At 42.3% G+C, this 65,912-nt stretch overlaps 1 protein-coding gene across 1 annotated transcript; it reads right to left on the bottom strand.

Moving 5' to 3' along the window:
- Window positions 1-32,631: 32,631 nt before the first annotated feature.
- On the bottom strand, window positions 32,632-49,386 carry LRRC52 (leucine rich repeat containing 52). The gene is made up of 2 exons (XM_030848248.2): window positions 48,765-49,386; window positions 32,632-32,957 (listed from the first exon to the last, which is right to left on the bottom strand). Exons 1-2 carry the CDS (start codon window positions 49,384-49,386, stop codon window positions 32,632-32,634), a joined length of 948 nt encoding a protein of 315 aa, XP_030704108.1.
- Window positions 49,387-65,912: the final 16,526 nt, after the last annotated feature.

The raw sequence follows: 65,912 nt of genomic DNA on the forward strand, positions 1-65,912 counted from the left end.
ATCTTGCCCTGGGCTTTTGTTTGTTGGAAGATTTTTAATCACAGTTTCAATTTCAGTGCTTGTGATTGGTCTGTTCATGTTTTCTACTTCTTCCTGGTTCAGTCTCAGAAGGTTGTACTTTTCTAAGAATTTCTCCATTTCTTCCAGGTTGTCCATTTTATTGGCATATAGTTGCTTGTAGTACTCTTGCATGATTCTTTGCATTTCTGCAGTGTCTGCTGTTACTTCTCCTTTTTCACTTCTTATTCTGTTGATTTGAGTCTTCTCCTTTTTTTTCCTGATGAGTCTAGCTAATGGTTTGTCAATTTTGTTTATCTTCTCAAAGAACCGTCTTTTAATTTTACTGATCTTTGCTATTGTTTTCTTCATTTCTTTTTCATTTATTTCTGATCTGATCTTTATGAATTCTTTCCTTCTGCTAACTTTGGGTTTTTTTGGTTCTTCTTTCTATAATTGCTTTAGGTGTAAGGTTAGGTTGTTTATTTGAGATTTTTCTTGTATCTTGAGGTAGGGTTGTATTGCTATAACGTTCCTTCCTAGAACTGCTTTTGCCACATCCCATAGGATTTGGGTCGTTGTGTTTTCATTGTCATTTGTTTCTAGGTATTTTTTGATTTCTTCAGTGATCTCTTAGTTGTTTTAGTAGTGTATTGTTTAACCTCCATCTGTTTGTATTTTTTACATTTTTTTCCCTGTAATTGGTATCTGGTCTCATAGCATTGTTGTTGGAAAAGATGCTTGATATGATTTCAGTTTTCTTAAATTTACCAAGGCTTGATTTGTGACCCAAGATGTGATCTATCCTGGAGAATGTTCTGTGAGCATGTGAGAAGAAAGTTTATTCTGTTGTTTTTGGATGGAATGTCCTATAAATATCAATTAAGGACATCTGGTCTAATGTGTCATTTAAAGTTTGTGTTTCCTTACTTATTTTCTGTTTGGATAATCTGTCCATTGGTGTAAGTTGTGTGTTAAAGTCACCTACTATTATTGTGTTACTGTCAATTTCCCCTTTTATGGCTGTTAGCATTTGCCTTATGTATTGAAGTGCTTCTATGTTGGGTGCACAGATATTTACAATTGTTATATCTTCTTGGATTGACCCCTGGATCATTATATAGTGTCCTTCCTTGTCTCTTGTAATAGTCTTCATTTTAAAGTCTCTTTTGTTTGATATGAGTATTGCTACTGCAACTTTCTTTTGATTTCCATTTGCATGGAAGATTTTTTTCCATCCCCTTGCTTTCAGTCTATATGTGTCCCTAGGTCTGAAGTGGGTCTCTTGTAGACAGCATATATACAGGTCTTGTTTTTGTATCCATTCAGCCAGTCTGTGTCTTTTTGTTGGGGCATTTAATCCATTTACATTTAAGGTAATTATTAATATGTATGTTCCTATTACCATTTTCCTAACTGTTTTGGGTTTGTTTTTGTAAGTCTTTTCCTTCTCTTGTGTTTCCTGCCTAGAGAAGTTCCTTTAGCATTTGTTTTAAAGCTGGTTCGGTGGTGTTGAATTCTCTTAAATTTTGTTTGTAAAGCTTTTGATTTCTCAGTTGAATCTGAATGAGATCCTTGATAGGTAGAGTAATCTTGGTTGTAGGTTTTTACCTTTCATCACTTTAAATATATCTTGCCACTCCCTTCTGGCCTGTAGCGTTTCTGCTGAAAGCTCAGCTGTTAACCTTATGGGGATTCCCTGTATGTTATTTGTTGCTTTTCCCTTGCTGCTTTTAATATTTTTTGGTTGTGTTTAATTTTTGTTACTTTGATTAACATGTGTCTTGGCATGTTTCTCCTTAGATTTTTCCTGTATGGGACTCTCTGCACTTCCTGGACTTGATTGACTATTTCCTTTCTCATGCTGGGGAAGTTTTCGACTATAATCTCTTCAAATATTTTCTCAGACCCTTTCTTTTTTTCTTCTTCTTCTGGGATGCCTATAATTTGAATGTTGATTCACTTAATGTTGTCCGGGAGGTCTCTGAGACTGTCCTCCATTCTTTTTTCTTTATTCTTTTCTGCAGCAGTTATTTCCACCATTCTATCTTCCAGCTCACTTATCCATTCTTCTGCCTCAGTTATTCTGCTACTGATTCCTTCTAGAGTAGTTTTTAATTTCAGTTATTGAGTTGTTCATTACTGTTTGTTTGTTTAATTCTTCTAGGTCGTTGTTAAACGTTTCTTGTATTTTCTCTATTCTGTTTCCAAGATGTTGGATCATCTTTACTATTATTACTCTGAATTCTTTTTCAGGTAGTTTGCCTATTCTCTTTTCATTTATTTGGTCCTGTGGGTTTTTATCTTGCTCCTTTGCCTATAAGATATTTCTCTGTCTTCTCATTTTGTCTAATTTATGGTATTTGAGTTCTCCTTTCCTCAGGCTGCAGGGTCGCAGTTCCTCTTGCTTCTGTTCTCTACCCCAGTGGTGAGGTTTATCCAGTGGCTTGCATAGGCTTCCTGATGGGAGGACTGTTGCCTGCGTTCTGGTGGGTGGAGCTGAGTCTTTTTCCTCTGATGAGCAGGGACATATCAGGTGGTGTGTTTTGGGGTGTCTGTGAGCTTAGTATGACATTAGGTAGTCTGCGTGATGATGGGGGGTTTGTGTTCCTGTCTTGTTTGTTGTTTAGTGTGAGGCATCCAGCACTGAGACCTGCTGCCAGTTGGGTGGAGCCAGGTCTTAGAATCAGGCAGAGGTCTCCATGAGAGCTCTTGGTGATTAATCTTCCCTGGGGCTGGGAATTCTGTAGTGGTCCAGTATACTGGACTCCGTGCTCCCACCTCAGAGCCTCAGGCCCAACTTCTGGTTGAGTGACCAGGACCCCGCAAGTTGCTGATCCCAGCAAAAAAGAGGATTAAAAAAAAAAAAAAGACTAACAAAACCCCAGACAAATGGTAAAAAGTAAAATCAAACAAAAGAAACAGAAACAAGGAAACACACACACACAAAAGAAACAACAACAGAACCAAATAAAACAAAAAGCAAGACAACAACCAAAGAAAAGAACCCAAGAATGAAATCAAACAATTAGAATTAAAACTAGCAAAAACAGATAACGTAAAAACAAAACCAAAGAAGTGGACCAACTGAAGAATAAAGCAAGGAAACAGAACAAACCAATAAAAATGATTAAAAAAATAATAAAATAAAAAGGGAAAAATCACAGGGCAACAGAAAAGCAAAGTAGAAATGGAAATTAAAAAAATATATATATATTAAAGAAAAAGAAGAAAAAAATAAGGTAAAAGAACACAGAACAACAGAAAAGCAAAGTAAAAATAGAAATATATATTAAAAAATTAAAAATATGTTATAAAACATGGAGATCCCAAAAGACTAAAAAAAAAAAAAAAAAGTAAAACAACTACGAACAAACAAAAAAGAAAGAAAAAGAAACTAAAAAAAAAAATAAAAAGTCAGAACCAACAATAGAATGAACCAAAACCTAATAAAATTAATAGTAATAATTATGTTTCCCTGGGGTCTCTGCTGTAAGTGTCCTTGCACACGCCGTGAGCCACAGCCCACCTCCACCTCCCCAAGAGGCTCTCCTCTGCTTCTGGGCTGGTCTCTGGACCTGCTGTGGGCCCTGTGGGGACCACTCAGAGTCTGATGTGGCCCAGTTCCTGCAAGTGTTTGTCCCCAAAGTCCACAGCTGCCAGAGCTAGATCATTTTCATTTGTGGGAAAACTCACTGTCAACTCAGTTATCCCATAGATGCAGGGTCTACCTAGATGATCACAGTGATTTAATCTGCAGCTTGTACAGCTGATGGAAAGATTTTCAGTCTTCTTCTTTAGTCACCCCATCCCTGGGGTTCAGCTTTCGTTTTATCCCCACCTCTGCATGTGGTCTTAGCTATTTGATTTTTGAGATATGCTCTAAAGAACTAAATTTTCCTATTTGGGGAAAAATCTGCAGTTCTCTGGGGTATCTCAACATCCAGTCTGGTTATTCTTGAGATGTTTCATGTGGTCTCCCTCTGGTGTCACAACATTTAGAGTGTGCCTTTGAAGTTGGGTAGATATTAAGGGAAAAGGAAAAGATGCTTGTCTTGAGAATGGCATCCTGTATCCTTTGGAAATATCTTCACGTTTGGTGACCGTATAATATTTCCGGGTTTTCCCTTGACTCATAGATAGAACCAGATTAGAGAATTAGGAGCCATAGCCAGGACACTGGACCCAGTTTGGTGGTGCCTGTCTGTCCTGCTTGTGAAATTCAATCTGGAGTGTGGAGTTTCCATGGCTAAGCTTTCTATCCTGCATGGGTCTCTTTGGCTTTCTCTGGCCTTTGAGGGTATTTTCCTCTCTAGCCACATGTGGATGAGCTGCTTGTTAAGCTAAATGCAGTGGAACTCAGAGGAGGGATCAATGGAAAATGTCTTCTGGTGTTATATTTATTTGGGTTTCAATGTCAAGTTTAAGCCTATAATTTAAGCATACAATCAGTTGGATCTCATAGTTTCTTACCAGCATGGGCAGAGCTAAATTCCTCCTTGAAAATGGAATCCAGGTTTTGTTACCTCTTTAGCTGCTGTTGTTGATGGTGGTGAGGATAATCTAAGGGAAAACTCTCACATAAAGAAGGGGTTATCCAGGATTTGTGAGCTCTCCAGGACAATCCACCTGTGTATCCTACAGAAGAAAGCATATCTTCATTAGAGAAGACCAAGGAAAATTAACTTTGTTTCTGATTATCTGCCTGGTATGGAGTCTGGCAAAGAGAGCAATTTAATAGTCTTTTAAAAAAATCTCTTTCTAGCTGTTTCTCGCTATCCTTTCTTATCCATCTTCCTCCCTTTATCCAGTGATATCCAGTGAACCAAGGAAAATATCACATCTTCATTGAAAGATGAGGTTCCTCCAATCCTGGGGGAGAGGAGGGTGGTAAAAGACACCCAAAACCTACTGCCCTTCTTGAACAGGTGCTACAGGAGCTGTCTGGTTCTTCCTCCACCTGGTTCATAGGTACCCATAACCCAAATGTGAAGCTCAAAGGTAAAGAAGATCCTGGGTGCCGCCTCTGTTAGCTTGCACATCACTTTGTGCTTTCATCCTCCCCTTTTTTTTGTCCCCTTTTACCCAATCTGGCTTATTCACCCTGACACCTTCCCACATGGAACCTAAAGGGATTACTTTGGAATCATTTTCACTGGAAATCAGTGGATCCACATGTGCCCACAATTTTTTCATTTCCTGTTTCAGAAGGAGTAGATTTGTTATTGTTGTGTAAGTACTCTGGTGATTTTCCTTAATTCTTTATTCCTTCAATCTTGGGTTTTTACATTCTTTTCCCTACTTTTTTAAAAAAAAATTTTAATTGCTTTTTTAAAATTAATTTTTTATTGAAGTATAGTTCATTTACAATGTTATGTTAGTTTCTTCCGTTCAGCAAAGTGAATCGGTTTTTATATATATATATATATATATATATATATATATATATATATCCACTCTTTTTTAGATTCTATTCCCATATAGGTCATTACAGAATATTGAATAGAGTTCCCTGTGCTATACAGTAGGTTCTTATTAGTTATGTATTTTATATATATTTATATGTATATTTCAATTTACCCCCCACCCTTTTCCCCTTCTAATTTAGTTCTCTTACAGACTGTATTATGTCTTTGCCTGCTGTTCATTAGAAATTTGGAGTAGGGGGATTTTGACTTCTATAGTTAAAAATTAGCAGGAGTCTCTTTTTTTTTAACATATATATTTTTTAACATCTTTATTGGGGTATAATTGCTTTACAATGGTGTGTTAGTTTCTGCTTTATAACAAAGTGAATCAGTTATACATATACATATGTTCCCATATCTCTTCCCTCTTGTGTCTCCCTCCCTCCCACTCTCCCTATCCCACCCCTCCAGGCGGTCACAAAGCACCGAGCCGATATCCCTGTGCCATGCGGCTGCTTCCCACTAGCTATCTATTTTACGTTTGGTAGTGTATATATGTCCATGCCTCTCTCTTGCCCTGTCACAGCTCACCCTTCCCCCTCGCCATATCCTCAAGTCCATTCTCCAGTAGGTCTGTGTCTTTATTCCTGTCTTACCCCTATGTTCTTCATGATATTTTTTTTCTTAAATTCCATATATATGTGTTAGCATACGGTATTTGTCTTTCTCTTTCTGACTTACTTCACTCTGTATGACAGACTCTAGGTCTATCCACCTCATTACAAATAGCTCAATTTCGTTTCTTTTTATGACTGAGTAATATTCCATTGTATATATGTGCCACATCTTCTTTATCCATTCATCTGATGATGGGCACTTAGGTTGTTTCCATCTCCGGGCTATTGTAAATACAGCTGCAATGAACATTTTGATACATGACTCTTTTTGAATTTTGGTTTTCTCAGGGTATATGCCCAGTAGTGGGATTGCTGGGTCATATGGTAGCTCTATTTGTAGTTTTTTAAGGAACCTCCATACTGTTCTCCATAGTGGCTGAGCCAATTCTCATTCCCACCAGCAGTGCAAGAGTGTTCCCTTTTCTCCACACCCTCTCCAGCATTTATTGTTTCTAGATTTTTTGATGATGGCCATTCTGACTGGTGTGAGATGATATCTCATTGTAGTTTTGATTTGCATTTCTCTAATGATTAATGATGTTGAGCATTCTTTCATGTGTTTGTTGGCAGTCTGTATATCTTCTTTGGAGAAATGTCTATTCAGGGCTTCTGCCCATTTTTGGATTGGGTTGTTTGTTTTTTTGTTATTGAGCTGCATGAGCTGCTTGTAAATTTTGGAAATTAATCCTTTGTCAGTTGCTTCATTTGCAAATATTTTCTCCCATTCTGAGGGTTGTCTTTTGGTCTTGTTTATGGTTTCCTTTGCTGTGCAAAAGCTTTGAAGTTTCATTAGGTCCCATTTGTTTATTTTTGTTTTTATTTCCATTTCTCTAGGAGGTGGGTCAAAAAGAATCTTGCTGTAATTTATGTCATAGAGTGTTCTGCCTATGTTTTCCTCTAAGAGTCTCTTTTAAAAAGAGGATCAGATCAGAACTTTTGTGCTATGGCTAGCTGAGATTTGGAAGTTTTATGTGGAGTCTCAGGTTGAGACTTAAAAATTAGATTTCAAACTGATAGCCTAAATATTCTGGATTCCATTTTATGATGTACACCAAAACAGATTGGAAGAATCAGGTACTCACAACACAGGCAAAGGTATCTAATTTTTAAGATTCTAGCCAAGATTGTGAAGAGTGACCAACTTGGAAAACAGAGTATTTTATTTTATTTTCTATTTTTATTGTTTTAAATATTTATTTATTTTTGGGCTAGGTCTTAGTTGTGGCACATGGAATCTTTCGTGTGGCACATGGGCTCTCTAATTGTGGTGTGTGGGTTCAATAGTTGCAGCGTGTGGACTTAGTTGCCCCATGGCATGTAGGATCTTAGTTTTCCGAGTAGGGATCGAACCCACGTCTCTTGTATTGGAAGGCAGATTATTAACCACTGGACCACCAGGGAAGTCCCAAAACAGACTATTTTATATCTCTAAGTATCTTATTAAATCTTTTATAAGGATTGAGAATGATGCATATATAATATCCAAACCAATGTAAAGAGTTATGCCAGTAGGACTGGAAATCATGTTCATAGAGCACTTTCTGATTTACTTGTTATTCCTTATGACAAAACATGATTTCTCATTTAATCATCACCACATCCTTGAGAAGGAGACATCACTGTTACCTTGTTTTATAGATGTAGTGATGGAGGTCAGACAGTTTAGATTAATTGCCCCAGAGTCACACACAGTGACTGAGACTATCCAAGTTATCTGACTTCAGATATCATCTTCCTTCTGTACATTTAAGTCTATATTTTGGTGAGCAAATGGGATAAAGACAAAAAAGTTCACTTTCAGAAGCTTTCCTTTCTCCTGCCTTCTAAAAGGAAGGCTTCTCAGGTGGGCAGCAGCTTTTGTTCTGTGGAATCAGATGAGAAGGGAACAGAAGATTGAGCTACAATGGTAAGGGCAGGGACGTGCTGGAGGGAAAGAGGTATTTCGGGAAGGGAAGCAGGAAAGGGGATGACAGTAAATGCAGGCTGAGATCTGAGAGGTAGTTTCTGGGCATGTGGGGAGTGTGGGCCATGAGCTTGGTAGAACATCAGCACTCTATAGGAGAGTAGGAAGGGGATGGGGAAAGAGGGTCTTGAGAAGTTTTATTATTATTATGAATGGAATTCTTCCTTGGTACGTTTTAAAGAAAGTGCAGCAAAGATTTCAATTGCCTTTCAGATCTCCTTGAAGCGTGGCTTGTTCTTTTGGATTCAGTGCCTCTGTACAGCTGGTCTAGCTTTATGGGTGTTTGTTATGTGAGCTAGAAAGCCAAGATGTTAGTCTAGGTTTTCACACACTCGTGTGCAGTTAGGTAAGGAAAGAGAGGTCAACAGTGTGTTATGTCCAAGCTCAATGGTACTAAAGGGAAATGCCAAAGGAAAAGTTTCTCCCTCATCTCTTCAGCTCTGTTGGTGCAGGTCACAGTTAGGCCTGAGTCAAAGAGCCTCAGGTTAGAATTCTGAGGGTCTACACTTCTGAAATCTCTCTTTCGTCCTTAAACCAAGGAAATTCTTCTTGGTGCTAATCTGATCCTTCTATAATTGCATAAGGGCCGTGAATATCGTTTTATTTACACGAAGAGAAATAGCACAGCTCTAAAGGGATACTTTTTGGCAATTTCCCCCTATTTCATAGCTTGTGGTTAGCATGGTCTTGTGACTTGATTCCCCTGGTGTAATAGTCTGGGCAGCAGTGTCGGCCGTGGGTCATGAACTGGGCATGGAAATGTGCTGCCTTAGCTGAACTACTGACCTCATCCCAGGAGAGAGTCCACTGAGTCTTAGTCCAGTGAGGGAAGGGAATAGGAGAATCTGAGGTCAAAGGTAGACTCTGGCATATGACTTGTTTGGGGATTTCAGGCCTGATTTTGCTGAGAATTGGTATTTTATTTGCTTGTTTCAAGGCTTTTAGTTCAGTGTGCGAAACTGATTGCTCCCTAATTATATACCAATGTCCAGAATGGGCTTCCCTTGTGCTAATTGACAGAGCAACAGTCTATTCAATAGTTTGAATAGGAGTAGAAGCAAATATTTTCTTTCCTGTCCTTTGATCTACTTCCTTCTACAACATGAAGCAACTATGCTTGCAAAATGATGTACATTGTTCATTCCAAAATATTAGCCTCTGCTTGATTAATACTGTAATTTAGGAGATATAGTTTCATAGCTTCCTGCCCCCTCTTTAGTTGCAACTTTATTTCCCTTAAGACAACTACATTAAAGGGAACTGCTCTCATTTGGATGAATCAATTTTACCTGTAACTTTATAAAAAGTCATCCACCGTACTTTATGGTCTCACCTTGTGGGCTTCATTTTTGTATCAGATAGGACTCCTTGGTTAGCAGGCAACAGTTAAAAAGCCAAGTCAGTCTAATTAAATTTGCAGTTTAATGTCTTATGTGACAGGAAAGACCATAGATATATTAGTAAGCCTTGGTTGTGTCTCCAAGGCCCATCTCTCTCCACCTCTCAGTTCTGTCCTCCTCCTGGTTGGCTGCAATTTTGTCTGTGCTGGCAAGACAGCTGCCAGCATAGACCTAAAGAGACATGAGTAACTAGAGTGGCTTAAATAATTCGGAATTAGTCTGAGAAATATTATGGCTGAGCCTTGGTTTTTTCATCTGTAAAATGGGAACAATAATACCTCATGCACAGAGAATTATGTGAATATTTAATGAGCTCATGAAGGTGTATGTCTTTGTAGCTAAGAACATGGACTTTAGAGTCACATCTAGCATCTTCACTTATTAAGTTATTGGTGTAAAATGAGGGGACTTATAGTACATGCATTATAGGGTTGTTGGGATTTAAAATGATAGACTGTACATAAAACCTCTAAAAGGGTACCTGGCACATGGAGCCACTCAATAAATGGTAGCTATTATTTGAGTAGAATTTTGAAGTGGCCATCAATGGTTTAAAATGAAAAATCAAACTCAGGCATTGGAAATGGCAAGAAAAGGGCAAGGATAGTGATTCATAAAGGAGGGAGTTTGGGGTGGGGACTGCAAGGTAAGCTTGGGTAGTGCCCAGGTATAGAAATGTGGCTTTTGCTCTTTGTATCAGAACTATGCTAAAAAGACAGACCCCCACAGCAGGGGAAGGGGAGGCTGGGACGAAGTGGAAGAGTGGCATGGACATATATACACTACCAAATGTAAAATAGATAGCTAGTGGGAAGCAGCCGCATAGCACAGGGAGATCAGCTCGGTGCTCTGTGACCAGCTAGAGGGATGGGATAGGGAGGGTGGGAGCAAGGCTCAAGAGGAAGGGGATATGGGGATATATGTATGCATATGGCTGATTCACTCTGTTGTACAGCAGAAACTAACACAACATTGTAAAGCAATTATACTCCACTAAAGATGTTAAAAAAAAAAAAAAAAAAAGGCAGACACCCCCCCCACCCCCCCCACCCCCCGCCCGGGGATGGTCTAGAGAAGAGCCTGTCAGCCAGCCAGGAGGTCAGCACTTTGGAAGTTTCCATCGGAGATTCTGTGATTTTGGAAGTCTTCTTTTTGTAGAATTACAGTGCCTGGCTTAGTGCCTTTTCCTTGATCAGCGTTTGCTGCACTGACTGGACTTGCCTTCAAAGTCAGAGACAGTCTTCTTAATCCTTCAATGGTGGCAAATCTTCCTTCTAGGTGGGTGGATTTTGTAATTCAGAGCCAAATCTAATGAATAAGGTGAAGGATCAAGCTGAGTAATTCTGATTCAGATTTTAAAAAACAAACTAAACTAGTGTGATTTCCCCCCCGCCCCGGCCTCTGACTGGCGTTTGAAAACAATAGGATGAGTAAGTTGTAACACTCTAAAAATCAGTTTCATAGTTTCATATTTTACATATGAAGTATATGAACTCAAATTACAGGGTGCTTGCTACATAGTAGGCATGATATTAAGGGGAGGAGTTGCAAAGTTTAATACGTATTTCTTCTTGGGGAATCCATCATCTGGTGGGAAGGGAGAATAAGATCAGTCATCATAATAAGGTGAGATCACACTTGTGGAGTTTGTTTGGGTTCTGTGAGCCGTCCTAGGCAGTGGATATGGGGGAAGTGGGGCAGCAGTGTGGGATTTGGGGAGGTTTTAATGTAGAGGTGAAGCCTGAGCAGGATGTTGAAGGAAGAGTAAGAATTTACAGGAATAAAGAGGGTATGGAGGTAGCTGTGTGTGTGTGTGTGTGTGTGTGTATCTCAGATAGAGAGAAATTTATGTGTGAAGGTTTGGAGACCATGGATGTCAGGAGAATGTTCTGAGGAATAAGAAACATGAAGCTGATGAAATACTTAAGGGTAATTTTTCCCCATTAGTTGTGGCCAGGAGAGGCATTCAATTTTTGATATCTAAGGTTAGTGTTTAAAGAATCCTTCTAGGAAGTCCTGTCTTAAAAGTCAGCAAATAAAAGGCAGCTGACAGAAAGAAGTGGGTTCTGCCCAAATTATTCCTCCAAACAGTCTTATGAAGATTTTACAGATGAGGAACATGAAACTCAGTGGGTTTAAGTAATTTGCCTGAAATCTGGAAGGCTAGGAAGAAGTGGCACTGGGATTTGAATTGGAATCTGCCTCACTCCAGAAAAAGACCGTGCTCTACTATGAATATAATTTCATGTCTATCTGATGGCTCAGGACCTCATCTCACCTGAGGCCCAGCATTCTGAACATGAGATTGTTCTGTACAGTTTGGTAGCTGGAGATGTAGCAGGAGGTGCAGGGGGCTGAGTGTGTGGACTGACCATAGGCAATGCCCACACCAGTCGTTCTCAGATTTCAGAGTGTGTAATATTCCTCTGGGAGACCTGTGCTGGTTCTGACTACCAGACCCCACTTCTGAGGGTCTGTCGTGTTGTGAAGCACCTTGGGTGATTCTGATGCCGATGGTGTGTGATGCACACTTTGATGAACTTTACCCTAAATGAATTTCTTACGTGAACTTGGTTCTCTCTCTTCTTCCCTCCCTCCCTTCTTTCTTTTCTTCCTTTCTCTCCCTCTCTCTCCTTCTCTTTTTCTTCTTCATTTCCTTCCTTCTTCCTATCCTTTCATCTTCGCTTTCCTTCTGCTCCCGTGCCCTTCCTTCCATCCGTCCTCCCTCCCTCCCTCCCTCCTTCCCTCCCTCTGTCCCTGCCTTCATCTCTCCCTCTTTCCTTTTTTCCTTTCTTTCTTTTGAGGCTTCTGTTGATTTGGTTCCTATGATTTGAGGAGATTATGCATAAGTACTATTCCTTGACTCTCCAACAAGACTGTGCATTCCTTGCAGGCAGGGACTGTGTACTCTCTGTGCCTTTCACAGACACTTACATGGGTACCTTCCCCCAATTAAAACACACACTGTGTACCTATGACCTTCTGATTACAACTAGGCATTTTGAAAACTGTAATTCAGCCAAGGTATATATGCTCAACTATTTGCCTTAACATTTCATGTTGCCTCTGTGTTCTTTCTCCTCCTAGTCTATGCCTCTCTAGCTCTTCTGCCCTTTACATGATCCTGGAGGGTCCTAGATGGGTAGAATGTAGACTGACGCTTAGTGATTCCTTTCCAGTTCCAGTTCTCAGCATTTCTCCCAGCCTCTGGTGAAATCTCACCCCTTGGGAATCTCCAGACCTGTGCTTCCCTAGTCATGCTCACCTTTTCAGATGCTTTTCTCATCTTGTGCTTCTAAAAAAAGGAAATACCATTTTCGTTTGCTTTTCATTCAGTTCTCCTTGTTGTAGCTGGCTTAATATCTGCGTATCCCCCTTTTTGGTCATAGGCTGGGTGGGTGATCCAGACTCGTCCCAGTTAGGCTGTTTTTTCTTCCCAGCATAGTGGATTCCTTGCACAATATCACACAAGTTATGGGGTTCCTTTCTGTTTCTCTGCCTTGGCCCAGGTACCTGGATTCTGGAGTCAAGTTGCACGGATTCAAGTCCTGCTTGCTGACTGAGCTTGGGCAAATGTTTTAACCTCTGTAAGGCCCCATGTCCTCACCTGTAAAATGAGGACCATGAGGTGGTTGTGAGGCTTAAATAAAATGATGCTTGAGTAAGAATGCTGCTTTATGGTAAATGCTGTTGCAATTATTGTTATTGGAGATTATTTTTACTGTTCCTCCCCTTCCCCAGTTCAAATTCTGTCAATCTGACGAGGCCCAGCTGGAGTTCTGCTTCATCCACAAAGCTTTTTTTGTCCACTCAAGCCAGCAGGGAACTCTACACTAAATTCTCATGATGAGGTGAATGTTTGATTGCCTTTGATATTCAATATTGTGTTACTATTGCACTAGGTCCTAACTGGTTTTATTCTTGGTCCCTGGTGTCAAGAAAAGTCCTTGAATACTGATAATAAAGGCTGTCTTTCTCTTTTAGCCTCTCCACCACCAGTTACGTTTGTAGCATTAGCCCCTTTTTCGAGTGTCACGGTTAAGGATGTACAGATCAATACGCTCAACGTGAACTCATTTAGGATAAACAGAGATGAACTGGAGGCATCTACACTGCAAAGGACGACATCCTGGGGTCCAACATTTAGCTGGCTCTGTCCAGTTGCTGCTCTTATTAGATGGGAAGAAGATGCTTATTCAGAGAGAAATGCATTTTAAGGCGTGAATGAGTAACTGATGGAAGACCTTGTTTTGACACCCATCTCCTTCTAAAGCTGGTGATTTTCAGCCCTGGATGCACAGCACATTCACTGGGGAGCTTTAAAAAATACTGATGCTCAGACCATATTCTGGGCCAGTTAAATCTAAATCTCTTTGGGGGGCACACAGTTATAGTATTTTCAAAAAGCTCAATAGGCATTTTTTTGTTTTTACTTTTTAGAGTTTATGTGTTTATTCTATTACTGATTACTATTAATTTGATCAAACAAAATATATTTTAATTGGCAGTTATAATACATTTAGGGACATTCATCTCCACTAATACATTTGAAAAGCTTCCCAGGTGGTTTTATGGTTTTATCACGCAGCCCAGATTGAGAACGTTGCACTGCTCTAAACCCAGGTTCCACAGCCCTTCCACCAGGGCTTTAGTTTGAATTTCGTGTATTCATCCTGTTTTTCTGGGGCTGTAGGCTGTAATTAGCTTGTAGGAATTAGCATTTAAGAGAGCATGGATAACTTAAGGGTCCAAACCATACCCTGAAAGAAACAGTTTATTGTCTTGAGGCAGGTCACAGACACTCAGTATGCCTAGAAATAGAATTTTCCTTGCCCTAGGTCGCTGATGCCATAGTAGAGAACTGACAGAGCTCCCTGAGGACCTAAAGTATTTATAACACTTACAGTATTTCTGCAAGGTGAGCTTTGCTGCCAGAGGCCTGGATTGGGGCAGTTAAGAGTCACTAAGGTAGAGGAGTCAGGCACAGCCGCTCCAGGCTCCTGGGGAAACAGCTCTTAGCACTGACAGAGGGGCTCATGTGTCCTTCCCAGAGAACAGAAAGGAGCAAGGCCGGGGAGCAGACCCCCCCAGGCTTCTTCCTTCACCTTGTCTGAGATATTTTGCGGAGGAACTCAATTAAGACTTTAAAAAAACAGATTTATTGAGGTGTAATTTACATAACATAAACTTCATCTGTTTTAACTGTACAGTCCAATGAGTTTTAGTAACTTTACAGAGCTATGCAACCATTACCACAATCCAGTTTTAGAATATTTTTATCACCCCTACCCTGAAAGATCTTTTGTGCCTGTTTTCAGTCAGTTCCTACTCCCAGCTCAGATCCAGGGAACCACGAATCTGCATTCTACCTCCATAGTTTTGCCTTCTCTGGACATTTCATATAAATGGAGTCTACGATATGTAGTCTTTTGTGTCTTGCTTTTTTCACTTAGCAAATATTTCTGAGGTTCATCCATGTTGTAGCATGTATCAATATTTTGTTCCTTTTTTATTGCTAAATAGTATTACATTGTATGCATGTGCCACATTTTATTTATCCATTCATCAGCTGATGGCCATTTGGATTGTTTCCACTTTTTGGCTATTATGACTAACGCTGTTATAATCATTCATGTATAAGTTTTGTGTGGACATACGGTGTCATTACTCTGGGGTAAGTAGTTTGGAGTGGACTTCTTAATTTGCATGGTAATATATGTTTAAGAACCTGCCAAATTGTTTTCCAAAGTGGCTGTATCATTTCATATTTCCACCCGAAATTCATGAAGGTTCCAGTTTTTCCTCATCTTTACCAACACTTGTTTTCTGTGTTTTTGATTTTAGTGAGTATGACGTGGTATCTCATCACGGTTTAGTTTGCATCTGCCTAATGATTAATGATGTTCAGCATCTTTTCAAGCACTTATTTGCCATTCATATATCTTCTTTAGCTACAGGTCTCTTCAAATATTTTGCCCAATTTTAAGTCGGCTTGTTTGTCTTATTATTTAGTTGCAAGAGTTCTTTATATAGTCTAGATAATGTTCCTGATTGGATATATGATTTGCAAATATTTTCTCCAATTCTGTAGCTTGTCTTTTCAATTTCTTGATGGTGTCTTTTGAAGATCAAAAATGTTTAATTTTGATGAAACCCTCTTTATCAATTTTTTCTTTTTTGAATCCTGCTTTTGGTGTCTTATCTAAGAAATCTTTGCCTACTCAAGATCATGAAGGTTTTCTCCTAGATTTTAGGAGATTTTAGATTTTCTTCTAAAACAGTTTTAGTTTTAGCTCTTGTATTTAGACATTCGATTAATTTTTTTCTATTGCCTTGGAATTTTATTTTTTATACAGCAGGTTCTTATTAGTTATCTATTTTATACATATTAGTGTATACATGTCAATCCCAATCTCCCAGTTCATCCCACCGCTGACCTGACTTTCCCCCCTTGGTGTCCATATGTTTGTTCTCTAAATCTGTGTCTCTATTTCTGTCCTGCAAACCGGTTCATCTGTACCATTTTTCTAGATTCCACATATATGCATTAATATATGATATTTGTTTTTCTCTTTCTGCCTTACTTCACTCTGTACGACAGTCTCTAGGTCGATCCACGTCTCTACAAATGACCCAGTTTTGTTCCTTTTTACTGCTGAGTAATATTCTATCATATATATGTTCCACATGATCTTTATCCATTTGTCTGTCGTAGGGCATTTAGGTTGCTTCCATGACCTTGCTATTGTAAATAGTGCTGCAATGAACATTGGGGTGCCTGAATTATGGTTTTCTCTGGGTATATGCCCAGTAGTGGGATTGTTGGGTCTTATGGTAATTCTATTTTTAGTTTTTTAAGGAACCTCCATACTGTTCTCCATAGTGGCTGTATCAATTTACATTCCCACCAACAGTGCAAGAGGGTTCCCTTTTCTCCATACTCCCTTCAGCATTTCTTGTTTGTAGATTTTTTGATGATGGCCATTCTGACCTGTATGAAGTGATACCTCATTGCAGTTTTGATTTGCATTTCTCTAATGATTAGTGATGTTGAGCATTCTTTCATGTGTTTCATGGCAGTCTGTATATCTTCTTTGGAGAAATGTCTATTTAGGTTTTCTGCCCATTTTTGGATCGGGTTGTTTGTTTTTTTTTGATATTGAGCTGCATGAGCTGCTTGTATATTTTGGAGATTAATCCTTTGTCAGTTGCTTCATTTGCAAATATTTTCTCCAATTCTGAGGGTTGTCTTTTGGTCTTGTTTATGGTTTCCTTTGCTGTGCAAAAGCTTTTAAGTTTCATTAGGTCCCATTTGTGTATTTTTGTTTTTATTTCCATTTCTCTAGGAGATGAATCAAAAAGAATCTTGCTGTGATTTATGTCATAGAGTGTTCTGCCTATGTTTTCCTCTAAGAATTTTAGAGTGTCTGGCCTTACATTTAGGTCTCTAACCCACTTTGAGTTTATTTTTGTGTATGGTGTTAGGGAGCGTTCTAATTTCATTCTTTTACATGTAGCTGTCCAGTTTGCCCAGCACACTTATTGAAGAGGCTGTCTTTTCTCCATTGTATATTCTTGCCTCCTTTATCAAAGACAAGGTATCCATGTATGTGTGGGTTTATCTCTGGGCTTTCTGTACTGTTCCATTGACCTATATTTCTGTTTTTGTGCCAGTACCATACTGTCTTGATTACTGTAGCTTTGTAGTATAGTCTGAAGTCAGGGAGCCTGATTCCTCCAGCTCAGTTTTTCTTTCTCAAGATTGCTTTGGCTATTTGGGGTCTTTTGTGTTTCCATACAAATTGTAAAATTTTTTGTTCTAGTTCTGTGAAAAATACCATTGGTAGTTTGACAGGGATTGCATTGAATCTGTAGATTGCATTGGGTAGTATAGTCATTTTCACAGTATTGATTCTTCCTATGAAAGAACATAGTATATCTCTCCATCTGTTTGTATCATCTTTAACTTCTTTCATCAGTGTCTTATAGTTTTCTGCATACAGATCTTTTGCTTCCTTAGGTGGGTCTATTCCTAGGTATTTTATTCTTTTTGATGTGATGGTAAATGGGAGTGTTTCCTTAATTTGTCTTTCTGATTTTTCATTGTTAGTGTATAGGAATGCAAGAGATTTCTGTGCATTAATTTTGTATCCTGCTACTCTACCAAATTCATTCATTAGCTCTAGTAGTTTTCTATTAGCATCTTTAGGGTTCTCTATATATAGTATCATGTCATCTGCAAACAGTGACAGTTTTACTTCTTCTTTTCAGATTTGGATTCCTTTTATTTCTTTTCCTTCTCTGATTGCTGTGGCTAATACTTCCAAAACTATGTTGGATAATAGTGGTGAGAATGGGCAACCTTGTCTTGTTTCCTGATCTCAGAGGAAATGGTTGCAGTTTTTCACCATTAAGAATGATGTTGGCTGTGGGTTTGTCATATATGGTCTTTATTATGTTGAGGTAGGTTCCCTCTATGCCCACTTTCTGTAGAGTTTTTATCATAAATGGGTGTTGAATTTTGTCAAAAACTCTTTCTGTATCTATTGAGATGATCATATGGTTTTTCTCCTTCAATTTGTTAATATGGTTTATCACATTGATTGATATGTGTATATTGAAGAATCCTTGCATTCCTGAGATAAACCCCAGTTGATCATGGTGTATGATACTTTTACTGTGTTGTTGGATTCTGTTTGCTAGTATTTTGCTGAGTATTTTTGCATCTATGCTCATCAGTGATATTGGCCTGTAGTTTTCTTTTTTTGTGACATCTTTGTCTGGTTTTGGTATCAGGGTGATGGTGTCCTTGTAGAATGAGTTTGGGAGTGTTCCTCCCTCTGCTATATTTTGGAAGAGTTTGAGAAGGATAGGTCATAGCTCTTCTCTAAATGTTTGATAGAATTCTCCTGTGATACCATCTGGTCCTGGGCTTTTGTTTGTTTCAATTTCAGTGCTTGTGATTGGTCTGTTTATATTTTCTATTTCTTCCTGGTTCAGTCTCAGAAGGTTTTGCTTTTCTAAGAATTTGTCCATTTCTTCCAGGTTGTGCATTTTACTGGCATATAGTTGCTTTTAGTAATCTCTCATGATCCTTCAAATTTCTGCATGTCAGCTGTTACTTCTTTTTCACTTCTAATTCTGTTGATTTGAGTCTTCTCCCTTTTTTTCTTGATGAGTCTGGCTAATGGTTTATCAATTTTGTTAATCTTCTCAAAGAAACAGTTTTATTGATTTTTGCTATTGTTTTCTTCATTTATTTCTGATCTGATCTTTATGATTTCTTTCTCTCTGTTAACTTTGGAATTTGTTTGTTCTTCTTTCTTTAGTTCCTTAGGTATAATGTTAGATTGTTTATTTGAGATGTTTCTTGTTTCTTGAGGTAGGATTGTATTGCTATAAATTTCCCTCCTAGAACTGCTTTCTTTTTCCATCCCCTCACTTTCAGTGTGTATGTGTCCCTAGGTCTGAAGTGGGTCTTTTGTAGACAGCATACTTGTTTTTGTATCCATTCAGCAATCCTTTGTCTTCTGGTTAGAGCATTTAGTCCATTCACATTTAAGGTAATTATCAATATGTATGCTCCTTTTATCATTTTTTACATTGTTTTGGGTTTGTTTTTGTAGGTCCTTTTCTTCTCTTGTGTTCCCCACTTAGAGAAGTTCCTTTAGCATTTGTTGTAGAGCTGGTTTGGTGATGCTGAATTCTCTTAGCTTTTGCTTGTCTGTAAAGATTTTGATTTCTCTGTCGAATCTGAATGAGATCTTTGCTGGGTAGAGTAATCTTGGTTGTAGGTACTTCCCTTTCATCACTTTAAATATATTGTGCCACTCCCTTCTGGCTTGTGGAGTTTCTGCTGAGAAATCAGGTGTTAACCAGATGGGAGTTCCTTGTTGCTTTTAATAATTCTTCTTTGTCTTTAATTTTTGTCAATTTGATTACTATGTATCTTGGTGTATTTCTCCTTGAGTTTATCCTGCCTGGGACTCTCTGTGCTTCCTGACTTGGTTGGCTATTTCCTTTCCCATGTTAGGCAAGTTTTCAACTATAATCTCTTCAAGTATTTTCTCTGGTCCTTTCTCTCTCTCTTCTCCTTCTGAGACCCCTGTAATGTGGAAGTTGGTGCATTTAATGTTGTCCCAGAGGTCTCTTAGGCTGTTTTCATTCTTTTTTCTTTATTGTGTTCCACAACAGTGAATTCCACCATTATGTCTTCCAGGTCACTATCCATTCTTCTGCCTCAGTTATTCTGCTATTGCTTCCTTCTAGTGTATTTTTCATTTCAGTTATTGTATTGTTCATCTCTGTTTGTTTGTCCTTTAATTCTTCTAGGTGTTTGTTAAACATTTCTTGCATCTTCTCGATCTTTGCTTCCATTGTTTTTCCGAGGTCCTAGATCATCTTCGTTATCATTATTCTGAATTCTTTCTCTGGAAGGTTGCCTATCTCTACTTCATTTAATTCTTTTTCTGGGGTTTTATCTTGTTCCTTCATCTGGTACATAGTCCTCTGCCTTTTCATTTTGACTATCTTTCCATGAATGTGGTTTTCGTTCCACAGGCTTCAGGATTGTAGTTCTTCTTGCTTCTGCTGTCTGCCTTCTGGTGGATGAGACTATCTAAGAGGCTTGTGAAAACTTCCTCGGCATTTGATTAATTTTGAATTAACTTTTAGGTATGGTGTGTGTAGGAATCTAAGCTAATCTTTTAGCATGTGGATGTCCAATTGTTCATGTACCGTTTTTAAGAAGCTATTCTTTCCCCTTTGAATTGCCTTGGTGCCTTTGTTGAAAATCAATTGACCATAAATATAAGGGGTTATTTCTGGACTCGCAATTTCATTCCGTTTATTTATATGTTTGTTTATGGTCAGTATCACACTGCCTTGGTTATGTGCTTGATGATAAGTTTGCAATTAGAAAGTATAAACCCTCCAACTTTGTTCTTCTTTATTCCAAATTTTTTTGGCTATGCTGTGTTCTTTGTATTTCTGTGTAAATATTAGCTTGTCAATTTCTGCAAAAAACCTGCTAGGATTTTTGTGTGTGTGTGTTGTTGAACTTATTGATCCATTTGGAAGACAGTTGCCAACTGAACAATATTAAGTTTTCTAATCCATGAATAGAGAATGTCTCTCCATTTATTTAGATCTTTAATTTCTCTCAGTAATAATTTATAGTTTTTGGTGTGCAAGTCTTACAGTCAATACTTTTTGAGCTTTCATGTGGTCCTGCTAGGGAAATCTGTTTGCTCATAATTTTTTCTCCCCAGAGCTCTCACGGACAACAGTGGAGAGAGAGAGGCATAGCTCAGCAGCCAAAAGCAGGAGGCAGTGTGGTGAGTGGGAAAGGCACTAGCCTGAGGATCAGGAGGACCAACCCTGATCTTTAGCAAGTCACTTAACCTCTCAGTTTGCTGCTCTCTAAAATGAGTATAACAGCATTTATTTTGCTTCAAGGTTGTCAGGATTAGAGATAATGTGTGGAAAGGCTTGGAAAAATGTCGGAGTATATGGATGTTCACTATTTGGTGCTTGACATTGTTGGTACCTGTGATAATGATGATGATTATACAGCATTGTGTGTGTGCTATTAAAGGGTTCTCATCCTGGACACTGAGTCTCCTTGCAGCTCAAGGCAGATGCCAATGATTCACAGTGAAGAAGGGAACATTCCATCTCATCTGATCTTCAAGCAACTTTAAAAGTTTAATTTTTATTTAAAAAATTAAAATTTTTTCTATGCAATTTAAAAGGTTACTTTCCATTTACAGTTATTACAAAATATTGGCTATTTTCCCTGTGTTGTACAATACATCCTTGAACCTATCTTACACCCAATAGTTTGTGCCTCCCATTCCCCCATTCCTGTATTGCTCCCCCCATCCACCGCTGGTAACCAGTAATTTGCTCTCTGTATCTGTGAGTCTGCTTCTTTTTTTGGTATTTTTTTAGATTCCACATGTAAGTGATATCATAAAGTATTTGTCTTTCTCTGTTCAGACAACTTATTGAATTAGCTATTTTCATCCACATTTTGCACCAAGGAAACTGATGTTCCGAAAGATAAAGTCAACTTCCCAAGGTCACAGAGTTAGTAAGAGGCAGAGCAGGATTTAAACCCAGACTTTTCTAACTTCAAAGCTTCTGCTTTTCCTTTACACCTCACCACCCCCACCACCCCCACCAAGTCTCATCAGGGGATTTACAAGACAATGATAAATTCTGGACAAAACACATACATAACTCTTCAATGGAAAAATGGATAGTGTTAAGTGATTAATATATCTTGCTTATCTATCTTACTTAACATGCTAAAGGTTTAATTCTGCCTTGAGATTAAGGATGGCAGATGTGATTTTCATCACCAAGGATTAGATGGGAAAACCAAGCTGAATTCATAAGAGGTGATCACAGTGAGGTATTACAAAAAGTCACCTGGTTTACATAGCTATAGAGATGGAGATACAAGGCCACCTTTGTTTCCAATTTTCAGTGTGACATCATGAGCACTAAATTCCACCTTACAGCTTCCATTTTCTCAAGTATGATATCACTGGTGAGAGGAAGGTGGAGGTTGTGACTATGTGAGATTTCAGATCCAGAGTTGCTGGTTACTCTGGGCTTATTCAACAGCAGCACAGTTATCCATGTATATGAGTGTAGTCTAAAGCTGAGTCTGATGGTTCACCAGTTTTTTTCTTGTTTCCCATGCGGGAGATCTAGGTTTGATTTCTAGCAAATCCTTTAATAGGATATTATGGAGAGTCCCTAGGCTTTGGAATCGGTTAGATGAATTTTTGTTGCATTTCCATTATTTGCTAGTTTTGTGGTTCTGAGAAATATATGTAACTTATCTAAGCCTCAGTTTGTTCATGTAAAATGGTGAAAATAACTGTCACAAGGGGTAAAATGAGGGAATGTCTATAAATAGCTTATTAGTGCCAGGGGTATAATGTGTTCTAGACAAAGAGTACCTTTGCTTCCTTCTATGGGAGTTTGAAATAACTATATTTAGTTTTAAAGAAATCTCACTGTGGCCAAGTATATTAGTCAGCTTTTGCTGCAGTAACAAATAGCTTGCAAATCTCAGTGGTTAAAAATCCCATACATTGTTTCTTGCTCATGTCACCTGCGGGCTGAATTAACTGTTTCTTTGCTGGGCTGCACTGGGTTTGGTTTCGCTCATTGTATCTTTTCATTTCAGGATCCTGATTGAAGAAGCATGCTTTTCTCATGGCAGAGGGCAGAAATAAAAGAGCTGGGACCAAGCAATATAAGTGTATTTAAAGTTTCTTCTTGGACATGGTGCGTATCACATCTGCTCACATCCATTGTCATATGGCCAAACCCTACGTCAGTTGGTGGGGAAGTGTACTTTACCTAAAGGGAAGCATGGCATGGGCTTTGTAAAAGAATAAACAAGCTATATTAAAAAGTAAGAATTTTGATGGAGGCAATTCTTGGTAATCCAAAGATTAATAATTATATACATGGAATATTTGGGCTTCTTTGTTTTTATCTTTCTCTTTGGCTGTGGCAGTTTGTCTGCTTTTTCAGTTTTTCTTTTTAAAAGCAAAGCTCATAAAAGATAAGTTGTCAGTGTCTGAGAAAATATTTTCCTAACTCTTCTTCTTCTCAGCCACTTGCTGATCCATCCTTATTTACTGGTTTAAATGTTGGCTTTCTTAGGCCCCTTTCTCTTCTCCTTCTATGCTCTCTTCTCTGGCTGACCTCATACAGAACCATGGCTTTAGTTGACTACTCTCTGAGGAATCTTTTTTCAACATTCCCAGTTCAGATGCCTTGGAGCCCCAGACCCATATCGTCAGCTGCCCACGTGACATCCTATTATAATGACATATAAATCTCAATATGACAAAACCCAACTCTTGTTACTCTATGTATACCCTCTAGGACCAGACCATCCAGCCATTTTTATACATCGAACACTAGCATGCATCCTTGCTACCTCCTTCTCCTTCCCTCGCTTATCCAGTCCATTTGCAGGTTACCTTGCCTTTGTCTCTTAAGGGCCTTTCCGATCAGCCACTTCCCTCCATCTCCTCCCACCCCACCTCCACCCCAGATCATGATCTTCTGTACTACTGCACTACTGTGCACTCCTGTACTACTCCTGCACTACTGTGCACTCCTGCACTCCTGTACTACTGCAATAGCCCCAGTTTTCTCCCTGTGTTCTTTCCTTCCCCTTCTAATTTGTTTTCTGTGCTACAACTGCAGCCAGAGTCATTTAAAAAAATTTGAACTTGGCCATTTCTCCCTTTGGCTTAAAACTTTTCTATGACTTGCTATAGCTTTTAGGATAAAGCCCAAAATCCTTTCCATGGCCCTGAGGGTCCTGTGTGATCTGGCTTTTTCTCTCTCTCCTGTTTTATTTTGCATTATTCTTCTCATTGTCTCTATTGAACACTACAATGTTCTCCCCTTTCAAATCCTTGAGTGTGTCATGCCCTCACCTACCTTGGGGACTTTGCACATGCTTCCCTCTGTATGGAAAGTTCTGACCCTGACCCCTATCCTTGAAATCCTAGCTCAGATGTCCCGTCCTTGCTGAAGCATTCCCCAGCCTCTCCAGGCTGAGAGCTGTTTTCTCTTTTATGATATAAAAATGTTTATGCATACCTTTATGTTCACAGAATGTGTCTGGTAATGTTATTGTTTGCTTATGTAACTCTCTGCCTGGGTCTGAGAGTTTTGTCGTATTCTCTAAACAATGCTTTTAAAAATTCTTTTGAGCTTAAATAAAACTGTTACAAAGAGAAACCAAAATTCTCTGCTTGTAGAACTCTTTTGGACTAAACCCCATTCATTTTCTCCCTGGCACAATGTAGGTCTTAGAAAAATGAACTTTTTCTAAGGAACTTCAGGGAGAAAATGAACCACCTTAACACCAATGTACAGGAAGCTAGCCTTTCAGATGGGACTCAGAGACTAATGTTACTTGACACCTACCAGTTGTGTGACCTTAAACTAGTCATTTCACTTTAAAGAGGTGAAGCCTAAAGGGCTTCAATTTTTTCATTAATAAAAATAAAGGTGTGGACAAGAGCTCTGATATCTCTTACACCTCTAAATTTCTGTGTTTGTGATTTGGGAATAGGTGTAGGTCCTTTATGTAAAGAATCTCTCAGTTTTAGAACTGCAAACGGAGTTTAATCCCCACTTTAACTTGAGGGAAAATGAGAATGACAGAGATTATCATGTGTTCAAGGTTCATGCAGCTTACAAGGAAATATCTCACTATGTAGGTAACACTGATCATTATGGTGAATTTCTTTTTACTTGTTGTTTGCTGGGTGGGATTGAGGGGTTAAGACAAGATCAGCCTAAATCGATATTTAGTGGAAGCTGGTAATCCCTAAGAGGCTTCTTAGAAGGAGAGTTGCAGGGTTTCCGTGCTTCAATGTAAAGTTGTGCCGTGTGGGCTTCAGTGAGTCTGCAGCTCAGGGAGCTTTATGGAGCTCCTGCCATGTGCACTGCATGGTGCCAAGTTCACTGGAGATAAAGAACTGCAAGCCATGGACTACTTCTGAGGGAGACCAGATCAAAGGATTAAGCCAGTTCTGATCCACTTTGCTCTTTGGGAATGAGGTCAGTGTCACTTAAATGAGTCCAGGGAGTGATATACAAGAAGACCCCAAGTCATACACCAGACTGTATTGCTCGTAAACGTTAATCTCTTGGCTTAAATAATTGGCCTGCTTAAGAAACCAACCAGCCTGCACCCTTTCCTAATCTGACTGCACTTAGCATTGCCTTTAGGTTGCCCCATATTCCTGGTGGTTCCTCCCTTAACCCCCAAAAGTATCAGAACTATTATTGCCAGAGCTGATGATGGCTAGTATACAGGATCCACCATCTGGCTGCTTGCAAGGAATGGATAATCCCTTTAAAGTCTTAATAGTAGGAGATGATTTATTTGGCCTTATTTTCTAACATTAATTTTTAGATAGCCTGTATCAAGTCCATAAGTTTGATTTGCAATATTGTGTTAGTTTTAGGTGTACAGCACAGTGATTCAGTTATGTGTGTGTGTGTGTGTATTCTTTTTCAGATTCTTTTCCCTTATAGTTATTACAAAATATTGAGTATGGTTCCCTGTGCTATACAGTAGGTCCTTGTTGGTTATCTATTTTATATATAGTGGTGTCTATGTGTGAATCCCAACCTCTTAATTTGTCTCTTCCTCCTCCCTTTCCCCTTAGGTAACCATAAGTTTGTTTTCTATGTCTGTGAGTCTCTTTCCTTTCCATTTTGTAAGAAAGTTCATTTGTATCTTTTTTTTTCTTAGATTCCACGCTTAAGTGATATCATATGATATTTGTCTTTCTCTTTCTGACTTACTTCACTTAGTATGATAACCTCTAGGTCCATCAATATTGCTGCAAATGGCATTATTTCATTCTTTTTTGTGGCTGAGTAATGTATATATGTACCACATCTTCTTTATCCATTCCTGTTGATAGACATTCAGGTTGCTTCCATGTCCTGGCTATTGTAAATAGTGCTGTAATGAATATTGGGGTGCATGTATCTTTTCAAATTACAGTTTTCTCCTCATATATGCCCAGGAGTGGGATTGCAGGATCATATAGTAGCTCTATTTTTAGTTCCTTAAGGAACTTCCATACGGTTCTCCATAGTGGCTGCATCAATCTACATTCTCACCAACAGTGTAGGAGGGTTCCCTTTTCTCCACACCCTCGCCAGCATTTATTACTTGTAGACTTTTTGACGATGGCCATTCTGACCAAATGCTATCCTTTTTAAATGTTAATTTTCTTATCCATCCAATGGGACAGTAATTTCCTTCAAAGTTGTGGAAAGCCTTTGTGAGTTGGAAGTCACTCTAACAGTATTAGGTGCTGTTCTGTGTGGAGCCCAGTCCTCTCCTCCTTGGGTAGATCCTGTGTTTGAGGAGTGTGAGATACTGGGTGGAGTCGTGAATGCCAGGAGGTGCCCTCAGCCCTGCTGCAGCCTTGAAATCTCAGAGACAGCAGCTGTGTAGACAAAGCAGAGGGTTCTTTCCACAGCCAGGACTTTTCCTGCTCATTCCACAAAGACCTGGCAGGAAGAGGAACTCCAACAGATGGGCTGGGGTGGGGGCTGGTGAGGGTGATGAGACATTGCTCGCCTGTCACCCCCCTTTGTAAACCTTGGGCACACAAAGTTAAATTACTCATATCCCTCAATAAATTGAGCCTCATCATCATTTTCGTGTGCTAGCTGCCTCTCTTTTTTATTTAATATCCTTTACTCTCATTCCCACTCACCATCCATTTATTTAGTCAACCAAAGTTTATAAAGGCCCCTTTTATGATAGGCTTTGTTCTAGGCCTTGAGAGACATCAGGGAACAAAACAGGCAAAAGTTCCTGCCCTCACAGAGCTCACCTTCTAGTGGTAAATGTGGGACAATACTCATTATCTTTCAGACGATTATAAAATTTACTTATTATTACATTTCATTATTGTCTCATGTAAAAATAGAGCAGGGCAAGGGGGACTGTGTGTGTGTGTGTGTGTGTGTGTGTGTGTGGAGGGGATTTTGAGGGCTTGTAATTCCAGGCAGAGGAACAGCCAGTGTAAAGATTCTGTTGCAGTCTCAGTGCCTGGCGTGTGTTAACAGCAGGGCAGCCGGTGAGGCTGGGTCAGAGTGAGTAGTGGGGACACTGGTAGAAGATGATGTCAGTGAGGTAAATGGAGTGATGGAGACAGGGGAGGCAGATCATGTGGGGCTTTGTAGGACAGTGTAAGGACTTTATATTTTACCACAGGGTTTCAGGATTTTGAGAATCACGGAGGTTTCTCATTATATTTCTCCCTTTGTTCACTCAGCATTGTGTTTTTGAGATCCGCCCATCTTGCTATATGTACATCTAGTTAGTTGCTTATAACTGTTCGATAGCACTCTATACATTTTACCTAGTCACTCTTCCAACTCTCTGCCACTACACATAACATTGCAATGGATGTCTTCCTGTGTGCTCCCTTATAGGCTGTGTGATCATTTCTGCAGGAGATCTACCTAGGAGTGAGTGGACTTGCTGGGTGGTAGGGTAGGCACACACTCAATCTGACTTAAGTGGTACCAGATTGCTCTCCCGGCTGGCTGTACCCATCTCTACTTCCTTCAGCAGTGTACATCCCCGCCAACATGTGACATGATCCAGTTTTCAATTTTTTTGCCAATCTAATAAGTGTAAAGTAACATCTATTGTTTTAATTTGCATTTCTCTGAATACTAATGAGTGTGAGCACCTCTTTATATGCTAGTTAGTTTTTTTGGGTTTCTTCTTTTATAAGTTGCCCATTCATATTCTCGGCCAATATTTTTATTGGGGTTCTTGTTATTTATCATTTTGATTTTCAGTTCCTTGTATATTCTGGATATTATCCATAGTTGTTTTCAGAAGGTTAGATATGAGGTGGGCTTTGAGGTAATCTAGTCTAACCACCTCATTTTACATTTGGGGAAACTAAGACCCAAGCAATGAAGCGACATCTTAGATCACATGTGTAATGGAAAAGCTGAAACTGGAAGTTACTACTTCTCCTACCATATCGTGTGAAGTGGGCGTCCTTTTAGTGAGGCAGGAATGGCAGTAGGTGGTGGGCAGGAGCTGTTGGGTGCTGCTGGTTCCCCAGCATCTGCATTTCTTTGCAGGCAGGAGGGCCACTTACCCTGACCTGATGGCCGAGATCAACTCTGGACCCAAGAGGCCCTGGCATTCTATGAGGTCCTAGGTCTAGTGACCATTTCCTCTTTCCTATTCACATTGTCACTACTTCAGGACTTTATCTACTCGTGCTTGATCAGCGTTTCTCAAATTTTAGTATGTATAAGTTTCACCGGGAGAAAATATTATAATGCAGATTACTGTCTCACCCTCTCCTGAGGATTTAGAAGCACTGAGGGATCCTTAGAACCCTGATACAGGTGGCCCATGGGCCAGATTTTGTGAAAATCAGTTTCATTAGCTACCTGACTGATCTTCTGTTTCCATCCTAGAGTCACTTCAATTTGTCATTCAGGCTGCCAAACAGAACCACAATCATTCCCCAAACACATCTCTCTTTGTCATACCCCCATGCTTTCACTCTTACCATCCATCTGAAGTGTCCCTTCCTCCATGAAATCCTATGACTTTTCAAGATCTAGGCTAAACATGGTCTCCTCTAGAAAGCCTTCTCTGGTTTTTCTGGGACTCAAGCTCAGGGGCACAGTGTGAATGAAGAAATCTGGCAGGGAGTAGGAACATTCCCTTTGCAGGCACATTGCCCTTTGAAATCATGTGGATACCCCTCTGTATAAAAAAGGTGGTTAAAGACACCTCTTGAAGGTAGCAACACCCTAGACAAGCCAGTCTTTTCTTTAAAAAAAAAAAACATTTTAATCAAATACAGAAGCACATAGTTTATTTAAAGAGTTGTAGTTCTACAAAATTTGTTATGAAAAACAGCAATCTTCCATTCTTTTCCCCCATGCTTTTCCCTCCCCAGAGGCAGACACTTGAAACTCTTTTGACTGATTTTTTTTGGTATCTCTAAAGAATATGCTTATATTGCTTCTATCTGATTTTTCAATTTTAGGCACTGTCTATTGACTTTCCACTGAAGAGAATAATGATTTAACCTTCTGTCTCCCCACGTCCCCCGACGCCTGCCACTAACGCCCTGTCCCGCTCCTCATGTTTTATTGTTTGGCCAGTTTTTACATCCAGTAAACCACGATGGTTCTCTCTGCCTGGGTGACTGGTGCTACCAGGCCCCTGGCTGTCCAAATCAGAAGTTTGGGCACCCTCCTTAACTCCTTCTACTTTCTGTGTATCCTCCGCCCATCCATTCTTTCCCTACCTCCCCTGTCCAGTCACTCACAGAATTCTGTCAACTGTACCTCCGACATAACTGACATTCATCTGCTTCTCTCTGTTCCCAGTGCCACAGCCCTTGCTCCGTCACCCTCTGTCTCCCCTGGAAAAGCGCAATATGCTAGTTTCCTTGTTCGCCATCATACCTCCCTCCCTTCACCTAAGGTGAAGACCTTACAGCCAGAGTGAGCTTTCTAAAGCACAAATTAGACCATGTGATTCTCATGCTAAAAACTCTCGAGTGGACCTTGGGGTCCCCAGGGGACACTTCAAATTCCTTATCACGGTAGGCTAGACGCAGTATTTTGTCCACCATCGCCTTTTGCTTTCCTGGCACACAGACTGCCATGAGGTTGGGGCCATGCAAAGTGTGAGGGAAAGTGACATGGGTCATTTCCAGGCCCGGGGAGGTAAGAGCTACATGCCCATTATATCTCTTCTCTCTTCTGCAGTGGACCTGAGGCTCGTGTTCTAGAGGCTGTAGCTGCAGGATGGAGGACGGCTGCCCTTCCCACATTGGACTGTACATGAGTGAAAAGTGTCTTTGTTGTGTTAAGTCAAGGAAACTTTGGGGTTTTTCTGTTACTGCAGCAGAACCTATCATAACCCTGAGTAACACAAGGTATGCGTAAGGACTTCGGAGTCTGGCCTTGGGTCTCTCTCTTACATGACCTTTCTCCTGTCTTCCTCTCCTTCCACTCTATATTCTAGCTATAATGGTGTGTCAGGCTCTTTCCCACTTCTGGGCATTTGCATGTGTAGTTCTTGTTACTTAGAATGTCCCCCTAGCCCACATATATTCTTTGCCACTTTGCCTGGCTCATTCCAACTCAACCTTCAAGTCTCAGCTTAGATGTCTCTTCCTCAGGGAAGCCTTTCAAGACTCCCTACTACTTTCTGGGTTAGTATCCCTCCCTTGTGTCCCTTTGAACCCCGAGGCCTACCCTTCACTTACCACTCTGGCCTGAAATCACCTGTTTACTTATGTCTCCACCAAACTGGACTCTAAGATCCCCGAGCGTCTTGATTCTGCCCCTTCACTGCAGTCTCTTCAGGGCCAGTCAGAGAAGATGCTGAGTCCTTATTTTTTGTTTTGTTTTTGTTTGTGTGTGGAAAGAGCCAGGGCCTCTTAGGAGAGAAACTATTGTGCAAAGCTGCAATTCAGATTTCTTTTGCCAAGACTATCTTGGTAGTTTAAATTCTTGAAAGCTACTATTGACTAGTGCTTTGGGGGAAACAGTCAGACAGAGCTGGTTTAACTTCTGGTCTTATTGTGTAATGTTGAGCTAGTTACTTAAGCCCTAATTTCCTTATCTAATGGGGATAATAATAATGCTAATATCCACCTCGCAGGGTATTTTGACAGTTAAATGAGTCAATATATATAGAAACACTCAGAACAATGCTTGACATACAGAAATACCCAATAAATGTTAGATATATTGTTATTTTTAAGAATATCCTAAATGCAAATGTGGTAACCTCGATTGGATCCTGGAACAGAAAAAGGACATTGGGGAATAACTGATGAAATCCAAATAAAGTCTGAAGTTTAGTTAATAGTAATATTCCAATGTTACTTTTTTAGTTGTGACAGATGTACTGTGAGATAACTGTAATATGAGCTAACTTCGGGGGAAACTGGGTGAAGGCTATATGGGAATTCTCTGTTCTCTCTTTGTAACTTTTCTGTAAGTCTAAAATTATTCCAGGATATATTATTATAATTGGTATTCATTTTAGTTTCACAATATCCCTCTGTGATGTAAGCACTATAATGAGTGCCATTTACAGATGAAGAAACTGAGGCACAGAGAAGTTAAATAACTTGTCCATGGTCACCCCTCACAATTGGGATAACAGAATAAGAATGATTGGTGAGCTGGGATTTAAATAGAATGCGATAATAAACATTTATTGAGCCCCTACTTTGTGTAAGGCATGTGCTGTGTCCATGGAGAATAACAGGCAGTCTCTGTCCTCAAGGTCATGACAAGTAGGAAGCCCAAGTTCACACAGGTGTAAGGACAAAACCAGGTGTAAGGACAAAACTAGGGGTAGGAATCTATTTGTGAGCCCATGCTCTTAACCATCACACCAGACAAATTTGGGGGAATAACGTGCAATTCACAGCGGAAGTGCAGAGGTAAAGGTAGGTCTGGTTGGGGGTTTAGGGACAGCTAGCTCCATGGGCGGGCCTTTGATCTAGTTTTGAACGTGAGCATGATTTGATCTGGGTAGAGAGAAAGGGAAAACCTGGAATGGGTCTTTGGGTTGAGCCACCCCTGCCTTCTGCTCTCTTTCCCTTCTCCTAAGCAGTCCTGAGAGCAGGACCATATGGGTACACACTTAGCTATTCTGTTGCTTTATCAGAGACAGGAGGTCACAGTGCATAGAGCATGGGCTTTGGGGTCAGGCAGCCTGAGGTTCAGCAATTGTTCTGCATCTTATCATCTGTGTGATCTTGAGCTGTGGTCTCTCTGAGCATCAGAAAAATGAGGAAACAATGACCTCCTGACCTGGTTGTTGTGAGGACTAACCCCATGAGAAAATGTTTCTGAAGCGTGGTAGGATGCTGGGCATTTGGTAAGGCCTCCGTAAGTGGTGGCTGGCTCTGTGTGCCTCTCTCCTTCGTTTTGTCCAAGGCTGACACGACGAACCTTTGGTTATGTTGCTAAACATTCCTTTGAAAGGCAGCTTTGTTCAAAGGAAAGAATGTGGACTTTGGGAGGCTGTACTGCTTACCATTTGAGTAAAACAGTGTCACTGTAAAGTAGGATTGTTGTGATAATTAGGAGGTGAAGTGTGAAGATAGCCCATAGACATATTCCATTCATGTTAGTCCTTGTCATTTTGCCTTGTATTTTTCTCCATTTGAATCATTTTAATCTTGACTGCCCTCCCCCCACAACCCTGCCCTAAATTGTTGCTCTTTGAGGACGGATCTCAAATCTTGTATTTGTCACATCCCTCCCTCCAGCACTTAGTTTAGGGGCATAGCATAGTAGGTGCTCATCAAACACAAGTTGGCCCGCTTTCGGGGTGGCCTTCCTCAGCATTTAGGTGCCTCCAACAGCTTCTCTAGACTTTGTTCTATGCCATCCTTCTGAGATCAAGGAATTATCCCTGGGTTGGTTGAACAGGAAAGGACCAACCTGTGAAATGGCCACCAAATGTTTTATTTATTTTACTAGTAGGCTTCAACCTCTAAGACAGCTTTGAGGAGTGGGAAGGGGAGGGCAAGACAGAAAGCAGGGAGCCGGGGAAAGGTCCATCAGACAGCAGCGCCTGGTAACTAAATCAGCTGAGGAAACCCGTCCTGGCCAGACTCCACCCTGCTTTGAAAAATCCTCCTGCTGGCTTCTACCCTCTGCCCGAGCTCGTCCTCTGCCTCATCCTCGCTCGATCTGCGGCGGGCATTCTGGTAGAGCACGGCACACACGCCCGTCAGCCAGGCGGCCACGGTGCCCGCGGAGAAGATGCAGAAGCCGATGAGCAGCAGGAAGATGTAGTCTTGGTGGTCCAGGTGCGTGATGCACATGTACCGGAGCGGGTTCCCCACCTTCGTGATGGGCCACCCTGCCAGCTCTGTGGGCTCCAGGCACGTGGCATTTTGTTCATCTAAGAGGAAACACACAGCAGGCAGAGTGCTGAAACAGCAGAACTCCCAGGGTGCTGAGGCCAGCAGGGACTTGGAGAGGCTGTCTGGACTCTTGCTACTCAAAGTGTGGTCTGCGGGCCAGCGATATCGGCATCACAGGGACCCCGTTAGAAATGCAGAATCTCAGGCACCGCCCCAAGGCCTCCTGAATCAGAATCTGAATCTTAACAAGATCCCCAGGTGATCTCTGGGGCACATTAAGGTTTGAGACTGCTCCTGGACTGCTTTTTGCCCGAGGCTTAGCTGTGTTCAGATTCACCTCCTGAAAATGGGCTTTGCTTTCTAAAGCTCCTCAAGGAACGAGAGACCACAGCAGGAGCTGGGAGGTTGGAAACTTAAGCAAGATTGCCATGGAGTGTTGACACTCCACAGAACTCCACCAGTGCTCGTCATCTCTGTCTCCCCTTCCTCTTATTGACCCCCTCCTTCCCCCTCTGCTTTGCCCTTTCCCCTTGTCCTGTTCCTGAGCCCAGCCAGGGATCACTAAGGCCACCCAATGTCATCGCACGCCACTTAGGAGGGACAAAATTCTCTGGAAATGCCTACTGTGTGCTCTCTATGCCTCACCCTCAGCTCCACCTGCCCCCAACCTGGAGAAACAAAGGGGGAGCTCAGGGAAAAGAGACAGCCAATACCGGAAGCAGTTCTGTTTCTCAGTGGTGATGTTGGTATCACTAGATGATCATATGATCTACATGAGCCTTCAGTCCTTTTTAGCCACTGACTCAGCTGCCTGGCTCCTTCTCTCAGCACCTTTCCACACCAAGCACTGCGGACTTCAGTATATAACAGAAGGCAAAGTGGGCTCTGGAGACAGACAGACTAAGGTTCAAACACACTGTTACTTACTAATTTGGTAAACTTCAGCAGGATGTCTGACTCTGTCTCTGAATACCATTGCCTCATCTTACAAAGAATGATACCTATTCTCAGGGTAGTTAGGAGGATTTAACTGCCGCAGGTGAGAAGGCAAGCTTTGTACACAATAGTGCACACAATACACTCTGCACAATAGATGCACAGATGACTCAGCCCTGTCATCAGCCCTGCGTTTTTCTAGCTCCATATACTCCGCCGTGTTGATGCTGAGGTGCCTGTGAGCGGTGTCCAGGTGAATATAAATAAGCATTAGATAAATGAGCTCCCATTCAGGGTTGAGACCAGGGTTTGAGAAAACTATGATCCAAATCATAATAGCAGCTGATATTTACTAAGTTCTGTCTACATGCTAAGTGATATACAAATGCTATCTCGTTTAATTCTTACAGCAACGTTGACACACACTATCATCCTTGTTTTACACATAAGGAAACTGAGACGCAGGAAGGTTTCCTAACTTGAAGGTTTTGGATAACCTGCAGGTTCCAGTCAGGGGACAGGAGACAGAGAAAACCCAGACTGAGCTATCTGAGCTTTTTTGGCAGAAGTGGGAGATACAGAGAGAGGCAAGTGTGGGGGGAAGCTTCACCTAGATCAGGGTAGAAACTCCAGACTATGTGAAGACACTGATATCCTTGGTGACCAAGGACGTGAGGGAAATCAGGTCTGGACTGGAGCTAGAAGCAGGAGAATTAGGGAGAGGAATACAGAAGTGAGCTGACTGGGTAGGAGGCAGCTGGCTTTGGGTGGCTGGAGACAGCTGTCCAGGCTGAGTGCTAAGTCCTCTCCAAGCTGGACACTATTCCCTGCACCCTGGTTCTGGGTCAGTGCACCTATAGTGAAGTCATTTGTTACTTTCAGGAAGATGGCCTGAAGTCTGTGGTGCTGTGAGGACTCCCTGATGGAGGAGGCTGTAGACATACGAGGAGGAAGCCAGCATGGGGGCTGTTACATCCACTGGTTACAAAGATTACAGAGGAAAGGAGAGGAAGAAGCCCCTCTCTAGAATGAGTGTGAGACAGTGGCCCTCAGGGCAACCCTGGCCCGTGGGAGAGGGAAAGGGGCCTTGGGCCTCCATCTCAGCGTGCTGTAAAGGGACAGGAACACAATTACACCTCAAGACCTGTCTCTAGTCAGCCTGCTTCCAGGACCTCTGGGGCTTTGCCCAGGAGGCCCAAGAGTGGGGCTAGTGAGGAGTAAGGCAGGCCCCTGCCATCTTCAGGAATTCTAGCAAGAGAGGGCTTAAGTCACCTGCCCAAGCTGCCAGAGACACCACGTGGGAATATACAAAGAAAGATGTATTTGAGAAAGGAGAACGTGGGATTCTGAGGGTCTGGAGTGTGCCTACGGCAGTTTACCTCATTCTATTTTTAAAAAGATTAGGCTTTTAAATTGGCGCTTGGGTGGCAGAGATGAGACTAAACATTAAACGCATATCTCTCCATTTTGGAGCATTACCTTGAAAGGAGCAATTAGGCAGTGATTTTAATGCATCGTTAGGCTGCTTTTAAGTGAGGGATGTGGGTGGATCTGTGGGGAGGGTTTTTCTACTGCTGCATTCACTCTCCCCCCCTCATTGCCTGTCACCGCCAAGGTGTGAGCTCTCAACTCTTAGCAGGTCTGTCTCCACCCATTCCCAGTTTCCCAGCTCTGGACCATTTCACACACTCCTGCCAGATTTCCCCTTCTGCAAGCTAGGCTCTTGCCAGCCACACTCTGGATCAAAACCCTCCTCTGACTCCCCTGTGGGGCTCAGAATAACATCCAGATCAACTGGCCTGGTGTTCAGAGCCCTCAGGATCTGCCCCCTCCTACCTTCCCCACCTTAATTCTGAGTTCTCCCAGTACCCCACCCTTTTCATATTAAACTGCCTTTATTCCTTGATTACATATCCCCCTTATCTGTAGCTAGCTTTGTTACACTCCTCTTTTTGCATCAAATATCTCTTCCTCTAACTTTTACGTGATCAAGTCCTTCCTATCCCTCAAGGTCTAGTGTACCTGCATCTACCCCCAGTAACCCTTCCCAAACCGCGTCAGAGGGCAGTCATGTGATTGTTCCCACTTCGAACTCATCTATAGCATTTCCTAGTATCATTCTTACTGCACCTATCACATCCTGTGTTGCTTGGTGGTTATTTGCTAGAAAAGGGGTACATCTTTTCTCTCCTACTAGAGACATTTTTAGCTCTTGATGACACAATCCTTGTTTGATCATTACTGCTCTGATAATAAGAGCTATCATTCACTGAATGAATTACTTAATTTTTAAGTATTTGGGGATTTTCTAGTAATGTTTTTATTATTGAGTTCTAGTTCAGTTCTACTGTGGTCAGAGACATACTCTTTATGATTTCAACCCTTTGAGAGTTATCGAGAATTTGCTTTATGGCTGGACATAAAGTCGATTTTAGTAGTTTTTGCATGTGCACTGAAAAAAATGTATTCTGTCTTTGTTGAGTACATTGTATGTTGATTAGGGTGTGGTTTTATACAGATCTTCTGTATCTTTATTTATTTTATTTATATCTTTATCGACTTTTTATATTCTTTGACTTTTTATTGACTTTATTGACTTTTCAAAACTATTGTCTCCATTACTATTAGATTGTTAGTTGTCTATTAGTTACAGGGGAAGTATGTTAAAACCACCAGTTATGATTATGCAGTTGTCTACTTCTCTGTATAATTCTGTCAAGTTTTGCTTTACCTATTTTGAAGCTATGCTATTAGATGCATATAAAGTTACCTCTTCTTGGTAGATTTATCCTTTTCTCATTGATCAATATCACTTATTATCTGTAGTAATGCTTCGTACCTTAAAGTGTACTCTGTTTGATGACATAAGTATGGCTGTACCAAATTTCTTTTGGTTAGTGTTTGCATTGTGTAGCTTTTCCCATCCTTTTACTTTTGATCTTTCTATGTTTCTATACTTAAGGCATATTTAGTAAGCAGGATGTAGTTTGGTTTTGTTTTTCATCAATCTAGCAAACTTTGTATTTTAATCAGCCCATTAATGTTTAATGTTAGACTGATATATTTGGATTAACTATTTGTTTTCCATTTGTCCTACTTTTTAAATGACCCTACCCCTTGACTATGTTCCTTCTATTTTATTATTTCGTTTCCTCTTCTTTAGCTTGTTAGTCATGCATTCTTTTCCTAGTCTAGTATGATGACTTTAGAGTTTATAGACCTATCTACTCATCCTGGAGTGTCTGATATGTGCTAGACACCATATAAGGTGCTTCACAAAATTAAATTCTACTCCTGAGCACCCCACTAAGTAGTTTTAACTATTCCCAGGCTACAGAATGAATAAATTGTTCATCAATTATTCTGTCTCTGCCTTTCTTGATCTCCTTGCCTCTGAGAAAAGGCTGTGTGTTCTGTGCGCTGCACAATCCCAGGGCTTTCATTCACATTACAAACATGTGACTAAGCCCCATCTTATCACTTCCTCAGCTCTACTTCATGGGTGCAGGACATTTGCCCCAGTTAAAGCGCCCAGGTACAATTACAGGTATCATTAATGTTTAAATTCTTCCTGCAAATAGTTCCTAAGGAAACATAAACTACCCTCTTATTTAGTTCCACATGTGGCACGTTGCTCACAGGTGGAAAACCTGTCTGCCAAAATCGAATGCATGGAGCAGCAAGAGTTTCTGGGGCCCAGAACCACACCTGTTAATGCAGGAACCCAGAAAGCCTTCCTTCAGAAAGCCAGCTTGAACCTGGTGGTTTTAAGAGGAATTGCTCCTTTTCTTGGTCTGCAGAAGCGACCACAGTTCTGGGGTCTGCTGAGCTCTCCAGAGGAGCAGGCTGCTCTGAGCTCCCTGGGCAGTCTTGCTTAGGACCTGTCTGGGCTGAGTGGAGGAGGCCAGCCTCCATGTGGTGGCCACGTAAAGTGAGAGGATAGAATCTGGAGACTTCTCTCTCAATTACACTGCAACTTGGAGAGCAAATACCAGTTTCCATCAGCTTAAGCACTTTGTCATGAAACTTCCACCTGGAACCTAGAGAAAGGCCTAATTCCCTTATTTCTCCTCCTTAGGCCCTAGCTTGCTTGAACATCATTAGATGTTCCGTATTCTTTTCTCCAGCTAAATTATGTATTTGTCAACTACCTATTCATTTGTCTGCCTCTGCCCACTAGATTATGAACTCCATGAAGACATGGATTTGTTTTCACTGTTGTGTCCTCAACATCTAGAATAGTGCTTAACACATACTAGAGCTCAAAGTATGTTTGTTGAGTGAATTAAATATTGTTTGTTATTAATGCCCCTTGGGGTCAATGTCATTGACATAATGCTCGGCTGGAGGAAAGGGAACCTGGGGAGATAGAAGACTATAGGTGGGTCAGCTAACTAACCTCTTGCCATCTTAGACTACTCTACACTAGGCTAATACCAATCCCTGCTTACCTCATGAGAGTCTGGGGAAGGATTCAGTGAGCTAAGGGGTGTGAAGTCCTGGAGGAGGCAGGAACAGATGACTGTTCTGTTCAAATGGAGGGGTAAGCCTTGAAGTGTCCTCTGAGACTGCAGAGAAGGAAATGAGGGTAAGTGCAGATGGGGAAGGGGCTGAGGATGCAAGGGCTGCCAGCATGATGGCAAAAGGTAGTTATTATTATTCCCCAATTACTGTTTGAGAGCAGAGACCCTATCTGTTCACCTTTGTATCCCTAGTGCCTGGTACACAACAGAGGTTTGATAAATGTCTATTGAATGCATAGAGAATGGCTGGATTATCGGTTTAATCTCATACAGCAGTTCTTAAACTCATATTTTTGGCCTTGCTGTTTAGGACTGGTTTCTGATAGAATTTGAGGGGTCACTATCATATTCTGCTGTACTATGGGTGGCCCAGAGGAGAAGACTCCCTAGAGGGAAACCTAGACTGGACCGTATAGCAGCCCAGCACCACCAAAGCCAACTGGCCAGCAAGGCTCCCTTCTTAGACCCTCATGCGTGGTCCTCTGAGCATTTCTAGTCCTCCATTGGCTCCTACCTTTGCCACCCTAGAGCTTCTTTTCCTCATCACTCAGCTGTCTTCCCTTGATGGCATGAGCCAGGCTTCAGCAAATTACAACCTGTGGGCCAAATCCATCCTGCAGCCTGTTTTTGTAAATAAAGTTTTATTGGAACACAGCCATGCCCATTCATTCATGTATATTCTATGGCTGCTTTCATGTTACAAATGACAGAGTGAATAGTGGCAACAAAGACCCACAAAGCTTAAAATATTTATTATTTGCCCTTTCATGGAAAGTGTGCTGACTCTCGGTCTGAAGCATCCTTGGCTTTGGACGATTTGGGCTTGGGCAGTACAGTTCTTATCTGATACAGTTTTTTCCCTTGGATAAAGAGTTCATATTTTGGTAAAGGTTAAACCTGATTCATAGACTCTTGGAACATTACAGGAACAACCTTGAAATCCAGCAAGTTCAATCTGATTATTCCTGTGCTTTAAGGGTGCTTTAGGCTACAGGACTGGTTTTTTTGTATAAGTGGTTGTATATGGGCAAGATTTAGAGGTAGAAAGACCCCTTTTCCTCATAATACTTCTCATGTGCTTGTCAGTGCCCAAAATTCTGTCAGCAGGAGATAGAACCATTCATTCCACTGATAAAAGAAGGCTTAAAGTGTAAAGTCCTCTGAAAAAGAAGCCAATGACTTAATCCCTTCCCTGGGGAACCCCTGCTACTGCCTTTCTTGATGGAGGAGGGGAGCCAGCTACATGACAGGCCTGGGGGATGGTACCAAGCAGTTCCTGGAAGCTAATGGAAAACCCTAGTTTGCTCTCAGTTTGGCCTAGAGCTGGACCTGCTGAATAATAACTCATCTTCTCAGAAAAATCCAGATAGTGGACAGTTATTATCCTCATGGATAATAGGCAATTTAGAAAAGTTCAGTGGTGGAAGACAGCACCGTTCACCAGTCACCCAGGCAGACACTTGGGAGCCCTTCCTGTTTCCTCTCTCACATCCCATAATTTAAGCCATGAGACAATCCTGTTAGTCCTACCTTCAAAATATATCCCAATTCTTACCTCTTCTTATCTTCTGGACCATTACCCTGGGCCAAGCCACAGTCTTCCCTTTGCCTGAACTGTGACAGCCTCTTAACTTGTGTCCCCACTTTCCACAGTCTCTCTCCATCTAGCAGTGGGAACCAGCTGTAAACCATAGATCGTGTCACTTCTCGCTCAAAACCCTTTCGTGACTTCCTGTCACATTTAGAATAAAGTCAAAAGCCTCTCCATGGCCTGTTGGTCCTATAAGATCTGGCCTCTGATTTTTTACCTCATTTCTTACCTTGGCTTCACTCCACTTCAGCCATACCCACCTTCTGCTACATCGAGCTCATTGCACCCCAGGGCCTTTGCACTTGTTCTTCCCTCTGTCTAGAAAGACCACACCACCCTGCACCATATTTCCATTGCTGGTCCCTTCACTTTATTAAGTTCTCTGCTCTTCTTACTTGATGCTTCAATATGTTGGCATTCCCCCAAAGCTTCTGTCCTTGCCCTGTTACCCTCTCATTCTAAACTCTTTCCCTGGCTGATCTCATCCTTTGTTTGGTTTTGATGATCACCAGTGAGCTGATGATTTCCAAACATATATTTTATTCTCTATTATGAATTTCAGGTCAGAATATCCAAATGCCTCCTGGCTCACAAAGACCTCCCACTCAACACGTTCATGATGGGACTTGGCTTCTCTCCTAATCCCCTCACTACCCCTCCTCACAGTGGAGCCCCCATAGCTGTCCAAGCCAATACTTGATTTTTTTCTTTTCCTTTATTTTCCATGTCTCATGGATTTTTTATTCACTCAAATATTTCTTGAGCATTTTCTCTGTGTCTGAATCTTTCTGAAGATTCAGACCTGCTCTTTGCTCTTACAGACCTTCCTGTCTATCAGGGAAGACAAATGTTAAATTAATACAAATCTGTTAATTGTGCTAAGAGTCACAAAGGGAGTACAGGGAACTCTGGGAGGGTCTAGTTCAGTCCCAAGTCCTGTTGCTTCTACCTTCTAAACAGTTCCTTCTGACCTGTCTGTACCTCTTCATCCACACTGTTGCCATCCTCTCTTGTCTGAATGCCCATACTAGCCTCCTGGCCCTGTATCCATCTTGCCTGCCTGCCAAAACTTCTCAGGATACATTGCATGTTCCCTAGAAAGACCATAAACAAAGGCCCTAGATGGCCAGACCCCTGTTTCTCTTTCTAGCTGCATCCATGCTTTGCTGGATTCCTTATAGTTTGGGGAATTCTTCATCTCTAGAGATGAAGAAACTGAGGTTGGCTGCTTTGGCTGGCCTTGCACTGCCTCCTTCCAGGGGCCTGAGTGGTGCTGGGCAATCAGAGGGGCCATGCATAGAGGTCTGGCATTTCTGAGCTCGAGGGAACTTTAGATCACCCACCCTCAGGGATTCCAACAGGGCTGAGTTAGAGGTCCTTCCCAAACCGCACATGCTTGCCATCCCCATTCCTTCTCGAATTTTCTGGATGATTTAGGGATCACTGACCCAGTCGCACCCCTCTCAGCCCCCTTGTTGTCCTCATGAGGCTGCTCCTCTGGCTCTCAACAGGAGGGAGCCACAAGGCCAGGGTGTCCATGATAAGGTGGGAGAGATGTGCTAGCGGAGCAGTTGACAGCCTCGGCAATGACTGCTGCCCAGCTGTTCCCTCTTTTGGTGTCTGGTCTTTATTGCAATTTCCCTGGTGGAGGAGATGGGCTAGCATTAATAGTGGAAGGGTGTGAGGACCTGAATTCATTCTGGAAATCTAAGTTTTGGCGCAGCTGTAGATGATTTTGTACTTGGTGGATTCAAATGGGGCCATTATCCTATGAGAGCAGCTTTGAATACAGGATGAAATAGCCTCAGAATGAGACTGAGATGTTCCTGTTCAAAATGCCCTCAAAATGACTTGGACTGGAAACAGCACATGACCCAACCCACCTGCTCCCTGCAGATGTCCCTGAGTGGCTTTGTCCCCCTGCATTGGCAGCACTCCTGTGCAGACTCCTCTTTTTGACTTGTGGGCCCCACCATCGGACGAAGCAGGACTGCCTAAGGACTATAATTTAAGTGTTGACACAGACGGAACCTCTGTCCTGAGACTACCTCCACATCTACGTTTTAGTAGCCTGTGATTTTCTGAATTCTCACTGTTTCTGGTTGTTCCCTGTCACATTGCAAATGCTCCTTGAGGGAGACATATCAAAACATTATTAGCTACTAACATCTTAGTGTAAATCAATTTATTCACCAGATGGAGCGGCCACCATAGAGCTAGAACCCAGACCATTGTCCTAGGGTTTCTCAAAATGCGGCCTAAGGAGCACCTGCCCCAACATCTCACTGAGTCATCACCTCTAGACATGGAGCCTGGGCTCTTGTGCTCATTACAGTTTGAGAACCACTGGTGGAGCAGATCAGGTCTGGGAGGAAAGTCCAGGGCACTAAGTGCCTGGCGGGTGGAGGCATTTTTCAAGGCCAGACATTGTTCAAGGCCATTGCTTAAGACAGGAAGCGGGAGAGTGCAGGAGTTAGAGGTTGCACTTCCTAATTGTGTGACCACTGCCCTCATCTCTAGGAACACCTGCACCTCGACACAGACTCGTTGTGCACTTTGCTCATCTGGGACCCTGTCTGCTGACCACTGCTCTCCTTTTCCTTCATCTAAGTGCATCTTATCTTTCTATTTAGGTTCATAGGCTGCCAACGAGAAGGGATTTATAGAGTATCTAATCCTATTCCCTTATTTCAGAGACAAATGAGACTCAGAGGGAAAAATGACTCACCCCAAATCACACACAGGCATGACTGGGATCAGGCTTCCTGGCTTTCAACTGCATTTTCTCTCTCTTGTATCCCCCTAGATTTGCCTTATTAAGGACAGGAATTATGACTTCTTTCCCTGTGATAAAGCACCCCAGCAACATAAATACAATGTTGGGCATGTAATAAACATACAATAAATGTTTCAGAGTTGAATAGACTGTGATGTGCCTGATAGTAAGGAAATACCATGGCATGGGAGAAAGCATTGAACTTGGGTGTCAGAAGATCTCCACGCTGGGCTGGGCTCTATAGCCACTTACCTGGGACGTGGCTAGATTCTAAAGTTCCAGTTTAAGCTTCCTATATCTTCCTATATTAAAGGCTTCGCCCACCAATATGGTGGCCACTAGCCATACATGTGGCTATTTAAATGAATTGAAATGATGTAAAATGAAAAATTCAGTTCCTCAGTTCTACAAGCCTAATTTCAAGAGCTCAACAGCCACATGTGGCTAGTGGGTAGTGTATTGGACAGCACAGGTTTAGACCATTTCTACTGCTGCATAAGCTTTTGTTGGGCAGTGGTGGACCAGACTTTGAGGGTGGAGGGCATGTAGGAAGCCAGGCTTTTTCTGTCCAGGAGCTTAGAGCTACATGAGTTTTTGAGAGCATCTTCAGAGGCATTCAACCCCGTCCTGCTGGGGAGCCCTCTCCTGGGAAGAGCTCAATTTCTACTCTCACCTTCAAACAGCATTAATGACTGGAAAATTACAGTTCCAGCCAGGAATTAGTTCTCCTATTTTCTGACCTGAGCCAAAAAGGAAATGGAATCTGTGGACCTGTTTTAACTCTGTATTGATCAGAGCATCCAGGCAACCAGCACATTTCAACTCACCTCCATTTCTGCTATGATTTTTGTGTTTGGAAAGTGAATACGTGAACTCTTTGAGGACTGGGCAGTTTTCAGTGCATCTGGTGAGTATATCATTGGAGGGTTTCCTTTGAGGAAGACTTTTGATGATAGCGCCAAATCTCTTGTCAATATGGGAAAGTTTTGATGTTCCTATCTGCTGTAGCCTTGTGATGAAATAAGGTGAATAAAACATTCAGCCTCCTCTATAGCCCCTCTGTGGGGGGTGAACTTAGCCAAGGTGTGACATAGGGGAAGGACATATTATTGCCCTCATGTCTTTTGTTTTAACACCTCTCCATTTCTTTCCTGGATCTTGGCTTCCTTCAAGGTTCCCCCACTGCTGCAGAATTAATCTTAGCTAATTGCATTTCCCAAGAACTCACTCTTCCCTCTGATATGAAAGTTGATAAAAGCTTAGGGGCACCGGTATTATTCTGCCCTGGAACTTACATATTTGTTCACAATCCTTTTCAAGGTTGGGGCACTTTTAGGGACCGAGAAGGATGAATCTCTAATGGCTAATTTTAGCCCAATGGTAGGCAGTGGATGGGGAGAGACTGGGGCAAAAATGCTGCTCATTACTCTTCAGATCACAAAATTACACCATGTAGGTGACTTCCTTCTCCTAAGGCCATGTCTGCCCCATAGTTGAACTGACCTCCTTGCCCTCATCCCTTGAAAGATGTCTGCACGTTCACACCTGTTTCTGGAAGTGGGGTTTGTGTTTAAGATAGAACTTCAGTTCCAGACTCAGGTGACTCAGGAAGAGCCACCTTGCTGCTGCTGGCCCAGCCCTGAGTCTCATGGCCTGGGCTGAGACCAAGCCTTGATTTCAGCTTCTGGTTTTATTTCCCAGGGTCTGAACTCCTGTATTCATAACTCATCCAATATTCAAATCCAGGATTCCCTCTGTCCCATTTTCTCAGGGATTAGAATCCTTGGACCTGCTGCCTACCTTCCCATCTCCTATTTATATCCCCATATGCATCTGTACAGTCATATCTCCTGCACAGGGTACACTGTCCTCCAATAAGACTGAGCCTTCCTGAAGTCCACTGCTTGTCCCAGGGACGACCTGAATGATATTTGCTACTCTCTTAGTATCCTGTGTCTTTCCTACATCTGCCAACCATTTGTTTATTGAATGTTTATGGTGTGCCAGGCTTAATGTTGATGACAGTTTTTAAATGTTCTCATTTCATCCTTACACCAGCCCTAGAGAGGTTGGTTCTATTATTAGACCTGTCTGAAAGATGAGGAAACTGAAGTGTGGAGAGCTTAAGTAAATTATCTATCTCCTACAGATACAAAGTGGCAGGGCTAGGGTTATGATCCACAACCGTTACACTCCAGAACCTGAGCTCTTCATACTGGGCTCTCCTGCCTGTATGGTGGCCGTCCTTCACCACCTGAAGCTGAGGCTGTCCGAAGTACTTGTTCTACCCCAAAAGGCACATGCTTGCCTTTTTTGTCTTGCTGTGTCCATGAGGTTAGTTCTGCTGTGCCTAATTGGACCGTGGGACACATAAGGTGCAGGTGGCCCATAGTCAGATGAATCTCAATGCACAACCCTAGGGTTCTTGGCTAGCTACCTCTATGAACACTTGTTTGGCACATAATAGGCACTCAATAAATATTTAAATGGATGAATGCCTGAGCTGAGTGGTAGCATGGAAGTCCCTTACTTCACTGCCTTGCTTTACAAGGGGTCTATATACTGGAATTCTGCTGTCATGCAGACCTCAATACTGCACTGCAGGCAAAATCTCCCAATACTGAGGTTTAGTATCTCCCTGGGTCTAAAATGAAACCCATCTTTAAGTTGGATTCTCCTTTATAAACAACCAGGTCATTTAGCTTATTTCATAGAAATTCTTCCTGTATCCTGAAATTTGGGCACATGGGGAAGAGATGTGTAGACCTCATTCTAGAACATGCCAGAGAGTACCGTTTTGATAGAAAATGTGGTATAATAGGTGGGCTAAAGGTTGAGAGTTCAACTAGAGTGTTTGTAAATAGCAAAGATATTTCCACCTAACAGAGGCAGGAATCATCATATGAGAGTCACATGAAATAAACATCTTCCATTATGTTGAGGTCTGGCTAAAGGGCAAGAGAAGCATCTAATGAATTTTATTGTGTGAGTGTTTTCAGCTTTTTGTGTATGTGTCTGTGTGTGTGTTCATGTGTTGACGTGTATCTGTGCATTTATATGTGTATGTGTGTCATGCATATGTAATACGTGGGTGAGTGTGTATGTAATTATGTATATATGTATGTATGGTATGTTTGTGTAGATACAACTTTGTGTTTGTATATGTGCATGTATGTATGTGTTTGCATGTGTGTTCATGTGTATGTTTGTGGTTGTGTGTGTGTGTGTGTGTGTGTGTGTGTGTGTGTGTGTGTATGGGAAGGGAGAACCAGACTGAATAACATGCAAAGGAGAGCAAACACTGAGGTTAGGTTCATTCTTTTAGAGTTCAGGTAGATTGGGGTGAAACCTCAGTTTGCAAGGGAAGTGCAGGCATATTATAATGAGTTTATGATGACTAGGACTTATTATCCAATGAAAATGATCTAGTGTGAGTTCCAAGTGTAGACAGGTAAAGCTGAAATTTAGGTGCTGTGGGCATATGCTTAAAACATGACTTATATTTATAACTAAAGTGACTTATTCAATCATAGTTATGTAATATGAGGATTTAAGAGAGAGTTGCCACATGGGAAAAGACTTGAATTTGAAATCAGGAGGTTCCAACCATTTTCTTGCCTTTAGTAGCTGTGTGGTTTTGGGTGAATCAGTCTATCTTCTCAACCATAGGATAGGGGTTAAAAATACCCATCCTAGCCTCTTCCAGTCCTAGAGCACAAAATTTAAGGGTTGGTGTGACACTCAAGTAGAGAAACTGAAACAGCATGTGTGAAAAAACTTCAGCAGCTGCAAAGCTCCGTACAAAGCTAAATTATTCTATGTCTGAGCTGGGGCTCACTGTTGTTTTTAAGAGATAATAGTAGTGAACTGGAGCAATGAGACCATATTTCTGTATGAAGTGAACTGGGAGGGTTCCTCTACGCCACCAAACAGCAGAGGGAGATGAGCAGATTAGCAGTTGTGTGTGTGTGTGTGTGTGTGTGTGTGTGTGTGTGCGTCAGGGTGGGGGGCTCCCACTGGCCAGTGGATGAAAGATTTGTCTACCTCAAAAGCCAGACTCTTCATTCACAAGGAGCTTATGAGCTTGACAAGATAGACACCCGCCTCTGACGTTTTTGAAAATATGCAGTGAAACAGACCTGGTTTTCAATCCTGGATTGAATTGAGTCAAGGAGTCCAAAGTAGTTAGCCTGAAAGTTCTGAGAAGATACAACTTTTTAAGCAAAATTCTGATTACAGGAGATTTGGTGGGAACTGAAGTGACAGGCTTAGGCACTGGGGAAGAAGCCAAGCTACTTACCCTTTTCAGCTAAGTAGGGGGTCCTCCTGGCAAATTGGTGGTTTCTGCTCAAGGAAAATGTGCATGAACGGTGGGGAGGTGGCAAGAAAAGATGATGCCGGTCCACAGGCTAGTTACATGAACACTGACAGGGAGAATCCCATTGGGGAATCACATTTGATGCATGAGAATGATTAATACTGACCCTCTTTTAGAGAGCTTTCTAGAAAGCAGCACAGCACCAGTCATTGAGAAAAGTGGAAAGCATGATCACTAGAAAGGCAAGGCAAGCCCCCCAAGAAACTGCTCCTGTGTTCTTTTATGATTACTACTGTTAAGATGGTCTGACAAAATTTGTTCCTTTTGATTTATTCTAACTCAAGTTGAAGTACCTGGCAGCAGGGCCAGGTGCCTCGGGCACAAAATTTAAGGAGACACTCAGTCTCGGTGCCACCTTCGATTCTGCATCCTGGAAGCCTTGCTTGCCTCATCAGATTCCAGCCCCTGCCTGGAAGACAGTTCAAGACACGTGCGTTGGAAAGCCAGGAGGGCACATTTTTACTTGTTCTCACCACCCATCTCCTTCTCCCCCAGTGCGCCTTAAAGTCTGTCATTTTGGTCAGGAATCTTTCTAGAATATTGCCACATGGGCAGGACTTCAGGGTGGAAACTTCAGCAGGACTTTTGTGAAGCTGGTGCATGAAAATATTTTCAAAAACACACACCCAGGGAGGGCAGAGAAGATTTGGTTCTGATAGGGTTTAATTACATCAGTGCCTCCAGGCTTTCTGTGAGGGGTTATTTCACACTTCTACTAAGCTCTGACTTCCCTGGGTGAAAGTGGTATTGGTGGAGTGGGGGAATTGAAGGATAAGAATGGGACAGTAAAGTCACTGAAAAGAAGAAGGGATGAGGCACCAGAGTGCCCCAGGGACCATGGCAGAGGGGTGGGGACAGTGGATAGAGTGGCAGCAACTGGCTTGGAACTCTACCAGGTAAGACTTGAGAGTCTGCCTGTGAGATTGGAATCTCCCTGCTTGACACAGTGGACACTGGTGGTCCATTCTCCACCCATTCATGCCGTGCTCTCCTTCCTTGTGAGGTTAGCATCTGAAGACAAGAAGATATCAAATGCCTTCTCTTCTCCTCTCTCTCTCATTCATGTCCAGGTCGCTCACGTGCCCCTCCTCTGTCTCTGTTGAACTTTCCCTTCTGTATATCATACCACTGGATTTTCTGCTGGCTATGAATGACTGAATTTACTTTTAGATCCTGAAAAAAGTCAGTCACTGACTTAAACAGATTAAAATAGTTTACCAATGGAATACAGTGTCCCTGTATTTCTTTGTCACTTTGCAGTTACAGTACTTTACCGTTTCCACACATATCATTTCCTGTTGACATGACAACTCTGTATGTTTGGTAATACTGTCCCTACTTTATGGATCAAGAAACTGAGGCACAGAGAAATTGTGACTTCCCCAAGGACGGCCAAGTAGTAAGGGCTGAGTGCGGGAGCAGAACTCAGCTATTTGGATGGCTATTCTAGAACTTTTTCTACTGGTCCTTACTGCCTCTCCAGTCAACCCAGGGATGGATCCTGCAGAGCAATAAGAATGCTTTCAATCAACTTTACCCAGATATCTCTCCCACACTGACCATCTTTTGACTTCACTTTTTCTGGAACCAATTCCTCCTATGCCATCACATCCTCATCCCCGCACCCAATCAAGTCCTCACCTGGATGGTTCACAGGGGACATTATTAAGTAGATGGTGAAGTCCAGGAAAGAGCAGTTGCATTTCCAGGGGTTTCCACTCAGATACAGGGTCTGGAGTGTTATGAGGTTATGGAAGGCAGCAGGGTCCAAGGTCTGCAAGCCGGTATTTCTGAGGTCCAGGTACCTCAAAGAGCTGGTGTTGGCAAAGGTGTACTTGTTGAGTGATAACAGATGAGGGTTGCTGGAGATGTTCAGCTGCACCAGATTGCTGAGCATGGAGAAACTGTATGGGGAGATCAAGGTTAAATTGTTGAAGCTGAGATCGAGGTAGATGAGTTTGAAGACCCCGACGAAGGTATAATCCATCACCTCCTGAATCAGGTTCTTCTGACAGTCCAAGTAAACAAGGTCACTGAGGAGTCCTAGATTCATCGCTGGCAAAAAGCGGATGCTGTTATCATTCAGGTACAGCCTCCGGGTGTTCAGGGGTATGTCAGAGGGGTATTCAGTTAACTGGACCCCTGTGCAGATCACTTCTTGGGCTTGACACTGACAATTATTTGGACACCTTGACCCCGATACCAGTCCCATTCCAAAGGAAAAGAGTAACCACCCGGGCCCAGGGCCTGAAGCACGGGACATAGTAAGAAGCGGCGACTACCCTCCTTCCACTTGCCAGCGGGCGCCGTCCCTCCGATCGGGAGGCTGCCGAGGGGCGTGGTGGGGCGGGGGGAGGGGCGCTGGAAAGAACTGTAACACTGGCTTTGGGCGAAGCGATTTTCCATTACAGGAGAACTGAACAGAAGTTGAAACGCGAGGCCCAATGCCCTGCCGCCCGGCTTGGTGGCTCTGCTGATTGCTCACTCCCAGACTGCTGCTGGAAGCCTGCCGGCTTGGCGGCTTTAAAAGGTCTCACTCTTTCCCTGCGTTCGCAAGTGAAGGGGAGCCAGGGGAGAGCCACATGACAATGAGGTTGCCAGTTGACACCTTTGTGATGTCAGCAGCCTCCGGAGACTGCCCAGCTGAGGGAGGGAGAGTCCTGACTCTTCTTCTGGGTGGTGTGAGGGTGTTTTGTGTTAACTCAGTAAGCCGGCTGTCCCTGGGGGAGTGGGGGGAAGCGCACGGATTCACCGTGTGCGCGCGTGTGAATCAGCTCCCCAAGGAGGTGCAGTGGATTAGACTAGATTGGACCCCCTAATCCGCAGGCCACAGAGGGATCACGGAAATCTCCAGTCCAACTCCCTTTTTTTACTGATGTGAAAAGTGACCTGAGGTCAGTTCTCAGCGTGGGTCTCTTCCTTAGGTATTGAGTTTGGATAGGTGCCATTTTTGGGGTGTTGTCGGGAGAAGATGGGAAAGGGTGGAGGAGGGGGGAGCGCCTTTGAAATGAGGCAAGGGAAATTCCCTAATAAGGTGGTGTTCTTACGACTGTATTCCCAGTTTGCATACAACCCTGTCTGCATTTGGAATATATATGTGTACTAGTATTTAAAAGCCTTTTGAGCAAGTATAAATATTCCCCCTAAAACAAAACCCAAATGTATTAAAAAAAATCTGAGTGCAATGATAGGAACTATTTCTTACCGTTTATATTCTAGGATTTTTAAAATAATGAGGGCCTCACTAGTGCTTCTAGTATGAGTTTATACTCATTAGCTGCTTGAAGGATAATGGGAGAGCGTCTTTTGGAGGGAAGGATGGAGAGTCTGGAAGCTTAAGTGTTAGGATGTATCACCCATTCTATGGAAGAAGGCACATTGGGCAGAAACAAAGAAAAAGCATCTCAGGAATTAAAATTTTTATTTTAGGGAAAATAGGATTTCATTCTTTGAAACATTCATAGATAACATAACTTGAATATTAATAAAGTAATGAAATCTATATTTAGCTTAGCACAGTGCCTGGCACCTGGTATGTAATAAATATTTATTGAATGAATGATGCGTGAATGTCTCTGATGGTTTGCTCCCTTTTCTTGTTTCTCTGCCAAGAGAGAAATTAATAAACTCAAGTGGATTTGTGGCTGGTTAGCTAATGCTTGATTGTGTTTACTTACTCAGCATTCCCAGGCCATGAATTAGGATGATGACTTTGGTGTGTTTACCGAATTGAAAGTGACCTTATTTAAGTAGAAATTTAAACACTTAAAATAATGACCCAAATGGTAATTGTACTAATTGAAGCAGAATTTTATTGATAGAAGTGTCACCCTCTCCTTATAATTAAAAAAAATGATAAATTCCTGGCCAGATCTTACATGATTGCCCAGGAGAGGAATTAGGAACATGAAGTCTATGGAGAAGAATTAATTTCCAAAGTGATCGTTTCTTTTCGGGGCTGGGGCAAAGGTGTGGTTTGATGGTGGGGTGGGGTGGGGATGCTTTATTTAGATGGCGCTGTGTGTGTTGTGTTTCTTTTTGATGAGAGATGATGCTGCCTGGCCTACCAGGGCTTGTGGAGTGATTTTATTGATGTTCCACCCTTTCTTTCTTTTTTAAAAATATCTTCTCAATACTTTATTTTTAAAGTTTTTATTGGAGTATAGTTGATTTACAATGTTGTGTTAGTTTCTGCTGTACAGCAAAGCGAATCAGTTATACATATACATATATCCACTCTTTTTTAGATTCTTTTCCCATATAGGCCTTACAGAGTATTGAGTAGAGTTCCCTGGAGTATACAGTAGGTCCTTATTAGTTTTCTGTTTTATATATAGTGGTGTGTATATCTCAGTCCCAATCTCCCGAGCTACCATATGATCCTGCAATCTCACTACTGGGCATGTATCCAGAGAAAACCGTAATTCGAAAAGATATATACACCCCAATGTTCATAGCAGCACTATTTACAATAGCCAGACTATGGAAGCAACCTAAATGTCCATCGACAGAGGAATGGATAATGAAGATGTGGTATATATATACACACACACAATGGAATATTACTCAGCTATAAAAAAGAATGGAGTAATGCCATTTGCAGCAACAGGGATGGACCTAGAGATGGTCATGCTGAGTGAAGTAAGTCCACCTTTTCTTCCATGACTTTCTCTCTCTTTCTGACTCTTCCTTTCCTCAGGGAACCAGTGTCTCCATGTTGCCCTATTGAATTTCCAGCCCCTCGTGTAGACTAACTTTCTCAAGACATTAGCCTCAGGCTCAGGCTTACCTGTCTGGCCATAAGATTACAAGTGTTGTCACTTAGAAAAGCCTTAGATGAATAAAGCATACTAAAGCTTATTGACCAACACACAGTGGCTGTGTCTCTCTCTCTGAAGTAGTATTATTTTAACAAAGCATCATGAGTGGTTAACCTCAAGGAATAGTCCTTTGGCTTGAGCTAGCTGTGTAATTTTTGGTCCTGAGGTCTGAATATCCACAGGCTAATTTCAGCTTTTCCAGGTTAGACCAGATCCCTAAAGTGTGTTCTTCATTTTGAGACTGAGTAAATATGTGTTAGTGAATGAGTGGACGAGAAAAAGGAGGGTAAAGAATGTAGCCAGGCTACCTGATCTCAGAACCTTAAAAATTCTTCTTTCAAGGAACATCTAGTGAAACTACTATCTCAGGGATCCTTTTTTGGGAAATTCTAGATGAGGCTGTTTGCCCTTGGTGGAGTTGTTTAAGGTCTCTGGGGCTTTATTTTTCTCATCTACATATTGGGAGAGGTGGACAAGATAATTTCCAAATCTCCTTAGGACTTCCAAACTCCTTCTTAATGGAGAGGTTTCAGGCACCACCCAGTGAGCCGGTAGGGGAAGAATTTTGGAGCCAAGAGAAGAGCCTTTCTATTCCTTCTAAGCACATCACGTAGCCCCACCTGTCACCTGTCAGCCCCACCTGTCAGGCACCACCCAGTGAGCTACTCATGCAGCTTCAGCTGCAGCTAAGTTGCCCTTAGTATGGACAGCTGTTTTATGAGCCTACCTCTGCCCCCTAGGTGGCCGGCATGACGATCCTTCCCGTAGCACAGGTGGGGTATCAGGTGAGCACGCTGAGAAGCCCCTGGTATCAGTACAATCTCTCTTGCTGAGTCTGGTCTTGGGCAGGCTTCTATTTTTAGCTGTATCTGATACAGACACTGACTTCCCAGCTTAATGATCACTCTCAGGTACCAGCGTGCCTCCAAACAGCTCTCTCGTGATCCAAAAGGCCCCTGATATTATAAAAGGAAAGGGCAGGGTGACATAGAGCAAAGTGGACTCAACCGAGACACTCGATTTCTCTCACTGTAAAGCAGTGTGACTTTGTGACTCCTAGGACCTTGATTTCCTTTCTGTGAAATGAGACAGGATGCTCTCTAAGGGCCCTTCCAAATTTAAAGTTCTATGAAGACCCAGTCTGTGCAGGGAGAGGACAGATGCTTGGAGCTTTTAAGACCCAAGCACTAGGGACAGAGAGTCAAGCAACCACCCAGTGCTTGACACAGTGTAAGCAAGTCCGTAAAAGTTAACCAGTAAATATTCCACCCAGATGCATGGGTATAGGTGCTAAGGGAAATGTAATTTTGACATACGTTTATTTGCCCAGGAGAAAAATAGCAGAAAATAATACATGTGCCATTAAGTAAAAACTGCTAATGTGTTCCAGTCAGTACTTACATGGGGTTAGGAACCTAGGGGCACACAAGTTAGTACTTTGTCCTGCTTCCTGGGCAGGGTATTTAGTGAATTTAGATCTAAAGAATGTCAAAATTTCAAGGACATTTCTGTAGGAGCTGCTGATGGTATCCAATTCACTCCAGACTTTTGACATTGTCTGAGCCCTTTTCAGCAAGGTCATCTCAGCAGGTATGAGGCTTGGGGTAAGTCCTGTGGAAAGCAGATGAAAATTAATAGGAGGGTCAGCCTGAAAGAAAGAAAAACACAAAAAACTCCCAAGACGTGCTGGGAAGCCTGGGGCCTAAGGGCCAAATCTACCTATCTATCTACCTACCTATCTATCTATCTATAATGAGCCTTGGGTCTGTTTTTAGTACCACCTGGTATGAACTATTTTTGTCTTTTTCCTTCTGGCTGCCTGAGTTCCAGCAGGAGATTGGAACCTTACAGAGTGCAGGCCAGGGGAAATGAGGCCAATTGCTGTGTTCCCCAGGGATGCCTTTGTCTTCAGGCTTCATCTGCATTACACATTTCTGCAACATTCATTATCCAGAAGAATCCAAGGGGAAGCCTCAAAACTGCACACTGCTTTGGGGGGATAGGATCACATTTTCAGCTTATAACAAATCTATATCCTATTGCCCACAGCTAGTCTTAGGTGAGTAGTCATTATGCCTGAAACTCACGTTGTGACTTTGCCTGAGCCCACTGATGTGGGAGGAGAATATGGGCTCTTTGTAGATTTCAACGTGGGATCTGAGAGAACCGTGGTGTAGTGTGAGGTTTGAGATGAGAAGACTCCTCATTGAGTGACTTTGGGCAAACACCTTAGTTCTAGGGGTATTAGTTTCCTTTTTGATAAAATAGGGATGACAAATCTTGCTTTTCTAGGGTTGTTATAAAGATTGCATATGATTTTATACACTACAAAATGTAAAATAGATAGCTAGTGGGAAGCAGCCACATGGCACAGGGAGATCAGCTCGGTGCTTTGTGACCACCTAGAGGGGTGGGATAGGGAGGGTGGGAGGGAGAGGCAAGAGGGAGGAGATATGGGGATATATGTATATGTATAGCTGATTCGCTTTGTTATAAAGCAGAAACTAACACACCATTGTAAAGCAATTATACTCCAATAAAAGATGTTAAAAAAAAAAGATTGCATATGATTTAATATAACACATCTACTGTTTACTATCCCCTTGTGTCACACATGTGATCCTCCCAGGAACACAGTGAGTCACGTAGCATGACCCCCATCTTACAGATGAAGACAGAGAAGCTCTAGGAGGCGCCATCTGCCCAAGGTCACAGAGGTGGTAAATAATGCAGACAGGATTTGCTTCAGAAAGTTTTACTTCTAAGTGCAAGCCCTTAATTACTAAACCATACCACCGCATCATGGGCAAATGCCTCAAAATGTTCATGATTGTTTTTACAGGCTCCATGGAATAAATTGTTGCCTCCTAGTACCAAATGGTACCTTGACTTCAGACAAGATCAAAACCACTGTTGTCATATGATCTAGGAATGTTTTGGGGTTCCTTGTCTTCCAAAAGGCTTATGACACTTATCAGCTTGAAATTCTTATACTAAAGATTGAGACTGTTGGTATATATATTTGAGTCACTGAGGTGACTCAAATTCCCTATGTAGCCACTCCTGTAAGAAGGAATTCATTAGACCTTTGAAGACAATTTGGTACATGCTGTATCCCTTGAGCAAAGCAAACCATTTGGTGGTGCATACTTATTGAAGCCCCTGATAGTGCAAAACCACTCCATAATCAGGTGTGACCACCCTACCCCCTGGCCTATTCTTTTAATGTTTGATACTGAAATTTGAATACAGTGAAAGCCTTTGGTGGTCTCTTAATCTACACCTCACATAGGCTCACAGGAAGTCAGGAGGAGGATTGAAGGAAATTGAGTCCTGTCTCTCCTTCAGCATGCCTCGTGGACAGATTTTCAAGAAAATATATAATGTGGGAGGTAAAAACTTTGAACACAAACGCTACAGGAAGATGTTAGAGGTTTTTTTGCTTGACGGTATGTAGAGCAGTCAACTTGGTATTTGATTTGGAAATTGAAAAGGATAGCACTAATCCTGAGTGAGGCTGGTGAGAATGTCTCTAAGTCTCAAAGTTTCCCTAGTGTTAATTTTTTGGAAGGTCTGGCTATCAGAGCTACGTGGAATGATATGGGTATCTCATCATGCTGCTTCTGCCAGGACAAATGGTAAAAGGCAGGGAGAAGCAGGGAGCTCATAGGAAGAAAACCTACTGTACTATGGGCCTTGCAAGAAGCATCAGTACTTCCCATCAGAGCTCATGGACCCACTCCTATGGGCAGGTCTTCCTAGAACTTCACTTCCTGGACAGACTGAAAAAATGACCTTTAAGACCTGGCCATAGTCCCAGTGATACCAAGTCAGAGGAAAGTAGATAGTTGAGTGACAGGTTAACTTTGTGATAAATGCTTTTGCCTCCTCCGCCAGGCATGCTCTCCATCCGAACTCTTCTCCGTGAGAGCTCCTGTTGATTCCGAAAGCTTGGTCTCTGTGCACCGGTGCTGCATTGAATCTCAGAGATAGAGTTTTGGGTGAAGTAGAGAGAATAGCTTTATTGCTTTGCCAGGCAAGGGGGGACACAGTGGGCTCCTGTCCTTGAAAACTGTGTGTCCCAACCTGGGAGGATTTGGTGAGGAGTTTTAGAGCAATACGTCAAGGGTGGGGCTGCTGATAAGATTAGGGTGTGTATAGGGCCTGCACCCCTTCAATCTGGTGTCAGATAATCTCTTGATGAGTTTCTCTGGTTCCTTTTAATCTGGCCTCAGGTGGTCTTCTCTGGAATGAAGAATACTGACATCTTCCATTTATTTGGGGTTTTAGTTCTATTAGGAGCTCAAAAGATATTGTTATGTGTATCCCTTGAGGTGGAACCAAGACTCTGCCCCAAGGCTGCACTATTGTTTCTTGTTTGCTCCTCCCTTGTCTCTGCATCCCCTCCCTTCCCTGATTAGCAACTGTCTGAATCTGCCCTTTGGGACTCAAGGAATTTCAAGGAGGCTGGAATGTATTCTCTACAAACAAGGAACAGGGAACATGGAAAGGTTTCCATGCCCAGGAGCCCCACAGGGTCCTGCTCAGCTTCACTATGAGGGTGGATGTGGGCAAGGCATCCTCCTCCCTTGTGGGTGTCCTTAGATTAATCTAAGTATCAGCGGCAGGGTCCCTAGTCTGTCATGGGGCTTAAAGAGCCTCTGCTTCATAGATCTTACTGTCTTTCTTCCTGGAGAGCTTGCTTCAGATTTCTCTCCACTCCCCAAACTGTAGAGGGTTAAAGGTCAGAAAAATGCCTATGAGAAAATCCTGGTCCATATATCCTGCTGCATCATTTGGCCACTTGCCGTCACCTCTGTTTTCCCAGCTTACAGCTGCCACACTTCTGTGCAGAAACAGTCCACGTTGGGTTCCTTCTGAGATAGATTCTTTTGCTGTTGCCCTAGTAACAGAATTATTAAACCACGTTCCAGCCTCGGGAGTATTTGTGCCTGGTGAGGTAATGTCTGTCGCATCCAGACTTTCTTTTCATTCCCACTCCCACCCCCTCACTTCAGGCCCCATCTACCTCACATCTAATGTATTCTTCTCATCCCTGGCCTCAGTACCTCCTGCCCACCCTCTCCTGAGGCTGCTTCCAGCCCAACAGCACGCTTTCTCAGGCTCAGAGAGTCAGTGTTGGTCAGTTTCCCCATCAGCCTGGCATTCAAAGCTCCCCATGGTGGCCCACACCTCCATTCCTAAAACCCACAGCCCTCCCTGGGCTTTAGCAAAGCAGGTCGTGGTCATTGGGCAGTGACAAGAAATATATCCAACAAGAACTAAACAAGGAGAATCCATAGGGTTTATCTAGTGACTGGTTGGTTGGGAGGCAATACAGTGTAATGTTTAAGCATATGGGTTTTGGAAATAGTCTAATGGAGCTAGCTGTATGACCATGGACAAGTTTCTTAACCTCTCTAAGTCTCAATTTCCCCAAATGCAAAATGGAGATAATGATAGTACCTTCCCCATAAGGGTTTCTCTGCCCAATTAAAGATCTTCTAAAGTGCATAGCTTAGCATCACAGAAAAAATATGAACATATTCATTGAACATAGAAATACATCAAACATGTTAGCTGTGATGATGAAGATGACAGAGAAAGGGGGAAGGGTGGTGGTATGAGAAATGGAATTGAGAATGGCTCCTGATTTGGGTGAATGGGTGGAAATCACGCAGGTAGGGAATCCAGGTGCAGAAGGAACAGGTTTGTGAGAACAAACCATTCTTTCATTTCTGAGCTTGGTGAGTTTGAAGTGTCCTAACTCACTTTTACTGATTCTCACTGAGTGCCAGCCACTGTGTTAAGCACATTAGGTGCATTATCTCATGTAATTCTCACAACAAGCCCTTGAGATAAGTATTGTTAACACATGGCAAAATCAAGTAACCTGCTCGAAGTTATTAGGTAGCAGAGCTGGGATTTGAACTCAGATCTTTGTGTCCCCAGAGGCTACACCGTTTACCTCTATACCTGCTGATTCCTAAGTAACTTTACTGTAGTTAAGAAGTCAGTCCTTTTTAATTAATTAATTTATTTATTTATTTAATGCTTTTAGTGTTAAGATGGTCTGTGGGGAACATAATGGTCTGAATGGCTTCCAGTCTAGACAGTGCTCTTCCCCTCATCTGGGGTCCCTGTGTGTAAATTTGGCCCCTGGCTTGGGGACTTCTTTTATGATGCTTGCTTTCCTGAGCTCTCACACTTGGTCTTATTGCCTCATTACCACCCTCTCCCTGCCTCCCACCCCCAGGCAGGGATCCTTGGTCTTAAAGTGAATTAGCATCTCTGAGCCTCAGCTTCCTCCTTTGAATACTTAAACAGTTACAGAATTGCAGTAAGCATCAAAAGATATAGATAGACGTTCCTTGAGGAGAGTGGCTGTTTCTGATTTCTCTTTGCATTCCCAGTGCCTGGGCCAGAGCTGAGCAGATACTAGGTGCTCTCTGATTTCTGAATGAATAGATGACCAGCCGATTGCATATACTGGTGTATATGATGCAGGGTCCACTCCTTTTGTTCGACTCTACTGAGATTTCTTTCTTTTCCACTTGTCCTGCTATCCTGGGTGCTTACCCCAATTTATTTTGCTTTGGGGATGACTTCTTTAAACTTTTGGAGTCAGTTAAACCACAGTGGTAGACTGGGTTATAACACTGGTGTTGGGTGTTGGGTGTGTGCCCATCTATGTTCTGGGGGAGGAGGGAGCAGGTGTGGGGGACCAGCAGGTGTAGGCTGGATCATATTTCCTCCACAGGCTTTCTTTGTAATGGGCAAAGATGCTCTAAGAACCCAAAGGACATGAATTTACCTGTAGCAAATGAAATCCAGGTGCTATGGTTAAAGCCTAAAAACCAAAGTGATGATATTAGGAGGTGGGGTCTTTAAAAGGTGATTAGGTCATGTGGGTGGAGGCTTCATGAATGGAATTAATGCCTTATAAAAGAGGCCCCTTCCACCATGTGAGGATACAAGAAGTTTGAAACCTGGAAGAGGGCCTTTATCCAAGTATGCTAGCATCTTGATCTCAGACTTCCAGCCTTCAGAACTGTGAGCAATAAATTTCTGTTGTTATAAGACACCCAGTCTGTGGCATTTTTTATAGCAGCCTGAACAGATTAAGACACCAGGGTACCATGAGTTGGTTTTTAACAGGAGTTTTCTGTTCTTTTAATAACAATGCTTCAACATGGTAACTTTTATATATTTTTTCCCTCTATCATTCCAGGTGCTTTCACTTTCAATAAGCTGCATATGGATTTCAATGCTATTTAATTAAGCCCTTAACATATAAAAATGCACATTTAATACTCAGAGTAAACCCTTGACTTGTTCCCTCTGAAGATAAACAGGTGAGATATCTTCCTGAGCTCAGAGTTCTGAGATAATTAAGATTAGTTGCCATAGAGAGAGAGACAGAAACACATTAAAATGTATCATACTTTTCGTGTTTAGGAAAGTCGTTTAATTAAATATTCAGGACCATCAAATCTACCCAGACCCAGATACCTATTAATCTGTTGGCCACACAGCCTCCAGAGTGATCTTTCTTTGTCAGGAAACCATCCTAATTGCTCCACTCCTCTGCTCAGAAACTTTGAATGGCTCACCATTGTCTTGTGGACAGATGATGGTCAATCTTCCTAACACGTGTGAGTCCAGGCCTTTTAGAATCTGACCCAACCTCCTTCCCACACTTGTTTGCTCCCACTAGACCCTTCGGTGCTTGCTGGCATCCACTGGCACTCACAGTGTTCCCCAGCCTTTTTACATTATTTACCCTTTGGATTCTTTTTCTTGTTCTCTGTTGGTTTTGCAATTCCCGCTTACTCTATAAGCCCCAGTTCAAATTCCTCCTTCAGTTTACACGCTAGGCCTCTTGGGATTCCTCCAGACAGACCTACCCTAGGCTTTCTTGAACTTTGTACTTTATGACAATTCTCATCATAATGTACCATAATTATACATTTCCCACTAGACTGTGAGCTCCTTGGGACCCAGGGACCTATTCATTATGTAAATATTTGTATATTCGTATAATGCCTAACTCATAGTAGGTCCTGAATCACTCTTGTTGAAGGAAATTAAGTTCATGACAATATACTGCCAGTTAATAGTATGCATTATGATGTCATAAAGATTTCTGAAGTGAATTTTTGAATTGACTGTGACCCTGGTCTTTTCTGTGGTGCTGCCCAAAAATGGTCAGAAGACCTAAATAGACATTTCTCCAAAGAAGACATACAGAGGCCAAGAAGCATATGAAAAGCTGCTCAACATCACTAATTATTAGAGAAATGCAAATCAAAACTACGACGAAGTATCACCTCACACCAGTTAGAATGGGCATCATCAGAAAATCTACAAAGAACAAACGCTGGAGAGAGTGTGAAGAAAAGGGAACCCTCTTGCACTGTTGGTGGGAATGTGAATTGATATGGTCACTATGGAGAACAGTATGGAGGTTCCTTAAAAAACTAAAAATAGAATTACCATATGATCCAGCAATCTCACTACTGGGCATATACCCAGAGAAAACCATAATCAAAAAGACACATGCACCCCAGTGTTCATGGCAGCACTAATAGGCAGGTCATGGAAGCAACCTAAATGCCCATCGACAGACGAATGGATAAAGAAGTTGTGGTACATATATACAATGGAATATTACTCAGCCATAAAAAGGACTGAAATTGGGTCATTTGTTGAAATGTGGATGGATCTAGAGACTGTCATACAGAGTGAAGTAAGTCAGAAAGAGAAAAACAAATATCGTATATTAATGCATGTATGTGGAACCTAGAAAAATGGTACAGATGAACCGGTTTGCAGGGCAGAAGTTGAGACACAGGTGTAGAGAACAAACATATGGATACCAAGGGGGGAAAGCCGCGGGGGTGTGGGGATCATGGTGTGATGAATTGGGTGATTGGGATTGACATGTATACACTGATGTGTGTAAAATTGATGACTAATAAGAACCTGTTGTGTAAAAAAATAAATAAAATTAAATTAAAAAATTAAAAAAAAAAAGTTCCACAATGTCCTGTGGAAGGAAGATCGTCTTTGCATACCTGGCAGCAGTAGCATGAAGCTAAAACTAGGGTTCACTGATACCCCTTTGGTTAACGGGTAGAAAGGTCAAACTTAGAGGCCACCAAAGAATCACTTCCTCCATGATGCCAATAGCATCTTATAAATGCTCTAAATACTCAGTAATGGGAGGTTGTATAACATGGTGGTTAAAACATGAAATTTGGAGTCAGGTGGACCTGACTTATCAGTTGTGTGACTGACAGCTCACTGAATCCCTCTTCAGTTTTGTTATCTGTACAATGGGCATAATCATACTTTATTCCTACAATGTGTTTTTGATATTCAGCGACATAATTAATAGGGAATCTGGCATATAGGAAAGTGTTCAGAAAAGGCAGTAGCTATTATTTTTGTTTGATTTTAGAATTGTTATGAGTTATTAATAAAATGTATCATAGCCAATACAGAATAATACAATAATTTAAGTTCCCCCAAATAAATAATATTGCAGTAATAATGACTAATTTGCTGGTGAGATAGAATTCAATTTGTTATTAGTAGCTGTTTGACACCATCAGAGGTTACAGCCAGTCCCAGAAGAATTCCAAAAGAACTGCTCAGCTAAGGCCATCCCACAGAGAGAAGTTGCTCAGATAACCTATGGTTCTGAGCACAGCAAGACCAGCAGACAAGGTTCCAGGACCAAGCAGTCCAAGTGTGTGTTAGATGAGGCTGGAGCACAGCTCGTGGCTGCAGACCTTCAACACAGCCTCAAAAAGCACACACAATGCAGGCAATCTCTCTTCTCACGACACTGGATCGTATGAGATCACCACCCCCTGCACTGGATGAGAAACTCTTGACAATGAACTTTCTTGGGAGCATTACGTGAAGGCTACACCTGAAGCTGCCTCTGGACTCTTTCCCTAGCAGACCTGTAACCACCAAAGCTTATCACTCATTTTGACCATGAGAGTGTGTAATCTCTGATGGCTAAATCCATTACAGATGGAATCCCATGCTTTTGGTGTTTTCTTAAACAATCAGGCATCACCACAGAGAAGAGTAGTTTTGTTTAGTGACCTCTGCTTTTGCAATACTTTGTTTTCTTTTTCTTTTTAGAGGTAGGAGTTTTCTGCAGTCAACTTAAAGGATACCCAATTCTGGATCATGGAAGGGAAATTATATGTGTGTTGAGGTATGTGAAGGAGGCTGAGGTCTGAGGAAATGTCCCTCAGAGCACACTTGGGACCTATGTCCCTATAGGTCCCAAGTGTGCTCAGGAGCTGGCCCCAAGCCCTGGTTAAATCCATGAGAGGCCAGTGCCCTTCAGAGACTCCAGAACCTGCTCTGGCTGTGAACCTGATCTCCTCCCTCCCCTTCCTTCAATTCCCCTGAAAACCAAGCCTGGGGCTGAGGGGCAGCCTAATTGGATGGCCCCCTGATGGTGATCTGGCTGGAAAGAGCCTAGAACTGGGAACTTGGGGACCTGAATTTAGTCCTGGTTCTTCATTAACTCACCGAGCAACCTTGGGCAAGTGCCTCACTCTAGGCTTCTGTTTGGTCATCTGAGAAACACAGGAGCTATGTCTGTGGGTCTCAGGTTCTGTGGACCAGGCAAGGGACAAGCAGCGGGGCAGGAAACAGCCCCTTTACTTCCTACTGAAAGACACATCCCCGCTGTCCTTTACAAATGGTGTTGCCCAAACTAATGATGCGTGATTCTGAGACTGGTGCAAACTGGAACTGGCAGACTGGGGGTTTAGAACAATCAAGAATTACTGGGAGAGCCGGGGAGATGTAACTGGGGCAGAGCAAAGCTCCGAGCTTCCCTGGGAGAGGAGTGGAGAAATGTCCTTCTGCAGGGGAGCCACTGTCCCTGGAGCTGTCAGAATAGTATATGTGAAATCAAACTCTGGTCTTTGATCTTGGTGGTAAGGAACCTCCCCACACTGAAAAACAAAACTAAACCAAAACAAAACTTGGAGGATGTGGTGGTCCCATTTGGAGAAATCAGTGTGGACTGGAGATGTTTGAAGACCCTGGTAGGGCAATAGGGGAGGCTGAGGAGTGTTATCAATAAGGCAAAATGTGTCCAATTAGAACAACACGTGACCAGACAAAAGGGGATTTTCTTTTTTTGATTGAAAAGCTAGTTCATGCCCATGGGAAATAATTTGGACAGCTCCAATAATTATCACTGAAAAATACATTTCCCTCCTACTCTCGCCCTTTGGTCTCCATTCACAGAGGCAACCATCTTTTTACAATTTGTATGTCCTTCTAGAAGTATTCTGGGTGCTATGAAGGAAAATAAAAACAGGGTAAGGATAGAAATGATGGGGGCTCTTTTAGCTAAGAAGGCCAGGGACGGCCAGCCTGGGAAGATGACATAAAAGAGAGGCATGACCCATGCCAAGGTGGGGGGCAGGAGCTCGCCGGATGGACGGAACGACACAAAGACCTGAGGATGGGGATGTGTCAAGCATGTGAGAGGAACAGGCATCTGCTGTGGATGTGGCAGAATGAGACAGGTGTGTGATGGGAGAGGGGGTCACAGAGGCAGACAGGGGACGCAGCCCACGAGGCCCTAAGTGATATATACATCCATTGGGTGGTTTGGGCAGGGGATAATAGCTGATATGTTTTTTAAAGATCCTTCCACCTGCTGTGTGGTGAACAGACTGTCAAGGGCAGGAGTGGCATTGACGGGCAGGTGGCTGTTGCTATAATCAGGAAGCAGGTGACAGTGGCGGGGGCGAGGGTGGTAACAGTAGATTTATATTTTGAGAGTAGAGCCTGCACAATATGGGGTGTGAGAGAAAGCAAAGTGACCTGAGTGACAGGGTGAATGTTCTCCATTTACTGAAATGGGGAAAATGGGGATGGAGGGGCCAGTAGGGTGGGGACTGCCATTTTCTGGTTTAGTGTTATGCTCAGGACGGCTGTTTCCTGGCCCAGTAGGATACATGGGTCTAGAGGGCACTGCTTAGGTTAGGGCTGCAGACAGAAATCTGGGTGTCATCAGATATTTTAAACCCTGGGCCCAGATGGCCATCAGAGATTGAATGCAGAGAGAGAATGTAGAGAAGGCCGGGACTGACTCCTGGTACCTCTAACATTTAGAGGTTGGGAAAAGGGAAGGCCAGCAACAGACACCGAGATGGGATAACCAGGGAGGAAGGAGATGTGGCATCCTGGAAACCCTGCATAGAAAGTGCTGGATAACTCCCCCAATTCTTTTTCACGTCTGCACTGCATTCCGTTGTATAGCTATAACACAGAGAACTATTTAACTAGTCCTCTATCCACTGGTGTTTGGATTGTTACCAGTCTTTTGCTGGTGTGTGGTTGACTTTATCAGTAGTTCTGGATGAGGCACTCACAGGAAACTGTTTCAAGACCTCTGTTTTCTCTTGCAGCACAATGAGTAGCCCTGGCTTCCTGACAGCACCACTGCTCACACATATGTAAATGAATATTGAGGGAGCCAGAGGTTAAAAGCAGGAAAGCCCTTTTGAAACCACTATTCCCAGCCACTCCTTCTATGGGCAAGAAGACTTGTCCAAAGTCATCTGGCACCTTGGCCACAGCCAGTGTTAGAAGACAATCACTTGACTCTCAGTCCACCCTTGGCAGAATTCCACCTTGCATGCCAAGACACTTCCAATGATCAGCTCTCCCAGATTTGCTGAGCTGCAGGATATGGATATATTCTGATGGAAGGGAGTGAGGTGTAGAGGAATGAACACAGATTTTGGGCCGAACAGACCTGGAGTGAATCCCATCTCCAGCTCTTACTAGATGTGCGGCAATGTACTTGACTCTGAACCTTGTTTTTTGTAGACTGGTAATGGTGTTACCTATCGCTATGTGATGCTGGAAACCCCTGCCCCAGCCCTGAATGTAGCAAACTGTAAATGTGAGCTCCCTCATCCGCCCGACCCCAGTTCTTTTCCTTCCTCTCAATGCAGTTGTTTCGAGAGAGAAATTGGAAACTTCCTCATAAACATTGAAGGAAGCAAAGACCTCAGAAAGTGAACCAAAGACAGTGCTCTGTGTGTATGTGTGTGATTTAAAGCTTTGTCTTGTTCTAACAATAATATCCTAACACAAATGTCTCCAAGCAAACTATGAATATATTACAACTATCACTTTCAAAAGATGTGGGGGGGGGGCTTCCCTGGTGGCGCAGTGGTTGAGAGTCCGCCTGCCGATGCAGGGGACACGGGTTCGTGCCCCGGTCCAGGAAGATCCCATATGCCGCAGAGCGGCTGGGCCCGTGAGCCATGGTCGCTGAGCCTGCGCGTCTGGAGCCTGTGCTCCGCAATGGGAGAGGCCACAACAGTGAGAGACCTGCGTACCGCAAAAAACAAAAAACAAAAAACAAAAACAAAAGATGTGTGGGGATAAGAGTAACAGAGATTAAGGAAAACAGAAATCCCTTGATAATCCTCATTTTAAAATAAAAGACCCTATTTTCCTGAGTATAACACCTTTTTTCCTGATTATTATGCTTTTTGCCAAAACATGGAAAATATGGAAAGGATAAAGAAGAAAATAAAAATAATACACAATTCCATAACCACTGTTAACATTTTTGGGCATTTCCAGTCTTTTTTCTATGTAGATGTGCTACTCAGATCTCCCTTCATGAGAGACATGGCATCCAGCTGTGACCTCCTTTGGGACTGGCCTTGGCATTCGCACCAACGTCCCTGCGTTCTAGAGGTGTCTCCAGCTGGGACTGAGCAAGGCTGTGCCACAACAGCCTGGCCATTTCCCCTCAGACTGTTGTTTGCTTTTTATTTGGCTTTGTGATGAGGAAAAGGTTTATATTTTTACGTAGACTGATCTATTAATGTTTTTTCTTTTGCCATCTTGTCCAGTGTTTTTTCATGCCTGAAAAATCTTTCTTCATCCAGAGATC

Source organism: Globicephala melas, chromosome 1, assembly GCF_963455315.2.
Source record: "Globicephala melas chromosome 1, mGloMel1.2, whole genome shotgun sequence".
Taxonomy (NCBI): domain Eukaryota; kingdom Metazoa; phylum Chordata; class Mammalia; order Artiodactyla; family Delphinidae; genus Globicephala; species Globicephala melas.

Excerpts from the sequence above, each read along its gene's own strand:
- LRRC52 (XM_030848248.2), bottom strand. The coding sequence starts at position 49,386 with ATGTCCCGTGCTTCAGGCCCTGGGCCCGGGTGGTTACTCTTTTCCTTT. Across the intron at positions 32,958-48,764 it reads GTCCCCTGTGAACCATCCAG|ATGAACAAAATGCCACGTGC; the intron begins GTGAGGACTTGA and ends GTTTCCTCTTAG.